Source organism: Anabrus simplex, chromosome X (genome assembly GCF_040414725.1).
Source record: "Anabrus simplex isolate iqAnaSimp1 chromosome X, ASM4041472v1, whole genome shotgun sequence".
Classification (NCBI taxonomy): Eukaryota; Metazoa; Arthropoda; class Insecta; order Orthoptera; family Tettigoniidae; genus Anabrus; species Anabrus simplex.
In genome coordinates, this window is record NC_090279.1 from 194340776 (window position 1) to 194412864 (window position 72089).

The following is a 72089-nucleotide window of genomic DNA, read 5'->3' on the forward strand; positions in this document are numbered from 1 at the left end:
TGGTTTCCCTCATAGTTTCCTCAACAGTCGCGCTATGGCTGTCTAACTGCTCTTGTATTTGTGCTTGTGCATCGGCTAACTTCTTAATTTCTTCCATCGTCTCCTGCCTGTTTGCATTACACGCCTGCATGAGTTTATCCTGGTTTTCCCGTAACTCTTTCTTCAGTTCAACCTGGCTCTTTATGAATTTCTCCTCGAGCTTTATCTCACACTGCTTGAATTCTTCTAAGACCTGTCCTCGTACTGCCTCTACTTTATTCGCAAGTTCGGCTTGGCTACTTTCAATCTTACTTGCAAGTTCAGCTTGACTAGATTTCAATTCACTTTGTGTGGCTTTCAACTCATTGGCTAACTCTACCTGGCTGGATTTTAATTCGCCTTGTGTGGTTTTTAATTCGTTAGCTAATTCGGCTTGGCTACTTTCTACTTTGTTTACAAGTTCGGCCTGACTGGATTTCAGTTCGTCGGCTAACTCTGTTTGGCTACTTTCGATCTTATTCGATAGTTCGGCCTGACTCGATTTTAACACACTGGTTGTTACACTTAAATCGTTAATGGTTTTAATCAACATGTCCCACTGCTCCTGGCTAATCGACATTTCTATATGCTGAGAGAATACGACTGAGACCATCAGGCTCCCCAACAATACCTCCAACACATGCAAGACACAGTAATCACCAATACAAAACAATTTTATCCTAAATTTGGATAAAATTATACAAAACATATCATTTATAATTAATACCACTACTTGTCAAACAGTACTATCACAGCATTCATATTTATCAACACTCAGTAAATCTATGTTCATGGCTGTTAGTCTGGGTACAAAATAAATTAAATGTAAAGTGCAAAGTCCCGGGGATAAGCAAATCTAGCCCCTAAAGTTGGGCGACACGCTTTTCACTCCTCACTCCGGCCCCTGTGCCCTTTTAAAGGCAACAACTGCGGTGATTTCTTCTTTCTTCTGTGCGCCGGCTGCTCCTGTAATAAATGACATGTAAAATCATACTCACCACTGCATGTAGACTCTTCTTTCTCAGTCGTGCCCGTCCGTTATCCCCGGAGAGGCCACCCGCTGATAAAGGAGTGAGGGAATGAAAAGAAGGGGCAAACTAACTAACATGACGGTACCCAAGACTGAATTAAAAATTAAATAAAAGACTGATTTATTAAATAAAGGCAAAGTGCGAAAATTGAACGTAAATTGAACTAGTGAAAAAAATGTAAACAAATGAAATAACAGTGACTAAAATAATATTAAAGAGTAAGTATCTGCCTTGCAAACAATCATAAACTGCCTAAGTAAACTGACTGAAGGTCAAAACACCTTAATTAAAATATACCAGACTCTGTTGACACTGTCTTCAAGTTAAATAAAATGACTCAGTTTAACACTCTGGTCAGAAAGACCACCTTCTTGAAATACACAAATTATATTACGGAGAAAAATATCTCCCAAATAAATTTAAAATAGTTGACTCACAATAAAGTAAAATTAAATTCTGTTATGCCATCAAACCACTGACTTATAGGAGTTATAAAATGTTTAACACCTGTTGCTCATTTGGTAAAATACCCAAATTTAAATAATCATGGACTGCACTAAGCAAGTGTATCACTTAAGGAATAAATTCGAAGAAAACAGAACAACCATGAACATCACACTTCATTTCCGACATAACCATTGTCTTATACAAAACTTCATGATTAAACCAAATTAATTATCGAAACATCACTCTGAGTGTATCCAACCACTCATCTAAATTTTAAACTTCATTTGCATGTCTGTGATAGACTGGACTTCTTAAAATAAACAGAAATTTAGGCCAAATGCCTGATGTTAACATTATCAAATGATAGCGATCCTTGTACATTAAAATTTCTATAGAATTTTGCCGCTGACTGCGTTTCATTATTAATTCATATTCGTGGTATCACCACTAGATGGAGGCAGATGCCATCTTATTTACCATTTATTGCGGCAGTTTTATACAATTGGTTTATTTAAAGATCGCTTCATTTCAAAATAAAAATGTAGTGGATTTTAAAAGAAAGTTTGGTAATTACTTAGATGCCTGGTATGAGCATACCACTAACATTTCGACTGTGACATAATCGATGATCCAATAAACCTAACATCTGAAATGGTATTTACATCATTACATTAATTAACGGAGAAACACTGCTCCGACAAAAAAAATACAGAGATCAAAAAAAAAACTAGCCTAGCTACACTTATCTATTTACATCACATCAAATATAAATAATTCACATGCGCTTGCGTCCTACAAATAAACAGTAAAAGTACAAACAGAAAAGAAAACAAATAAGCAAACTGGATCCCACCATCGCGGCCTACTGGAAATTAAAAGGATAGAAAGCGCAAAACAAACTCGGAGTCACCAGAAAAACATACCCCGCTGCGAGTAGCAAAATGAAATATTGCGAATTTGACGGCAATCTCAAACTTCAGACGATAAATGTCTGGACATGATATTACTTAACCTTGATGGACAAATTACTGTTACTTCACGTCATCCGTGACTCTACATAAATATTCAAAACACATTGACTCGTCGCTCTGTTCACATTGTACACTGGCTAGCATTTTTATCGAGCATCTACTTTCCCTGGAATTATTTAAACAAATACAGGCTCCTGCCTGTAGTATCGTAACCCATGTCGTAACACATTTAACACACGTGGTTAAACTCTTTATTTCACAATTCTTTTTATTCATTAGTTCGCGACGTCATTATTATTCATTATTCTCACAACACAGCCTCGCTCGTATCCGGCGGGCACAAATATCTGTCGTGCACATTACGGCTTCTTACGACAAATCAAGACATGGTCCCAATATCATATTTCCATCATCAACGTAGCTCATCAGGGATATTAATCATCTAGCTCGATCTCTCGATCATTCACTGTTAACACATCACAAAAATCACAGAGCTGACTCATCAATGGCGCTCACCGTTTCTATCAAAACAAAGAATGACGAGATTGCCTCTCAAAACACAAATGTTGAAACATGCGTAACCGCAACTGCCCAGAAATAAAAATTCGCGTCTACCAAAAATCGTCGCAAAATACGCGGGATAAGTACAATCAAAACCGGTCATCTGAAGGATGATCCCCTAACATAAAACAAGGTGAAATGCGCAAAAATAGCAAAATAAACATTGAAATCATCGCGACGGCGTCCCCAAGATCAAAACTCCAACAAAATCGACTCAAAACCAACGATCTAAAATCATGATGAATAAAAATAATAAACTGACATTACACTCGTAGATCCAATATCAAAGCTGCCTAACTGTCAAAGTGACATACTACAAAATCAACCATAAATACACGCAAACAAACATCTACTTAAACAAAGTGCACAAAATAAGCCTATCTGAAAGTGCAACATAAACATTATTATTATTATTATTATTACTATTATTATTATATTATTATATTATTATTAGCAGTATTATACAACTGTGAATTATTTACAACCCTACCTAGTACTCTAAACTACATTGATCATCGATTTTGCCACGGTCCTACATATTTATGTACATTATAATGATGCTCATACCTGTGATGGTGGAGGCAGGTCGGTTCACCCACCGGCCCCGGTCATGGTGGAAATTAGAATTCCATCTTCAAGCTGATGTGGTATTCCAGATTTTTACACACGCAAATTTGACACATTCTTGCCATGCCGTGACACACGTTTATATTAGCATAAACACTCGTATTTCTCTCACTCCAGTGAAAGTTAGAAAATGCCACTGCAGACTCCTGCCTGTTGTGTAGAAGGATGGTCGCCTCGCTATCTACCTGCAAAACACCTGCTGGCCTGCTCGCCGATCCCTCAGCTCTGTTTACACTACAGCTTACAGTACATTCACCCTACTGGGACATAACTGTCTCCTCAAGGTTGACTATTGCGGTCTCCATTGAAGAAAGTCAATCACCTTCCTGTCTGTCTTTACTGGTTTCTCCCCGTAAACATCTCGCTTGCCAAACAGTTTGTAGGATGGTAGAAACAAGCTAAAATACAGTTTATGTTGTGGAGAAAATTTATACTGATCTCACATGTAACACTCCCCGCTGGTTAGAAATGTTTTTATGTAAATATGCTGGAAAACATGGACTTGTTTCCCTCGACTAGTAATGTGAGTTCATTTGAGTTGAAAGTATAATTCTTGCCTACTCTCCCTGAATTTACAGTAAAAGTCTGTGAAAATGTTCATTTTCTGAAATGATATTCTCCCAAGTAAATGATACAAGGCTTTCTAAAAATGCCTACAAGTGTCTAATCGCTTTCTTACCAGCCAAAATAAAGCTGACTAAATGCATTTGCTGATACACTCTGTCACTCTGTCGAACGTAAATTCACTGAGAATACTGAAATAACACTAAAAGTACTCAAGACAATGGCTGAAAACTGAGAACTCTGAAGACACTGAGACTGACTCAAAACACTGAGAATACTGAACGACTGAGAATTCAGAACGACTGAGAGCTCGAAACACTGAGAATACTGAACGACTGAGAATTCACTCAAACACTGAGAGTTCGACCCTGTGGTCGCTGGGTTTTGTAGAAATTCCTCCCACCACCTGGAAAATAGTTCCGTGGAAGGGATGTGGCGTAATAATCTAGTCCTCGGGAGCGCTTTCTCGTACATCCGTAGGTTATGGTTTTCAAAATTTATATGCAAAACTTCCTAAATTTTGTCCGACTCACATGTGATATTGCGCCGCGGGAAATGATCATAGGATAATCCACACGACGGTGCGCGTCACTGGTGTTATTTTCTTCCGGTGGATGGCCTCATCCTGCCATGACAGCTCCTTCTTCTAGATCCTATTACTCCTCCGTGTGAAGTTGAATTTTAATAATTAGGCACTAATTAACCACAGATTGGTACTGATAATTCACCAAATATTATAAAGAAGTCAGGACACTGTTTTTCACTACAACATCGGGCTTCAGATCGCGAGATACTGACTGTAGATTTCCCGGTCTGACGGCTCATTCAAATTTAGAATTTTCTGATTGGCTGAGACTTTCGCGCCCTTCCAAACGTGGGTGCATCCGCTTCCTCCCAAGAATTGGCGGTTATAGTCGTTGGCCTCTATTGTCCTGGCCAAGTAGGTCAGGCTTCAACGCGTGCTTTTCTTGTGAGAACGACCAGCAAGTCGCCGCTCCCAGGCGGTGTCATAAAATTTATTGGAAGGATGGTTTACAATTTGGTCGTGCCTAGAGAAGAGTTTCATGGATTCTCTCGCCGTCTGACTGGCGCCAGAAAGTTCCTTTGTGACTGCTAGTTTCACAGCCTCACTGTGGTATCTCATATGTGAAATAATCAATTTAATTGTAAATTAAATTAGGCCAAATTCGCTTATGGGTGCAATATTTATTTTACAACCAAACGACAGATTACCCTCTCCACTGATTACTCATGGGCGTGCATCTGGCTAATTTCTGCACTACTGGTGTCATAAAGCTTTGTGCGGAGATACTGGTTCGCAATTCTTGTGGGTAGCATGTCAGTAGTGCGTAGGGTTTCTGGTCTTTAATTACAACAATGACCCAAGTATAAATTATTTGTAAAAAAAGTGTTCTTGATTAATTTGCTGATAAAAAAACTTCATCTTGCATTCATCAGACTAAAAGCTAGAAATTAAAATCATATAGGACGTCCTACACCAGTACAAAACATAGGGAAATCTGTAAAAACTAAAGCGGACAGTTTACATGTAAGTTCAATTCATCTGTTTGTGGTAAACATAATTGAATTGTGGCTGTTAAAATAACCATTCGTTGCATTATTTTCCATGTTTGTTATTTTCGAGGAGGATACATGGACCAACATAGGAATGGGAGATTAAAATGATATAGCAGTCAGGATCAAAAGGCACGAAACATTACATTAAAAATGTTTTAAGCTTATCATTGTTTGGAAAATTGAACATTGATAAACAGTGAATGCAGATAGTCAGGGTATATGCATGCATAATGAAAAGGTTGAAAACAACTGATCCTGTAGACAGTTGCTTTATTCGAGGTTTCACTGTAAATAGAAACTGTCTTGATTAGAATGGATGCAACTTCCATGCCACCCTATTCTTTGCCACCCTTTTCATTTAAACGTAATTACTCTATCCTAGAAAAGTCCTAATCTGTTTGTGCTATTTGTGCCTTGTTCTACTCCTACCATTATTACCACCTATACTTCCCTAAAAAAAGATGTGCCCTACCATTCTGGACAAATTTTGCCACCAATTCGATTCAGCACCTCTTCATTCCTGATTTCATCTATCCATCTCACCTTCAATAACCTTCTGTACCACCACGTTTGTCCGCCTCTGTGGTGTAGTGGTTAGCGTGATTAGCTGCCACCCCCGGAGGTCCGGGTTCGATTCCCGGCTCTGCCACGAAATTTGAAAAGTGGTACGAGGGCTGGAACGGGGTCCCCTCAGCCTCGGGAGGTCAACTGAGTAGAGGTGGGTTCGATTCCTACCTCAGCCATCCTGGAAGTGGTTTTTCGTGGTTTCCCACTTTTCCTCCAGGCAAATGTCGGGATGGTACCTAACTTAAGGCCACGGCCGCTTCCTTCCCTCTTCCTTGCCTGTCCCATCCAATCTTCCCATCCCTCCACAAGGCGGCTGTTCAGCATAGCAGGCGAGGCCGCCTGGGCGAGGTAGTATTAATTCTCCCCAGTTGGATCCCCCGACCCAAAGTCTGAAGCTCCAGGACACTGCCCTTGAGGCGGTAGAGGTGGCATCCCTCGCTAAGTCCGAGGGAAAAACCAACCCTGGAGGGTAAACAGATTACGAACGAACCACCACGTTTAAAAATCTTCTATTCTCCATGAACGTCGAGAAATCTCAGTAGCTGTTGCCACGCAGAAAATTCTCAAACTGAAGACACCATCCTACCTTTATAATGCATTTAAACCTATGGAGTCGGTACATAACAGAGATAATAGGTTTACAAAAACCACCCTTCAAATTCCCCTTCATCGTACCACTAGATTTAACAAATCCTTTGTTTGCACTGCATCACGTATCTTTAACGTCTTTAATCTTCACCGTTTCGCAAATAACACTAACTGTACACAACTAAAGCAGTTCTTAACATCTATCTCTCTGGAGGAGTACGCAAGAGGCTGAGATCAGACATTCTTGTGTCGAACAATCAGAAATATGTATATTTCGAAGAAAATTGTTTCCCTGCTTTAGCTTTATATTCATTAAATCCATGTAGTCCAAAATAACAGAAGGCCTTAATGATTTACTTTCTTACATATTATATAATATATGTCTTAACCTTACTGGATTTGGTATCTGTATTTTCATTTTTTTATGTTTCATGTTTAGTTTAATACTTTAATATTATAAAAATGTAGTTACTGTGATCATAAATCTGTATTGTATTATAAAAAGACGCTACATAAAGGGGCTTTTCAGCCTCAGTGGCATGTAAATCATGATCAATAAATTCAATTCAATTCAATTCTTTCTGAGCTAATTATTGGTCATGTTTCATGCTCGAAGTGTGCAAATTTCATTTCTTAGGAAAGTGCTTCCTTGCTGCACTCCATTACTTTTATTTGAAAGTAAACTTACGTTCCTAGACAACGGGTGCATGGAAAGAAAAAAATTAAGACTCTTTTTTAGTGCTTGGGTACAATAGGTATAACGCCAGGAGTATTTATCTAACGATAATGTTTAATGTCTTAATTGACACATAAAAGAGGGAACGACCTGTTGCTAAAAAGAAAAAGAAAATTTGAAATGTCGTTTTCATGAAATAGCACGGCAAAATATGTGAAATCATACGTATAGTTGCTCGTAATATTACTCCCGAACTTTAAATTATGTCTATTTTTCTCATATCACAAACACATACTATACGCAGTTATTGCCCGCATTTGAAGTATAGCACGTTCTATTGAACGGAATTTTTTATCCACATAATATTTGTCTTTTACAAGAGCCTCCGTGGCTCAGGTGACAGCGCGCCGGCCTCTCATCGCTGGATGCCATGGTTCAAATACCGGCCACTCCATGTGAGATATGTGCTGGACAAAGCGGAGGCAGGACAGGTTTTTCTCCGGGTACTCCAGTTTTCTCTGTCATCTTTCATTCAACACTCTCCAATATCATTTCATTTCATTAATCATTGCCCCAGAGGAGTGCGACAGGCTTCGGCAGCCGACACATTTCCTAACCTCGCCGCTAGATGGGGCTTCATTCATTCAATTCCTGACCCGTTCGAATGACTGGAAATAGGCTGTGGATTTTCATTTTCAATATTTGTCTTCTACAATAGTGACAGCCTCCCGCCTGATAATGTAACACCACTCTTATTCTTCTTCTTCCTCTGCTTTTCCCACATCTGTGGGTTCGGGGATGCGAAATGTGTAGCACATGTATATTTGGCTATGTTTTACGGCCGGATGCCCTTCCTGAACCCAATCCTATATGGAGGGATGTAATCACTATTGCGTGTTTCTGTGGTGGTTGGTAATGTAGTGTGTTGTCTGAATATGAAGAGGAAAGTGTTGGGACATACACAAACACTCAGTCCCCGGGCCAGAAGAATTAATCAGACGCGGTTAAAATCCTGGACCCGGCCGGGAATCGAACCCGGGACCCTCTGAACCCAAGGCCTCAACGCTGACCGTTCAGGCAATGAGTCGGAATGATAAAGTAACAATATAATAGGCAAATCTCAGAGTTTATAGATTTCCTCTCCTTGGATTGTGCTAGTGACTTTACGTCGCATCGACACAGACAGGTCTTATGGCGACGATGGGACAGGAATGGGAAGGGAGCGGCCACGGTCTATCTCCCGGATGCAAGCTCACACCTGTGCACCCCTAACCGCACGACCAACTCACCCGGTCCTTGGATTGTGATTCCCTCTGAAAATTCCTCTTTGATTATCTCTACCGCCTGTTATACATTTAGGGTGACCCAACACTGAATCTTCAAACACTCTCTCAATAATAGGATGACTTTTCATAAAGATGGAGGACAGAGAGAATTTTGATTTTTAAACACGAAGGTTGGTATTACACACTTTATAATTGTTATGTTGGTACCGAAATTGTAGATATGTTATGCTGATACTTATCGACTGCATACACACTTTTTCTTCTTTTCTTGTAATTGTACAATTCTGCACATGTCATATATCTAAAGCTGGTACCTCGCTGTTCTAATACCCTTAACTGACTCGGTCAGCAAACTGTTTCTTTCTTCTGACCACTGTGTATTTATCAGGGAAAACGCTCTTTCAACGATTGCATTGCAACTTGCAATAGCGAAATAAAAGTGACAAATTTTAAGTATCGCTGTCACCACTGCTTAACTGATGTTATTTATCACTTTCAGAACTCCTAGGATAATTCTGAACGTTAAGAATCTGGTCAAAAAGTTCAGAATCGTTTATCTCCACATCTTTAGATTGCAATCACTTGAGACAAGGCAGAACATCTTCAAACTTAATGTCTTTCATACTATGAAGCTTCATCCATTGGAAACACTTAAATTCTTCCGTTATACGGTTCCTCCACTTTAACAGATAGTTAATGCACATTTCATACAAAAAAAAAACCCCTACATTGCCACCTTCATTTTGGGCCCTCACTTTCAAATTTAAACTCATGCCTTGCGTCCGCCAACTTTGACTACTTCAATCACGACCTGAATTTTTTTTAATATTCAAGAAATAGCGCACTGTGCATACACGTTTTCATTTGTTTCCAGTATTGCGCTATTTACCATTTTTCTATTCACTATTGTTTTTTTACGTCAACTGTTCTAAAAATCTTCAAGATAATAATTACGTATTCTATTATATTGAATCGCATTATAAGTATATATATATTCTACCCTCTACCCTTCCTGCCTTTGAAATGTGGCACCGGCATGAGTCATCACAGGGTCGCTGACTGGGTACTACCCACAGAAACCTCTTCGAATATTATAAAACTAATCTTAAATTAATTATACAGGAAGGATAAAAGAGAAGAAAAAAATGATTAAATAAAATCTGAATGAGAACCTTTACGAACACAAAATTTATTAAACTAGACTTTGGCAAAGCAAAATATTTCTGTACAAATCAATAAACTCTTCGGACCAAATATTGTTTATAACCTTTTGTCAACTCCGACAATAAATTTTAACATCATGACTCATAAATTTTCAATCCTCTTCCAAATGACATTATTCAAATTTGATTACTATTTCCTTTTATCTTATTTACCAACTCTACTCTAAGGTCTCAAAATTTAACTCAATTCCATTCTGCTCACATTTGGTTATCACCATATTTCAAATTTTCAATAATAAAAACAAATAATCATTATAATAATTTACCATCGTATTTTCGTGAATTCGTCAGAGTGACCTTTGAAATATTACTATACAACCAGACTTCTTCATTTATTCTCTGAGTAAACAAATTCAATTACTCTCTCTCGACCTTCAAATTACAACATCACTACTATAAACCTTGTAATTGCAATTACTAATTACCAAATTATCTACTTGATTATAGCCTTCCATTTAAAAAATGCATGAGGTTATGTAAATTCATTAAGCACAACATCCGCCGTGTAATCCATGAACTCGTCATTTGAATTAATTACATTCATTAAATTCATTTTTATTCACTAAATTCGTGACCATCACGTCAGTAGAATTTGTTACCTCTAAAATCAAAATTTTATCCAGTTACGTTTGTAAGATTTGTTAAATTAATCAAAATTTTGATATATCATAAAATTATTCATCACAAAAATTTATATAAAACAATCCCTATTATTATTTGAGTCCGAAACTATTTACTTATTCTTTCTCAATACCATCCTCCACTCATATGAATGCCGATAATATGGAACGTACGCACGAAATCGATAGTAACCCTGACATAACTAAATTAAGTTAATTCACCGATTCATCTAAAATTAAAAATATCTCGCATATGCTTAATTAGCTGTTTATTAACACACAAACATATCCTACCCTGTAGCAAGACCTACACTACAATGATAATGCACCTTAACCTACACTGAATTTACAGACAAGGGTTAGAACCTCACTGTCACAAGTACATACAACCTCATGAACTGAATTCAACATCAAAAAAAATATATATTGCAACTGCAAAACAGAATTTACATTGCTCATACACTGAAGAACATATAACATAACAAGCACAACATAATTCAATCATATAGTCACAGGGGAAATCCTTATCCACTGACTCGGCCGGGCAACGAACTCCGACCCTCAACATGGCATCATTACAGTGACCTATCACTACACTCGCCGCAATGATCTGTCACGAAGTCTAGCTATCATTATTTAATCTAATTGTGCTGTCCTGAGTTCCACAAACTGAATTTTTCTTACGGATGAATGCGATATTTTGTTACTTATAAGACCCTACCAACGTTACAAGGCTCCCTCTAATACACAACGCGCCGACCCGGTCTGTAGCCTTATCTCACGCCCCGGCTCATTTCGTTAACACGGCATTTAACTTGTCCGCACCCACTTAAATTCTCTCTCTCTCTACTCTAAATGAAGCCATATGTTCCTCCACAATATCATGCGTCTGTGCGAACAGTTACTAATTATATATAACACTCTCAATATGTTTTATTCATTTCATATTTCACGTATTATTCTGCATTTTTCACTCCATTATCAGGAACACGTATATCATTATGCCGGTATTTACACATATATGGCGCCACACAATCATTGGTTCGACTCTTGCGGTTGGCATTTTGTGTCTTAGAGGCCCCTACTTCAACACTAGCTAACTACCTCTCGGATAAATTTTAGGATGACATTTATTCCCTACAGCACAAATTTTACTCATTGATTAACGGTACACGTTACTTACTGATGACATATATTTTCCAAAATCCCACTGTAATGTGCCATAAATCCCGGGTTCGAATCTTGGGTCAGTGAAAATTTTCTTGACGAACATCATGCGACATGCCAATTAAACTATCTACTCCCTCTGACTAATATCTTACTGATGCCTCCTAACTTACGTTAAATATTTACACACACACACGCACGTTAATATTTATTAGAAGATCGCGCACTAAGGAAACTCATTATTTCACACACGTAACAGAAGATCATTATTTACACACATTATTTCCTCACTCGCGAAGACCATTTCAACACACGCTGTAATATCACAAGATTTATTCCCCCCTAGGCATCAGTATAAATTTACCTAAAATCTAACTATCCTTGCTACAGTACAAAAAAGGAAATAAACGAATAATCATGCATTAATATATTTACACATTAACAGCTAATCATGCACATGCCAGATATAATGAATCAGGGTACTTATCGACTCGGCGACGCTCCATACTCAGCTCCACGGCCTCATGGTTTCAGGTCGGCCCCATGATGTGCTTAAGCCATCATTCTAACGGCCTGAATACCTGAACTAATACCATTCTTCATCACCATGGTCTTCATTTGTAACTTAAATGACTTTACACAACTTCACTTCTGAATACACTAAAACACATATGAAAAAAAACCCAGATATAATTAAATTATTCTAACACACAAACACTTATTCACAATTGTAGTAAACACTTTATCTCTGCTCTGTTCCGCGAGTTTCACGTGGCACTGAAAAGCGTCCTCGCATCGACCTCGCTCCGATCCTATTTTCGGTTAAAATCGTAAAAATCACTTTCTTGAGTTTTACCAGATTTTGGTCGTTATTGAATTAACAACGTAGTCTATTTTACCCGTAGTATGCTATCGACTACCAATTAGCGGACTAAAGAATGCTCCAGATTAGGGTTACTCATGAACCACATATACGATGCGTCCGACCCGTTCAAATTTCCGTAGCAGAGTGACTCTTCTTAGCGGCACGCGTCCTCTTCAGGCACGCCGGATCCTAGATAGGGAGCACGGGGAACCCCATCAACAATGATGTAACGTCCCGTCACATATGCCTGCAATTATTTATTCCAATAAGTTGTTACAATATGCCGTCTTTAATTATTATTCTCAAAATAGTTCAATATTGTTTTCACCTTATCCCCTGGTGGATTTAATTATTTTTAAAGGTCTTTTAGACAGCATCCATCTTTAATTTACCCCCATCATTCCAAAACTTGCTATGCTGCTATTCGCTGCCTGAAAGTGTTGCCAACTTAAAACGTGTGACCTTGGTCACACGTCTCATGGAATATTCCAGTACTTCCCATTTCATTATCAACTGACCCTGACACGTGGAACTTGTCTTTAAACTTGTGCAAGCGAAATGGCGCCACACATCCGGCCTATAATGTAACTGTGTTTCATTTCCTTGTATGCCATATTAAATTATAATATTCTAAAGACAATGCTATGAGCCAATTGGGCTCAATATATAGGTACATTTTCGTGAACTAAGCAAATACTTGATCATTAATTTATCCTTCAATCTCCGTCAGCGTATGAAACTACAGCACTTGACGTTGTAAACACCGTGCCGACCTTCTGGAACTTGCAAGTTACTTCGGTTGAGCTGCTCGTCTTCGGTTTCTTCATGACTTTAGATCTTCATATTTGGATTGTGTTGTGACTTTGTGTCTGACGGTGTATGCAGTCTGGCTCATTTAACTGTTCTCTGCTTTTCGTGAACATTGTGAGACAGTGCTGTGCTGATGCTCGGAAGATTACGCATTACTTCTTTTAAGTGACTTACATTCCACTTCGTCTAAATTTTACAGTCATTTTTATATCGCCTCTTCAACTGATATTGTGTGGACTTGACCGTTAACTTCTTTCTTACTTATGCATTGTTTTTCGAGTTATAATCGGCTGATGATGACCCAGACTAAGGTCGAAACCGGTACCATTTCCACTTTTAATTAAATAAGAATGTAATCTCTACATCTCTTATTTACTTGTATTGAATAAGTTGAACTACCATATTTACACTGACTGACAGAGCAAATGCAACACCAAGAAGGAGTGGTTCGAAAGGGATGAAAGTTGGGGAAAAAACAGAGACGGCACGGACGAATAATTGATGTTTATTTCAAACCGATATGCAGGTTACACAATGCGCACGGCATCGACTCAGTAGGATGTAGGACCACCGCGAGCGGCGATTCACGCAGATACACGTCGAGGTACAGAGTCAATAAGAGTGCGGATGGTGTCCTGAGGGATGGTTCTCCATTCTCTGTCAACCATTTGCCACAGATGGTCGTCCGTACGAGGCTGGGGCAGAGTTTGCAAACGGCGTCCAATGAGATCCCACACGTGTTCGATTGGTAAGAGATCCGGAGAGTACGCTGGCCACGAAAGCATCTGTACACCTCGTAGAGCCTGTTGGGAGATGCGAGCAGTGTGTGGGCGGGCATTATCCTGCTGAAACAGAGCATTGGGCAGCCCCTGAAGGTACGGGAGTGCCACCGGCCGCAGCACATGCTGCACGTAGCGGTGGGCATTTAACGTGCCTTGAATACGCACTAGAGGTGACGTGGAATCATACGCAATAGCGCCCCAAACCATGATGCCGCGTTGTCTAGCGGTAGGGCGCTCCACAGTTACTGCCGGATTTGACCTTTCTCCACGCCGACGCCACACTCGTCTGCGGTGACTATCACTGACAGAACAGAAGCGTGACTCATCAGAGAACACGACGTTCCGCCATTCCCTCATCCAAGTCGCTCTAGCCCGGCACCATGCCAGGCGAGCACGTCTATGCTGTGGAGTCAATGGTAGTCTTCTGAGCGGACGCCGGGAATGCAGGCCTCCTTCAACCAATCGACGGGAAATTGTTCTGGTCGATATTGGAACAGCCAGGGTGTCTTGCACATGCTGAAGAATGGCGGTTGACGTGGCGTGCGGGGCTGCCACCGCTTGGCGGCGGATGCGCCGATCCTCGCGTGCTGACGTCACTCGGGCTGCGCCTGGACCCCTCGCACGTGCCATGTGCCACATGTCCCTGCGCCAACCATCTTCGCCACAGGCGCTGCACCGTGGACACATCCCTATGGGTATCGGCTGCGATTTGACGAAGCGACCAACCTGCCCTTCTCAGCCCGATCACCATACCCCTCGTAAAGTCGTCTGTCTGCTAGAAATGCCTCCGTTGACGGCGGCCTGGCATTCTTAGCTATACACGTGTCCTGTGGCACACGACAACACGTTCTACAATGACTGTCGGCTGAGAAATCACGGTACGAAGTGGGCCATTCGCCAATGCCGTGTCCCATTTATCGTTCGCTACGTGCGCAGCACAGCGGCGCATTTCACATCATGAGCATACCTCAGTGACGTCAGTCTACCCTGCAATTGGCATAAAGTTCTGACCACTCCTTCTTGGTGTTGCATTTGCTCTGTCAGTCAGTGTATTATTTCCATTTAACCATTTCATACAAACCAACATGGTCTACAAATGCAATGCGTTCTCTTTCGATGCCATTTTCAGTGAGGGATTTCAGGAACTGTTTTAACTTTAAGAGGCACACATTTGTTTTCCATCCATCATAAAACTTTACTTCGGTGAATACTCATCTTATGCAGTTCATCTGAAAGCCAGGGCAGGAGGGAGAACATGAATGGACTGGTGCACATGTGATTTCACTGCAAGATTTCATCATTGACGAAATCAGAGTGCATGCGCATCGAATAACCAAGTGAGTAAATGACGCATTCTGACAGAGGTATCCAGAATATGGACTGCGATAGAGGAAGTTCAACAAAAAATAGTTTTGCAACAGAGAAGACAATAGGAAACTGAATAAGTAAGAACACAATATCCAAATGTCGGACATTTAATAGGAAATAATAATTACCTGCCAGTGAATCATGAGACATTGATAGGTCTCTAAATTCAGACAACTTTGAGTAATCATAAAATCAAATCATTAAAAAAATCACTCCAATAATTGCAGGCGAAGGGTTATCCTAACCCGCAATACATTCTGTTCTTAGCAGGTTGCTAAGCGACTAACACTTCCATTAATATTCTGATATTATGCGATTTTCATCCTTAGTAATGTCATTGCCTGCAGCCATGTTTGATTACTACCTGTCAAGCCAGAGAGTATACACTTCCTCTCATCAAGGAAGAATACTATTCCCTGCTAGATACTCTTTGATTCTCTAACATTTACCAGCTTCCAAATATATTCAGCAGATGGCAGTGTGTTCCTAATAGCCTAACTTACATGCTGCTAAGAGAAAAAAAAGTCTAGGTACAAACAGACCTCATAATAACATACATTAGTATTTATCAGGGAACACCTAAGGAAAGATAACTCCGCTACACTAGAAAGAGTTAAGACCACGTATCTTAAAAACAATCCCTGCCTGGCAAAAAAAAGACAAGAGCAAACGCTATTTCGAGCTCACAAGAATATAGAAGAACTAGAACTAGAAGAACTACCATTGCTTTCTACGACAGAATAACAAGCTTTACATCAAGAACTGCAGGATAAAAATCGAATATATGCATATATTTTTACCAAACAAACTGCAGGATGGCGTCAGAATGGATGAATTCCGACTACGAACTGGGGCATATCATAACGCGCTTCTTATTAAATGTTCATGAAACTACTGAAAAGGAGAGGCAAAACAAGACGATTTATCTGACCTACTTATAACTAGAGCCCCGAATTTTATGCATTAATAATAATAATAATAATAATAATAATAATAATAATAATAATAATAATAATAATAATAATAATAATAATCGTATGACCTCAGCTACCATGTGCAGACATTTCAATTTGACGCCATCTGGCTGTCTGCTCGTCAATTTCGACGTTCCGTTTTACTCTAGGCCCCCACTATATGGCAGATTGAGTAAACCGAAACTCTCTTGGGCGTCTATGGCTGAGATTTAATGAATTTTGACAAGTAAACACCAAATGTGTCACCAGAGATCTTTTACATGCCGACATCGTACGACATGGAGTGTCGAATGGACTTTTTCCGCCCTTCAAAAATCCGACTACCTCTGCCGGGTTTGAACCCGCTATCTTTGGATCCGGAGGCCGACACTCTGCCGCTGATCCACAGAGGTTAGAATGCAAACTTACTCAAGCGAGAAGCAAGTATGGCAAGTACTGTATAGTCTACCTTCACAACGACTATGTTATGGGGTTTGCATAAGCATGAGGGGTACGCCCATCAGAACCCCTATAATTTATGTTACTCTTTCTACATTATGGAAGAGCGGGTGGCCGACACTTCCTACTAACAAACTTACTTTGCAATCTAACCTATTACTGCATGAAAATCGGGGCTTTACTTATAACGAATGCTGAGGAGGAGCACGAGTCCACTAGTACACATTTAAAATAAATCGCAACCACGTAAAAATTATACCACGAACTACCTCTGATTCTATCTATTTTTCTTGCTGAAGGTACACATGCTATAGACATACAGTAGAGTTTTATGTATTATCATGAGTTCAAACGGGGAGGCACGACATTATCCTATTGGATAACCAAACACTCTTGTACAAAACTCGTTATAATACAAAGCATTTATGAAACGTAGGAGGACTTCACTTCTGCGATGTCGTCATAGGAGGGTTGCGTTGTCTTCGTTGTTAAGTAGCTCTTTAGTAGATTAGAGAGCACAAAGCTGGCGCTCAGACGAGACAGTGTTGAGATAATGAACTATTGTGTAGTGGGCTCTGCTTTTGTACGGCCGTTATCTGCTTCCAAGGCCTCCCTCCTCATGTTCACCTGTCGAGCGAACCTGTTACTGAGCTTTAAGCAGCTTCTCCAGCTCGACGGCAGAGAGCAGTACGATGGTGCATCAATACTGCGTTCGCCTTTTCTGTTGAGCAATACTGTTAACTATATTTTATAGGCATAGGGACAGGATTTTTATAGGCACTTATAGGTTAGAATGCAAATTCTTTCGAACAAGGCGCAATGATGATCTGGCCGCTCTACAGTATTGTTAGGTGACTTGCATACATTTTAGGAGTTCCAATAGTTCAGATCGCTAACATGTTACTCAAAACCTACTGCGCAACAGTTGTGCGGGTAGAAGACACTTGCGTCTTGCTCAAATACAAATGCATTTTAAGTGCCTTTAAAAATCCTTTTCTTAGAACTGATGCTGATGACTCTTTGATGATCAACTTGAAAGGGTGCAAAAGAAAAACTTGAAATATTTACATTAACAAAACGAACATCTTAATATCCATAAATGGTTACGTACAAACGAGCTTTTGATAAATTTATAAGTGGAGAGTTTAGAAGCTCGATGGCAGAATAATGCGGTAAAGCTACCTGCCGCAAAAAAATAAATCTCAAACGTAGTTTTCATGTAATAGCGCTTCAAAGTAAAGTGAAATTTGTGCTCAATATGTGACGTCACACGCATACTCTGATATAAGATGGCGGTGTGTTGACTCGCGCGCTCAGCTGGAGGTTAGCTATATACAACACGTTCCAATGAATACAATTTATTATCAATATAATATTTGTCTTTTATTACTAAAAAGGTAGAGCCTGGATTTTGATGCATTAATAGGTTTGAATGCAAACTTTCTGAAGTGAGTAGCATGCATAATTCACCTTCACAACGATTGTGCTATGGGGTTTGCATAAACATTAGGAGTACGGCCAATCAGAACCCCTACAATTTATGTTGATCTTGCTACATTATGGAAGAGCGGGTGGCTGACACTTCCTACTAACCAAATTAGTTTGCAATCTAACCTGTTACTGCATAAAAATACGGGCTTTACTAATAAGCTAATAAGTAAGTCTACTAATCCGTCACAACCCCGTTGCCTTTACAACCGTGACAGCCTACCGCCAATTATTTAAAACCCAGACGAGTGTTTTTATTTACAATTTGTTTAACGTCGCAGCGACACAGGTACGTCTTATGGCGACGATGAGATTTGAAAGGGCTAGGAGTGGGAAGGAACAAGCCATGGCTTTAAGGTACAGCTCCAGCATTTGCCTGGTGTGAAAATGAGAAAACACGGAAAACAATCTTCAGGGCTGCCGACAGTGGGATTCAAATCTACTATCTCCCGGATGCAAGCTCACAGCTACGCGCTCCTAACAGTACGGCCTACTCGCCCGGTGGTTTAAATTTAGTCTGGCTGGTACACCGAACCCAAACAGCAGTAGCGTATCCTGGAATCTTCACCGAGGCATGCAACTAGTAACCATGCACTAACACAATGTGCTAAGTATATTTCACTTCTACTCACCCTAATTACATGTAGGTGAACTCGACTCTTGTATTTTTTTATGCAGAATTCCTAGGTGACATCACTGTAGAAGTCTTCATGTGTTTTCATCTCAACAAGAAGATCCTTCTCTATAGACATCATTCTTATGCAGACAGACGACTTTGAATTTGAGAATTGCGGACGAAAGATTTTAATCGCTTTTTCGCTTTCTTTTGTGCATGACACGGCTTGAGAGAGGACTAAATTAAGCTCGTGAGCGTAGCAGTGGAATACAGCCTCAGAAACTACTACTTTTAATTTAGCTTGCACACCATTCGGCTGACCTGCAAGCTCCATCGAAAGTCTGTGCAACTAATTTTTCGCGGCAGTCAAAGTTATCCTGACATTCAATCGCAAGTCTCACCAACGCATTCGCTGTCCTATCAGAACTCAGAACCAACATCATCACCATTATAGATGTATCTGAGGACAATAGATAACTGTGAAGAGTTCGAAACATCAGAAGTCTCATGGATCATAATACCTCGAATTTAGCTTCCCCAAACCTGAATCTTTATTTCAGCGGTCATTACGGTGTAGATTAATTAAATCGTTCTGAAGAAGTGGAGAGAGTCCTGTAAATACACTCGCTGTTATGAAGTAACTGTGTAATTTTTCATCAAACTAGGCTAACAATTTATTTTTCTATATAATTCCCTCTGTTGTTGGATTCACTAGTCTCATTGTGCCTACGGAATGGTAACTCTTGCTTCCCCCAAAAGCATGTCACCGCAGTCAGCTTTTTCAGAATGTCCCTATTTTTCTTAACGGCTTCGTTGTGCCTTAGAACATTTTCCTGCTCATCCAACTGTAAATCTATCCTAGTTTTACCAAAGGTACCTAAGGATATCCATGCATGGATATGGCAATCTGATTTCTCGTGCCTCGCAATAGCAGTGTGCAGATTGTTTAGATCTGCATATTCACGTTTCTTGCTCTTCCAAGGGGAATTTTCAGCAACAAACAATAAGCAAGGCCAACAGAATAATTTGTTTAGTGACTCAGAGCCGCAGAGCCAAACAGTTTTACTGTAAGTTTCTGGATTGATCATGCGAACATAGTTCTTGTGTTCTGTTTTTAAATTTGCGAGGTAAGGTAGAGGTCTCCCGGCTTTAACTATTTGAATCCTTTCATCAAACGAACTGCCAGTAAATGACTTTTCAAACAGATTTGCAATTATATCCGTTTTAGGCTCATCCATCGTTAATACCACATATGCACAAAATATAATAAGCAAAGTCATCTCCGTACAGGCCACGAAGGCCCTTGGAGGGGTGGAAGGTAAAGTCTTCCATTATCCGTAACCTTGATGGGGTAGAGTGGTTAGCTCTACGATCGGCCGCCTTTGCCTCCAGGAATTAACCTGGTACTCATTTTTGGTGTAGGCTGAGTGAACCTCACGGCCATGTGCACCTCCGGAAGTGGAAATCTCGTTTCTTAAATTTTACGACTTCCTGACGTCAGGAATACGGCGAATAGCACAGGAAAATGCACTCACTAATCAACAAAACACACTATGAATGAACTCGTTAGTCAGCCACACAGGAGGTAAGTCACCCCAGTTGCATTGGTCAGTTTCGTCACGTTGGGTTCTCTCTGGGGGGTAATCCGTGGGTCCCGTTCACTGTAAACTTGGACATGCCGACTTTCTCCAAGTTGATAACAGATGGCAGGGGGTAACACGTGTATGGGGTGACAAAGTCTGCCCAAGTTTCAATTGGAGCGACATCTTTAGCAGGGTTTCAGAACTATGTCAGCCACCGAATGCAATTTTAAGATTGAATGCCTTACATCCTTAACTCCCCCATTCGCTGTCTCTTTCTTTCTACAGTAGAATAGATAGCGAGACTACACCAGCACCACACGGAGTCAAGCAACGGAACTAGTACAGTTCCGTGGAACTTTTGAACTACTGAGAGATAAAATCCATAATACTTGACTTGAAACAACCTAAAATCGGACTTCGGACAGTTCTTTGCGTCAGCATAACTCATGCAATGAATGCCTTGCATTCTAGGAGAATACGCCCCTGCCAAACAGAGACATGAGAACCAGTCGTTTGGAATAATAATATTATTATTATTATTAATAATAATAATAATAATAATAATAATAATAATAATATTAACAATAATACCGGGCGAGTTGGCCGTGCGTGTAGAGGCGCGCGGCTGTGAGCTTGCATCCCGGAGATAGTAGGTTCGAATCCCACTATCGGCAGCCATGAATGTGGTTTTCCGTGGTTTCCCATCATTTTCACGCCAGGCAAATGCTGGGGCTATACCTTAATTAAGGCCACGGCCGCTTCCTTCCAACTCCTAGGTCTTTCCTATCCCATCTTCGCCATAAGACCTATCTGTGTCGGTGCGACGTAAAGCCCCTAGCAATAATAATAATAATAATAATAATAATTGTACCGGGCGGTACACCTCCACTCCGCTAATTTAAAATGTGCGCCTGTGGAAACTCCTCTGCTGGAGGAAGTCTGAACTTTATTTACCCTATTAATTTTCTAGTTTCTCAGAAGATGTCACCACCTGGAAATTTTTGAGTTTGTGAACTGTGTCATTTTCGACGTACTTTTGTTTTGCTTGAAGTAAGAAGTGTGAACTTTCTCTTCTAGAGGACACCACTGAAAAACTACAATAGTGCACCCTAGTGGGAAGAAAAATAACTGTTCTTTGGAGAAAATTTTATTTCAAAAGTTTGTTCTTTGTTAAATTTCTTTCTGTTATTGTTTAAGTTGGCTGTATACCCCTCTCTTTCCCCTTGTTTTGCATTTGACCAATCCCGAATTTCTGTTATTAATTTCTGACCAATCATTGGTATCTTCCCCCAACTTGAATATGTTTCTATACCCTAGCCAATAAAAAGTTTGTGGGAGGGTGTTTTCTTTCCCCTAACACCTAGAACCTTCCGCGAGAGGATATAAACTGCTGATTTTTGGGTCTCCGGGCCACTTCTGTTCCATCTTTCAGTGTATTAAGTACATAGCAGGAGGCGGGAAGCGCCTCTTTCTCCGGCAGCGGTCAACTATAAGGTAATGGCCGATTAATATATTCTTTCTTTGCTAGCTCAGCAGTTTAACTCTCGGGGCGGGTGCGAAGCGTTCCACCATGTAACCTTTTCCTAAAATGTAAATGTAACTACTCTTTTCATCTATTCTCTTGGAAAGCTACATTCTGGGATAGAGAGTGCTAACCCTCTCGAGCTCCCACTCATATTGTTTTGAGGTGAACTTATTTTTCTCAACCTATTCTTCGTTAATGTAAAACAAATTGTTCTCTTCTTAAGTCACCTCTTTAGTATGGGATTAGCCCTTGTATTAACGGCCTAGCGCCAAGTAGGTCTTAATCTAGTGTATTAGGAGTGCAAGTTCGCCTCCTCTCAAATTGTTATTTTAGAGGTCATTTAATTAACCTGCTTTTCATTTAATAGACCTCAGTAGATTGGGTATTTTACCCCTGTGTTTATGTCCGTTGAGGACAACTTGAAGGTGGAGTTTGGTTTAAATTTTGAGAGCGAGTGGCTCTTTTGAAAATTGAATGTTGTATGCCTCGTGGAGGCTTTTCTGTGTAATTTGGAGCAAGGGCTCCTAGGTATGAATGGGGTTTTCTGCCCCTCTGTTAAAACTCGTGTTTGGGGTAAAACTGAGCTGATTGCCCAAGCAGTGTAAAATCTGGGCGCGAAGCCCAAATTCTGTAAATATTGTAACTACCTTATTTTGACTTGCTATTCTGTACCTGCCATGCTTGTTACTTATTTATTTTGAAAAGAAAATATAACCGTATTAAATTTTAAATTTACTTTACAGGCACTATAATTTCGTAGCTTGAGATCCATTCACACCCGCACCTTCTTTCACCTCTACCTACCGCTAAAACACGGTAACAAGTGGTAGCAGAGCGTGGTTGAATGGGTCTCAATTTAGCCCCTTTTGACGGCTAAACATTGTTTGTTCCGAACTCTAACTATTTTCCCAGTTGCTGGAATTTTTTGAGTTTTTCAAAATTGTTCTGTCACCATGCCCGGCCCTCGCGATGTTCTCCTTCTTAACTATTTGCGCAAGGAGGAGTTGATCTATGAATTAACTATCAGAAATGTGCAATCTGGAGGCACGGTTGCAGTAGACACTAACAAGCTTAGAGAGTCCCTTGATTTGCCCATTTCCATCCCCAATTTGGGAGAGAAAGAAATTGATGACTCTCTTTCCACGATCGTCGAGAATATTACTGGGCTAGCTTCTGTAGTTAGTTTTTTTGATGAAAATGATCCGTCTCCTAATCAAATTAAGCGTGTGCAAGGCAGGCTATATCATTTTTCGAATAGGGTTAACGATCTGTTGTCTCTAAAACTGAATGACGTTCAGAGGAAGGAAGCTAGTACGCTCCTGGAAAATATTTCCGAATTATCTAGTAAGGTCACTCAATTGTTAACTGGGGAAGTTCCTCCCAAATCTGATCAACCCACCATAGTGAATGCAGGTAGTGAGGAAGCGCCTCCCAAGGGAGAAGTTAATAGGATAACCGTTGCTACTCAAACTATCCCTGCCCCATTGGACAACGAATCTGAACGTCGTGCATCTTTGAGTAACATCCGTTCTGAATTAACTTCCTTGCCATTGAAACCTTTACCTACTATGTCACCCGGGTTTAGCAGCTTGCCTCATCCATTGGCAATGTTGCTCAGAGGTATCTCTAAGTTTTCCGTTAATACCACCAGTGATGTAATTTCTTTTTTAAGATTTCTAGTTGAATTTCAGGATCATGCCCTTGTGTTTTCTCTTTCTCCATGTCAAATTTTGCGAATTATCTATCCGTATGCTATTGGTATTCTCTCAGATAAAATCGTAAGAGCCATTGCCGAGCAATCATCTATTGAGGATTTCCATGCCCATTTGCTAGCTAACTTCATCCCGGCTAGGGCCAGGTCCTCCCTTATTCAGAAGTACTATTACCGTGTACAACGCTTGGATGAAAACTTGGCTGATTTCATACAGGACATTAAGTTTTATACTAGGGTGTTTGCTCTTCATTTCCCTGAGGATCAGATTGTACAAGCTATTGTGGAAGGGATTTCACCACCCTACAGGTCATATTTGTGTTTCGCGGCGTGCCCGCAAACTTTCTCTGAACTTGAAGCGTTGGCCGTCTCAGCGGAAGGAGTTAGATACGCCGATTCTTTGCGTGTCGCGAAAGAACCCCCGCCTTCCTTTAGTAATACTCGGCCTCCACCTCGCCGACCAGGCAATCCCCGTAAATGTTATGCTTGCGGGTCGCCTGACCATCTCCGCAACAAGTGTCCACTGATCAAGTCAAGTGGGACAAGGAATGGAGCCGGGTCATCACAAGGCTGTTTTAAGTGTGGGGCCTTCTCACATATCGCCAAGAATTGCCCAAACTCAAATAGCACCCCCTCCTGCTCAACTTCTGGTGCAAATTCCACCTATGCCAATACTAAAAAGTGACTAGTGGCTTCGGCTGAGTCGACTAATCCATCTTCCCGAGACTCAGCCCCTAGTAAACAGGTTGTAAATGCAGAGAACGATCAGCCTTCAAATTCATCTTTTGAATGCCCTAAAGAATGTCTTAGGATTGCGGCGGATACCCCCGCACCTGTTCCTTTTCTTAAGATTGAGTTAAATAACGAGCCTATAACAGCTCTCTTAGATTCAGGCAGTGTTTGTTCGATTATTTCGGCTGAATGGTATTCTAAATTGAAAACGGTTTGTAAACTTCCTGACTATGTCTCTTCTCCTGTTCAATACGTATCGGCTAATTCATCTCCATTAGAAATTCTAGGTTCCTTACTGGTCAAAATTCGTATTTTTAAGTTTACATGGAAAGTTAAATTGTTTGTGGGCAAGCAATTGTCTTGCCCCATTATATTGGGAGCTGACTTTATTTCTCACACTGGTCTTGTGCTCGATCTCCAGTCTAGGTCGTGCACATTCAAATTTGCTTCTACTTGTAAAATCCCACTATTAAAGTGTAATTCTGTGTCATGTTCTTCTATTTCGCCTACCCAGGATGAGATGTTGTTAGACCTTAGACATCTACCTGAGGAGCAGGCTGATAGTATTCGCAAACTGTGTCTGTCGTTTCCCGAGGTGTTCTCTGATACTCTTGGTGTTACTGACCTTATTGAATACAAAATTGAGGTCACGGATTCGATTCCTGTCCGTTTTCCACCTTATAGGCTATCTCCACCTAAAATGAAGGCTCTGAAAGAAATTATTGATCAGATGTTGAAGGATGGTATTATTAGGCCCTCTAAGTCGGCGTATTCATCGCCTATTTTTCTAGTCCCGAAACCCCAAGGAGGCTTCAGGCCTGTCATTGATTACAGGGCTCTCAATCGGAAGGTGGTGTTGCAATCTGTGCCCCTTCCTGACCTACATTCTTGTTTTTCATGGTTTCGTAAGGCCAAGTTCTTCACCATCTTGGACTTGAATCAGGCCTATAATCAAATTCCCCTTGCCGAAGAGTCTAAACACCTTACAGCGTTTGCCACGGACTGGAATTTATATGAATACAACCGCGTACCTTTCGGGCTCCCCACGGGGGCAGCTGTGCTCACTAGGCTACTAGATAGGGTCTTCTCCGACATCAAATTCGAGTACTTATATCACTACTTAGATGATGTCGTCGTATTTTCAGAGACTTTTGAAGAACATCTAGATCATCTGCGAGAAGTTCTCGATCGCCTTCGTAAGGCTGGGTTAACTGTTAAGTTGTCCAAAGTTGCCTTTGCTAAGCCCTCTATGTCATTCCTAGGGCATATTGTGTCACCCGATGGTGTAGCAGTCGATCATTCTAGAACACAGGCCATCCGTGATTTTAAACCTCCCAAGGACATTAAAGGTATCGCCAGGTTCATTGGTATGGTGAATTTCTTCAGGAAGTTTATTCCTAACTTCGCTAATAGAGCGGCGCCCTTAAACCTTCTTCGTAGGAAAGGCATCAAATTCGAGTGGGGACCTTCTCAACAAGCCGCTTTTGAAGACCTTAATTTAGCACTTTGTAATGCCCCTGTACTTGCTATGCCTGATTTCTCGAAGAAATTCATTGTCCGAACCGACGCATCGTCGTCGGCGGTAGCTGCAGTCCTTCTCCAAGAGACTGAACTAGGGAGGCGCCCCATCGCCTATGCATCTAGGACTCTCTCGGCTCAAGAAGCAAAGTACTCCATATATGAGCTTGAAGGTTTGGCAGTCTTATTCGCCTTAGAAAAGTTCCGTCTCTATCTGGAACACGTCAAATTCGACCTGGAGACAGATAATCAAGCCTTAAGCTGGGTCTTAGGTAGACCGCGTCGTACTGGTCGTATAGCCCGTTGGGCCATCCGTATTTCTGCCTTCCAATTTGATGTTAGACATATCAGAGGTATCGAAAATGTTGTTGCTGATGGACTCAGCCGTATGTTTTCTAACGACGTCGAGACCCATGAACCGGTCGACAGTTCATCACCTTCCGAGTCCATACTATCTGAGGTTAATGCCATCCTAACAGATGCTCCCATGCTTTTTAGGGATATCGAGAAATACCAACGTGAAGATCCGACGCTGGCTCCGATAATGGAAACCCTTTCTTCTGGGGAACATGTTGTCCCTTATGTTCTGAGGAATGGGGTTCTATGTTGCCCTTCGAGGCATGATAAGATGATGAAAGTTGTTGTTCCAGCTGTTCTTGTACCTATGATCTTCAAGTATTATCATGAGACCCCATTAGGAGGGCATCTTGGTATCTTTAAAACTCGTGAAAAAATTCGTGATATGTTCATCTGGAAAGGTATGGATGGTGAAATCCGTGAACTAGTAAAGGCTTGTAAATCCTGTTTGCTTAGTAAACCGACCATGTCCACCAAGGTAGGCCTCTTGTCTTCTCAGCAAGCGTCGCGCCCCATGGAACGCCTGTATATTGATTATGTAGGACCCTTCCCCCAGTCAAAGGGTAATGCCAACAAGTTCATCTTTGTGTGTGTAGATGGTTTTACCAGATTTTCTTGGTTATTTCCGACTAAGCTGGCTACCGCTCAGTCCACCATTACTTGCTTAAATTCTATTTTTGCTTCTTTTGGTCCGTGCCAATATATGGTATCTGATAATGCTAAGGCTTTTACATCTAATTTATTTCGTAAATTCTGTTTTGACTTGTCCATCTCTCATGTAACTACTTCGGCTTATTACCCTCAACCATCTCTGGCTGAACGGGTTAACCGTAATCTCAGGTCCGCACTTATTGCCTATCATCATGGAGATCCTTCCAGGTGGGACACGTCCCTGCATTGGATAGCTTTTGCTTTGAATTCGGCGGTTCATGAATCTCACAAGTTTACTCCAGCTTCTTTGATGTTCAAGTTTGTTCCCAACACGCCGCTCTCTAACCTCTGGTCTCTGAGTGACATTCTACCCGAGACAATAGATCCGGACAACATTAAAGATCTTTGGAAGAAGGCTAAAGCCAATCTTAAAGTGTCTCATGAAAAGGTTAGGGAAAGGTATGATCGTGGACGGAGACCCACCCCTTTGAAGGTAGGCGACCAGGTTATGGTCAAGAATTTTGTTCCCGCGGGCAAGCTTGCCCCCAGATTTCATGGGCCATGCATCATTCTCGATTTTCTTACTCCGGTTACATTGTTAGTAAGCAATCCAGCCACCGAGAGGATATCTAGGGTTCACCTGTCCCAGGTGAAACCGGTGTAAATTTGTTTCAACTTGCTTCATATAATTTGATAGGAATATGATGGTTATATATATATATATTTTTTGAGTTCCACTCTTAAGGCATTCTGCTCCTTCTATTTTATTTTATATGTAAGCATTTCTTGTAAACCTCCCCCGATTGTTAAACTGCCATCCTGTCCTTGTCACGGCCATTACCACGCTCCCGTCTCCTGCTCCACTACACACAGTGGCTGGCTTAGATGAAATGCCATGGATATCTGCACGCCGCTGGCCCCTCAATCTCTCTACATGCCTGTGCCCTCAAAAGAAAAAAGATGGTCCAACACAATTCTGCCGCCTAGCTTTAATGTTTCAGTGCCCCCGCAGCCGCGCGGCGCTGTGCCGCGGCTGGGTTCGAGGAGGGGGCCCCTTCGGCCCCAGCGAGGACGACATGTGCACGGCGAGCCGGAGCTCTCCTCCCGGCCAAGGCTGATGTGCGGCGCACGACCTGCTACTTGCCCGCAGCCTGTATATGTTCACCGCGGGTGCGGCGTGCTTCAACACCTCTGCTCCCCTCATAGTGCGGGCGAGCGGTATCTCAGGGTACTTGAGGGGTCCGAGCGGCTTCCTTTGGACGCAAGCTGTAACGGCCGGTCTGGCCATCCAACTTAGCCTACATCAACTACATAGACATTCCTGTTCAACCTTAATACCGTTTCATGGGAATTCAACAGCAATATTTGGTGGACATTGCAAAATTTTTCTTCACTTTTAAGTATTAAAAGTTTATCCTCAGAATTCAACTACTACAAACAGAAAGACTTTACTTCACTTGCAACAACAAAATTTTGAATCTGAAACAAACCAAATTAAGAAAATCTCATAAATGCTTCTGCAATCTATCTTCATATTCACATCATAACTTGGAACTTGTTTCAAACTGACTTCATGTGTCATCCCTCGAGGAACTTTTGGGGGGGGGAGGTCTGTACCGGGCGGTACACCTCCACTCCGCTAATTTAAAATGTGCGCCTGTGGAAACTCCTCTGCTGGAGGAAGTCTGAACTTTATTTACCCTATTAATTTTCTAGTTTCTCAGAAGATGTCACCACCTGGAAATTTTTGAGTTTGTGAACTGTGTCATTTTCGACGTACTTTTGTTTTGCTTGAAGTAAGAAGTGTGAACTTTCTCTTCTAGAGGACACCACTGAAAAACTACAATAGTGCACCCTAGTGGGAAGAAAAATAACTGTTCTTTGGAGAAAATTTTATTTCAAAAGTTTGTTCTTTGTTAAATTTCTTTCTGTTATTGTTTAAGTTGGCTGTATACCCCTCTCTTTCCCCTTGTTTTGCATTTGACCAATCCCGAATTTCTGTTATTAATTTCTGACCAATCATTGGTATCTTCCCCCAACTTGAATATGTTTCTATACCCTAGCCAATAAAAAGTTTGTGGGAGGGTGTTTTCTTTCCCCTAACACCTAGAACCTTCCGCGAGAGGATATAAACTGCTGATTTTTGGGTCTCCGGGCCACTTCTGTTCCATCTTTCAGTGTATTAAGTACATAGCAGGAGGCGGGAAGCGCCTCTTTCTCCGGCAGCGGTCAACTATAAGGTAATGGCCGATTAATATATTCTTTCTTTGCTAGCTCAGCAGTTTAACTCTCGGGGCGGGTGCGAAGCGTTCCACCATGTAACCTTTTCCTAAAATGTAAATGTAACTACTCTTTTCATCTATTCTCTTGGAAAGCTACATTCTGGGATAGAGAGTGCTAACCCTCTCGAGCTCCCACTCATATTGTTTTGAGGTGAACTTATTTTTCTCAACCTATTCTTCGTTAATGTAAAACAAATTGTTCTCTTCTTAAGTCACCTCTTTAGTATGGGATTAGCCCTTGTATTAACGGCCTAGCGCCAAGTAGGTCTTAATCTAGTGTATTAGGAGTGCAAGTTCGCCTCCTCTCAAATTGTTATTTTAGAGGTCATTTAATTAACATTCTTTTCGTTTAATAGACCTCAGTAGATTGGGTATTTTACCCCTGTGTTTATGTCCGTTGAGGACAGCTTGAAGGTGGAGTTTGGTGTGGCCTGGGAGAGGCTTAAATTTGAGAGCGAGGGGCTCTTTTGAAAATTGTATGTTGTATGCCTCGAGGAGGCTTTTCAGTGTAATTTGGAGCAAGGGCTCCTAGGTATGAATGGGGTTTTCTGCCCCTCTGTTAAAACTTGTGTTTGGGGTAAAACTGAGCTGATTGCCCAAGCATTGTGAACTCGGGGCGCGAAGCCCAAATTCTGTAAATATTGTAACTACCTTATTTTGACTTGCTATTCTGTACCTGCCATGCTTGTTACTTATTTATTTTGAAAAGAAAATATAACCGTATTAAATTTTAAATTTACTTTACAGGCACTATAATTTCGTAGCTTGAGATCCATTCACACCCGCACCTTCTTTCACCTCTACCTACCGCTAAAACACGGTAACAATAATAATAATAATATGCATGTAGCGAGAAGGATTTATGCTACCATGACAAGAGGATGTTCGTGTTTAAGAATTTCTTTTGCTAGTGGTTTTACGTCGCACCGACACAAATGGGTCTTGTGGCGACGAAGGGATAGGAAAGGGTTAGGAGTGGGAAGAAAGCGGCCGTGGCCTTAATTCAGGTACAGCCTGGTGTAAAAATGGGAAACCACGGAAAACCATCTTCAGGGCAGCTGACAGTGGGGTTCGAATCCACTATCTCCCGGATGCAACCTCACAGCTGCGCGCCCCTAATCGCACGGCCAACTCGCTCGGTATATTTAAGAATTAAAGGCTACTTTTGAGATGGACAATAGAAAGGGAATTGGTTATTTTTTGATAACGTATGACTTGATCTTGGAAGATAAGAAGGCAGGGGGAGACTTAGGGGATAGTTTGGACGCTTTGAATGGTAGATGCGAAGATAAGGAAATGAGAATTAAGTATCCATAACTACATATGTGCTGGAAGGTTTAGGTACCTACTCTGCGGTAGAGTGGGCGGTATACCTGGTCCACTGTGATGGATTTCATTGTGATGTACGAATCCTCTGAAATCAACAAGATCAAGTCGGATAAGTTGCTGAATGCTTCAGGGGCATCAGACCCAGGTGGACTATGGAATCACTTAATTTATTCACTACGAACGAAGGGGGTTGTTATTTGTCATTGCTAATTCATTTCAGAGTTGTCGGACACTAGTACTGTGACCTATCAAGCGCGAAGGAGACAGTCTCTAACCTCTGCTCTTGTGATATCTTCAACAGGGTGTGCAAACTTTTACCAGGTGTATGCATAAGTCTTTCCCGGTTTCACTAAGAGATGGCGCCAGCGAACAGTACGCAGCGTATGAATTTGACACATACGTCAGTTTGTTCGTCTGACATTAGCCTACCAAGACACACAAGTTGAGTCCACCAAACACTAGCGTCTGTGTTGTATAGTTCACTGATCATGTCGAAGTTTGTGACTGAAAAAGAACATTTGCGGCACGCATTGATTTTATTATTTCTTCTTCTTCTTCTTCTTCTTCTTTTCTAGCCTATTTCAATCCACTGCTGGATATAGGCCTCTTCCATGTGCTTCCATCGTCTTCGGTCTTGAGCCACTTGGAACCAGCGTGTTCCAGCCAACAGCTTTATGTCGTCGAGCCATCTCTTCAGGGGTCTTCCAATGCCTCTCTTGTGTCCCCATGGTCTCCAGTGAACAATCCTAGAGGTCCACCTGTTGTATTCTTGTCGAGCTACGTGTCCTACCCATTGCTACTCTCTCTAGGATGTCTGTTACATTAGTTCTTCTCCTGATGTCCTCTGAACGGATCTTATCCCTAAGGCTGATCCCTAGCATCTGTCGCTCCATGGCTCGTTGTGTTCGCTGAAGCTTGCGAGCACTTTCCTTCGTCAGAGTCATCGTTTCCAGACCGTAAGTTGTAACTGGCAGCACGCACGTATTATAAACCTTGGTCTTCAGGTTAATTGGAACATCCTTGTTGGTGAGGATGAATCTTAGTTTTCGGAATGCAGTCCAACTCATACCTATTCTGCGAGGAATTTCTGCACGTTGGTTGTCTTTTCCAAGTTTTATCTTGTGTCCAAGATAGATGTACTCATCGACAGCTTCTATATATTGGTTTCCCATTTTAAGTGGTGGACAGTCTGGGCTTAGTATTTTCGTTTTATTAATGTTCATTTCCAAACCAATCTTAATCAAAAGAAAAAGGCTGTGGAAGGTCATCATTTGGTGGTAGAAACATATGGTGAACACGCTCCATAGGTTAGAATATGGGAGGCATGCTTTCGATAATTCAAGCGTGATGCCTTGTGTCTGGTGAGACCAGAGCGGTATTGTGTTTTGTGAACTCTTGAAGCCCGGCACTATCGCCAACAAATGCTTAATTTAAATCTCGCATTGATCGAAAGACGACCGGAATTGACCAGAGGACATGACAAAGTGTTTTTGTTACACGACAATGCACCGTCTCACAACAGAAAAACCAGTGAAAGACACTTTGAAATCATTTGGATGGGATATCTTTCAGCAGCCGCCGTACTGCCCCGACCTGGCCCCATCTGACTATCATCTCTTCGCATCAATGGAGCACGCGCTCGCAGAGCAGCACTTGAGCAATTTCGAGGAAAATGGAAAATGGCTCGACGAATGGTTTCCCGCAAAAGACAAGCAGAAGACAGAAGGCGATGCCCAATATTTTTAATAAACAAAAAATGAATTTTCCTTGAAAATTACGTGTTTTTCTGTACCACAAATCTAGGCATAAACTTATGCATACACCTGGTAGTTTATTCGCAGAGACCGAACTACGAACAGAGGTTGCTATTTGTGACTGGTGATTAATTTCAGGGACTTGGGACATCATTGGTCATTAGTACTGTAACTTGAGCACAAAGGGAACGGTCTTTAACCTCTGCTCTTGTAATGTCTTCAACAGGGTGTGTAACTCTTATTATTCGTCTCTAACATTGAAATAGATGAGTCAGTACTTAGCAAAACCTCCGTTGCAGAGAACTGAGTTGGTTTCACGGTTGGTAATACTGACAAAGCTCTTATCATTTTCATCCTGTTTACTGCCGCGTATTTTTAATGCAATTTGATTTATATGGCCTTACTTAGTATTGTTTAAGGTGGTATAGAGTAAGCAACTGCGCTGTGTTGTAATAAGATTCTCCTTGAAGGATAAGGAAGAGTACATTCGTTGGGAGATGGCTGCTGTGTTACTACTAGCGTTTCTCTTTGCTGTAAGTCAAGTATCTGAAGTACATTATGTGTAAGGAGATAGAGAAGTTGTGCTTGTATTATTTGTCTTCAGGGTGTGGTGGTGGTGCTCAAGTCATTATTGCAGGGACGGCTTTGATGCTACCCTATCCTGTGCTAGATTTTTCATTTCTCAATAACTACTACAATTCCTGTGTGTCTTAAAATTAAATTCTTTCTCTTCTTTTGATCAAATTTCGCCAAATATTTCTCCTCTCTCCTATTCGATTCTGTATTTGTTTATTCGTGATTCCATCTACCCATCAAGCTTCAGCATTCCTCTATAACACCACATTTCAGAAGCTTACAGTATATTATCTATCTTTCTCAGTTTGCTATTGTCCAGATTCACTTAAACACAATGCTCACAATCCAGACGAAAGTCTTCAAAATCATCAGTGTTCGGAGAGAGTAAATTTCCTTCCTTAAGAAAGCTCTTCCTTGCTTCTCCTAGTCTGTATTCTATGTCCTCCTTACTTCTGCCATCATTAGTTATTCTAATACCCAAGTACCGTATTTACGCGAATAATCCCCGCACCCTAACTTTAGGAAGGCTGGTTTTGAAAACAAATGTCAACATTGACTCAAATAAAACAGGCACCCCAATTTCCTGCCTCAATTTTGTTTTTAATATGCGGGTATTATTCATCTATTTACCTTAAGACTTTATTTCGTTATATAATATTTCCTGAATCACCAGACTTCGTTCGACTGCACTCCATTACTTTTGTTTTGGTTTTATTTAATTTATTTTTGTGCTCCTTCTCCAAGTCTCTGTCCATACCTTTCAGCAATTTCTCCAGACCTTCTGCATACTCAGATAAAATTGCAATATCATCGGCAAATCTCAGGGTTTTGATTTCCTCTCCTTGTTTTGTGATTCCCTTCCCAAATTCATCTTTGATTTCCCTTGCCGTCTGTTGTATGTAAATATTGAAGAGGAGAGGGAGACAAAAATAAACTGATATTGAAGTGATAACCTCTTATAATTGGATCTGCTGTTAGGGAAGGATATCATCAAAATAACATTCTTAATCTTATTCTACTTCTTGGCACTTTTACGAATATAATGTGGATTTGATCTGGTCCAATTCTACTGCTGGATGTATTTACCGACGCTAGTTCTATGTGGAGGGATGGATTAATTCTTACGTATTATTTTGATGGTAGGGAGTGAGATGTGTTGTGTGCACGTGAAGGAAAGCGTATTAAAACAGACGCAAACACCCAGTTCCCGAGCCAAACGTCACCTCAAATGACCTCACCACTTAGCCTTTATCTCCTCATTACGAATACCTTCCCGACCTCCTTCCTACCTGTTTGACCCAGCGATGATTCTCGCTACTTTCATGTCTGTTACTTTTAACTTATGAATAAGGTATCCTGAACCCACACAGTTTTCGCTCCCGTAAAGCAAAGTTGGTCTGAAAACAGACCGATGTAAAGATAATTTCGTCCGGGAGCTGACTTCCTTCTTACAGAATACTGCTGATCGCAACTGCGAAATCACTGCCTTAGCTTTACAACACCTTGATTCAATCTCACTTACTATATTATCATCCTGGAAGAACACACAACCTAAATACTTGAAATGATCTTAATATTCTAATTCCCTTAGGCTTTAGTCATAGAAAAGCTAATTTTCATACCATACCAGGCTTTCGGCACAATTTGCCATTGAGACCAAGGCCAAACTGCTTACAAAATTTCCACCTAACTGAATCGCTCCCTGCCACTTTATACCTTTCAGCAGATGATCCATGTAAACTACGAACAGCAAAGGTGAATGATTACAGCCTTGTCTAACTCTTGTAAGTACCTTGAACGAAGAACTCATTCCATCTTCAATTTTAACTGTAGCACAATTGTAAAACAAAACAATCAAACCGGTAGGCTGCTACTATTGTAAAGGCCGCAGGGTTTTGTGTGTTTCCTAGACTTAAATATTAGAAATAAGAGACAAATATTATGTGGATAAAATGAAATATTTATTTTCTGTTATTAAATTTTTTATTCTATACAACTGACCACGATGTATTCACAACAACGCCATCTTGTGACAGAGTATGCTTGTGACGTTACATATTTAGCACAAATTTTGTCTTACTTTGAAAACTACGTTTCATATTTTCAATGGTTTTGTGTCGGACTCGTTGGCTGAACGGTCAGCGTACTGGCCTTCGGTTCAGAGGGTCCCGGGTTCGATTCCCGGCCGGGTTGGGGATTTTAACCTTAATTGGCTAATTCCTACGGCACGGGGGCTGGGTGTATGTGTTGTCTTCATCATCATTTCATCCTCATCACGACGCGCAGGTCGCCTACGGGAGTCAAATAGAAAGACGTGCACCTGGCGAGCCGAACCCGTCCTGGGATAGAACATTTCATTTCAATGGTTTTGCGCAACAGGTAGCTCCCTCTTTTAACTGTCAATTGAGACATTTTTATTTATTTTATTTTTAAAAATGCTATTTGTTCGGCTCGTCGACCCATGTGGATCTTTCGCCACTACTGGCACCGTATTATATGAATCTGCGTGTTATTGGAATGGCGGTAGTGTGGAATGTTGTGTGTGAGGAAAGGAAGATTAAGGACGTCACAAATACCCAGTCCCCAGGCCAGGGATATTAATCATTACAATTAAAAACCCCTGACGCGGCCGGGAATCGAACCCGGGGCCGCCGGTGCCAAGCGGACGCGTCGCCCCCTTCACCGCGGTGCCGGACAATTGAGTCAAACATAATCGTAAGATATTTGCGTTCTACCCAAACACTAAAAGCATCTTAAAATTTTTCTTCCCATGAACCAGTTGTCGAGGAATCTTATTCTACGTTAAAAACCTTTCTTTTTGTCCTTAGTGCAGAGAAACTTGAACATATTTGATATTCAACAGTTCTCCATTAGAATGTAGCGAATCTGACAAATTATTTCCAGTCTAAAATATTAAACTGAAATGTATCATCGACATTTGGCATTATTTTGAAGATTCAACAGTGTTTCATCATTTATTTATTTATTTATTTATTTATTTATTTATTTATTTATTTATTTATTTATGACACATGTCTGTAACAGAGTTGCACTCTAATTACAACAGACACTACAAAATAAAGTACAATAATACACATTGAAAAACAGAAAAATATCACGAAAAATTAACAACACATTTTGAAAAATTATAATAAACAAATTTAGAGGGAAAAATGACAAAAACAACAACAGGTTATATACAGATCAGGATTAGATACTGCTGCAATTGCTGACTCCTGTTTATATAAGTAGGAAGAGCTAAAACTGTATGTACAAGCACACACATATGTGAACAGGTCAGGTGCATGATTAAGAGTGTAAAAATATCTCCGAGTTTATAGACAATTAAATTACATTTGGGTTATTGACAAGGAGACAGTGTAATGAATTCTATTTTCTTTTTATAAGATACTGTTTGTTAAGATTGTTTAAGTATATTCACTAAGGAAAATCAGTAGACATTTTTTGAAGTCTGTTAGGGACATTGAGAGATCTATGTCATGGTTTCTGAATAAGTCATTAAACGTATTACACATCCTTACTAATGGAGAATTTTTATGAATTAATACGTTGGATAAGGGATTGTAAAAGTACGTCCGGTTACGCAAGTTAGATTTGCTTACATTAAAATTTATTCTGGCTAGTATATCACCACTATCTATAACGCCATTTATAATTTTGTTTAGAAACAGTTGTTGGTATAATTCTCGGCGAGCGCTTAATGAATTATTTCTTCCAAAATATTGGACTCGGTTTATTAAAAACTATCACTATTGATATTTTTGTCCTATAACATCATAACTTACAGAGATGCAGTGGACTTGATCGTAGTACTGAGATTTATACTAAAATTTTGCTAGTAGCTGTACGTAGCACCGACACAGATGCGTCTTATGGCGACGATTGGGATAGGAAAGGCCTAGGAGTTGGAAGGAGGCGGCCGTTGTCATAATTAAGGTACAGCCCCAGCATTTGCCTGGTCTGAAAATGGGAAACCACGGAAAACCATCTTCAGGGCTGCTGACAATGGGATTTGAATCCACTATCTCCTGGATGCAAGCCCACAGCCTCTAACCACACGGCCAACTCGCTCGGTATACTAAAATTTATGAATACCACCATTGATACATTTATCTGAGGAAACTACGAGGGGCGTACTATATTGATTTACACTTTATTTCTTGTACGTCCGGGTATGGTTCCCATTTCACTTTTGTAGGTGGTGACGTGTAACCAGTGTCTTATTCCACCGTCTGGTAGCAGCACACGCACAGGGGCCAAGAAATGCACTCGTCATAGCAATTTCATAATAACACTATCAGCGTAAGAGCAGACAACATGGAAAGCAGTCGTCAGGGACAGCGCTATACGACTTGGTTCCTGTGCAAAGAAAGCGTGACCATGGCAGAAATTCATCGGCGCTTGATGGCAGTCTATGGAGAACATGCGCCCTCACGGAAAAAAAGTTTACAACTGGGTGGAAGATTGGAAAACAGGGCACATGGTAATGGAGCCATGTCACAACACCAGTCACAAGCCTAGTCATGAAGTCGGCTGGATCTTGATCATGGCGTTGCAAAAGTTCTCTGCACACGTCCACACACCTCTGCAGACAAGAGTCTAGGCACCCGCATGGATGACACCTTCCCCAGCTCTAAGTGGCCGTGCACGGTCCGCTGCAGGGTGTTTCGGCTAATTTCCGTGGCTGCCTGCATTTCCGTAAATACGATGGATTTGTTCCCTTGGATGGCCTGTTTTACCCGGGCAATGTTGGCTGGTGTAGACACTGTCACATTCCTTCCAGAACCGGTTCCCTTGTCCACCGATGTGTGCCCTGTTTTCCAACCTACCACCCAGTTGTAAACTGTTTTCCGTGACGGCGCATTTTCTCCACAGACTGCCACCAAGCGCCGATGAATTTCTGCAGTGGTCACGCCTTCTTTCCACAGGAACCAAGTCGCATAGAGCGCTGTCCCTGTCGGTTGCTTTCCATTTTGTCTGCTCCTACGCTGACAGTGTTGTTATGACGAGTGAATTCGTTGGCTCCTGTGCGTGTGCTGCTACCTAACGGCGGAACAAGACACTGGTTACACGTCACCAACTTCAAAAGTGAAATGTGAACCATACCCGGACGTACAAAAAATAATATAAAACGATATAGTACGCTCTTCCTACTTCCTTCAAAATTTATCTTTCAACGGGACATTTTTACTGGTAGAGCAGCCACGATGCACCGATAGATGGGGTTATGGTTACAAAATGATGACAGAACACAATGGAGGTGCTTGTGCGTGTGTGATCCACGCATTTAAGTCTGTCTTTATAAAGACAGTGGTACAAGAGAATTACCGTATTTACGCGAATAATACCCGCATATTTTTTTAAAAAATTGAGGCACGAAATTGGGGTGCGGGTTTTATTTGAGTTAATGTTGGCATTTTTTTTCAAAACCAGCCTTCCTAAAGTTAGGGTGCGGGGATTATTTGCGTAAATACGGTATGTTGATATTCAGATCGCAGTACACTACAAAATCTTACATCAAAATACAGAACAAGAAAAATATGATCAAGGTGAATAGTATTACGGTGAATGGTATGTTCAGATTACAATCTAAAATCCAACTTTCGATGCTTCTTAGAAAATAGATCCAACAGATCTGTTGGTTTTGCAATTAATTCTCTGAATATTCAACCCTTAAATGCGCAATTTATTATTCTTTTAAATATGTGTTTTTTCATTTCAAAAATAATATGTTATCAGAAATATTTAAAAAATACTTGTCAAATTCATATGCATCAGTCAAAATGTTAAGAGTTTTCAATGTTTTACGTACCGGCATATGCAAAACTGTTCGATTACCGCCACACTTCAGTGTTAGGGATGTGCTTGATCATGAATTCTCTGAGTTAAACAACATTTCGTTCCTTTTAGTTTAAAAGTGTAAAGTTTGCACTTCACTCCAGCTGATTAGCAAGAAAAATCGTAAAATGAAAGACTTCATTTTTAATACACTAGCGAACCATAGAGATTTCGTCTGCAAGTAAATGCACACTTCTAAATCATAAATCAGATATGAGAAGCAAATAAATTATCCTTTGCATATAACCAATGCTGTGCATTTCAGAGCTAAAAGAGCCAACCCAGTGAGTCGAGGTGTTCGAACTTCAAGTAACCCCTCCTTGGCTAAGCCCCTGGCTGGTACAGCAGTGCTACCACACGTTGCAGCATCAAATTTTCGTTTATATCGAAGGGAAAAGACGCTCACAATAGTTAAGTCACAGAGCACACAGATATTCGATATCGCAAGTAAATTATGTCTCCAAGTTTCGGAGGTTTATGACTTGAGGAAGTACAAAATAGGCAATAAAATGGGTGGTAAAAACTAGGTCAGTACGACCTAGAAATGGTAAAAACAACGTAGGCATTTAACTTATTTAATTAATTAATTTATGTATTTGTGTCTTTAAAAGTAGGGAAGTTTTACGGGTCTTGGCCTTCTCTTACAGTTAGCCACATACAATTCTTAGACTTTTACAGCATTAATTTAAAATATCATGATAATAAATCACAGTTAACAAGATATGACGACTATATAACACAAGGAGTAACAATAGTACAATTAAATAAGATTACTATTAATGAAAAGAAAGATTTTTTGTTGCTATTTTGCTTTACGTCGCACCGACACAGATAGGTCTTATGGCGACGATGGGATAGGGAAGGCCTAGGAGTGGGAAGGAAGCGGCCGTGGCCTTAATTAAGGTACAGTCCCGGCATTTGCCTGGTGTGAAAATGGGAAACCACGGAAAACCATCTTCAGGGCTTCCGACAGAGGGATTCGAACCCACTATCTCGCGGATGCTAGCTCACAGCTGCGCGACTCTAACGGCACGGTCAATTCACCCGGTGAAAATAAAGTAAAGGATAAATAGAGAGTAGAGAATAAAAGAAAGTAAAGAATAAATGGAGAGTAGAGAATAAAAGAAAGGGAGAGAGTAGAGAATAAAAGAAAGTAAAGGATAAATAGAGAGTAGAGAATAAAAGAAAGTAAAGGATAAATAGAGAGTAGAGAATAAAAGAAAGTAAAGGATAAATAGAGAGTAGAGAATAAAAGAAAGTAAAGGATAAATAGGGAGTAGAGAATAAGAGAAAAATGTCATGATACAGGACTGGCTGCATAAGGAATGGCATTACTAGCATCACTCACACCTCGGTCACTTTCATGTTGTCAAAGCCAAGGAGACAAGTCAATGAAAGTAAGAAAATTGCTCCAGTCCATACCAGAAGATATAACATTAGGTCTCACCACTAAAGGAATAATAATAATAATAATAATAATAATAATAATAATAATAATAATAATAATATAGTTTATGATGTGGATCTGGCATATGTTGACGACTTGGTTTTAATGACAGATTGTGCCGAAAGCCTGCAGTCTAATATCTTGGAACTTGAAAATAGGTGCAATTAGTTTGGTATGAAAATTAACCTTTTGAAGACAAAATTGATGTCAGTAAGTAAGAAGTCTAAAAGAACTGAATGTCAGATTGGTGATACAAAGCTGGAACAAGTCGGTAATTTTAAGTGTTTGGGTTGTGTGTTCTCCAGGATGGTAATATTTGAAGAGTGAGATTGAATCAAGGTGCAGTAAAGCTAATGCAGTGAGCTCGCAGTTGCGATCAACAGTATTCTGTAAGAAGGAAGTCAGCTCCCGGACGAAACTGTCTTTACATCGGTCTGTTTTTATACCAACTTTGCTTTACGGGAGCGAAAGCTGGGTGGACTCAGGATATCTTATTCATAAGTTAGAACAAATACAGTAGAGACAATACACGACACTTAACGGATTTCGCCTTGCTAAAATGGGAGACAATTCGACGGTGGCGCTCCTAGTGACTTGACCTGAACAAATCGCGCTAAATTCAAATATCAATGGAAATGTATATACGGAAATGGATAAATAAATTACGTCTAGAAAGACAGTGGTATTGAGATATTAACTTCGAAGTTGCTAAAGCAATTCTGGATAAATGAATGAAGAATTATTTAAAAGGTTATTATTCAAAGACTGAAATTAGACATATAAACAAGGTGCGAAATGGACTGCAGTGAAATGGCTTGATCTTTCATTTATGCATTACTTTTTTAGCTTTAGCATTCCTGACTGAACTCTTACGGTTGGATTTGTCTTTTTTCTCATTTAAAAACATTGTATCATCACATTAAGACTTGTCAATAAAAATACCGGCACATTCCTTATACATATGATGCAATGAATTAACATTTAATAGCTGGACAATTTTCCTCTTAACATGAAGCCTACTAACAGAAAGAAAATCTATAAAATCCCGGCTTTAATCTGAGAAGAGGGATAAAAGAAAGAAAAGTTTGAAAATGTTGTCGATAGTGATGCTTTGAGGAATATTTACGTACAATTAGAGTAAAAATGTAACATACCCTTGGCTGTATGATCGAGGATTTTTAAAGTCGCTGGCCTGGAAATGATCTGAACAGATCTTATAATTCTTATACAAGCGTAACGTCCCTTCTTTCTTGTACACTTTATCCAAATCGCTTCTGTGACATTTCAAAACCCACAGATCACACCTACAACAACACATCGGTATTGAAGGTTAACTGCTGCACTATACAATAAAATATGCGTATTATATTTTAAGCCCGTTAAAACATGGGTCGAGCAGGTCAGAAGATTATGAAGTACTATAAAAATCTCTGCCACTGGAAGAATATATATGCAAATACAATATTACTTACATGTTCTTCTCACGAGGGAACCTGAAGAACGAGCGCGCATTTTTCTCTACTTCGTAATTACTGCAGCCAAACACAGCACATACCTTTCCCCTCGTGTTGAGAGGAGATATCAAGGAATGACACACGCTACTATTTAATTATGTCAACTCACTGAAAACGCATAAATAACACCAAAAACTTCACACAAAAATACACGTGCTCTTATGACAGAATCAGTACCGTTCAGGTCTATCCGCTAGAGTGAGCTCCAATAGCTGTCCCTTGATATCTCGCTCAGTGTCGTGTATTGTCTCTACTGTATTTGGTTAGAAGTAACAGACATGAAGGTAGCGAGAATGATCGCTGGTACAATAATGTGGGAACAACGGCAGGAGGGTACTCGAAATGAGGAGATAAAGGCTGTGTTAGGAATGAACTCGATGGATGAAGCTGTTCGCCTAAACCGGCTTCGGGAGTGGAGTCATGTGAGGCGAATGGAGGAGGACAGCTTACCTAGGAGAATAATGCACTCTTATGGAGGGTAAGAGAAGTAGAGGGAGACAAACATTGCGACGGTTAGACTCAGTTTATAACCGCTTAAAGTTAAGAGGTATAGTACTAAATGAGGCCACAACACTAGTTGCAAATAGAGGATTGTGGTGACGTTTAGTAAATTCACAGAGGCTTGAACACTGAACGCTGATAGGCCTAACGGTCTATAATGATGTATGTACTGTATAATAATAATAATAATAATAATAATAATAATAATATTAATAATAATAATAATAATAATAATAATAATAATAATAATAATAATATTGTTATCCTCTGTCTATTTCAGGTTGCGACGTGTAACTTACAGCCTGGACCGCTGAGCACAGAAATAGATGTCTGTAAAGGAAGAGATTACTTTTGCTTGAACGAAACAGTTTTCCAGCAGTGCGTGCTTTCCAACAACACACTCATTGTCTACGGCAATCCTGAGTTCTGCCCAGATGGCTTCGTCTGTGATATGTCCGATAAACAATTGCTTTGTTCATGGCTGGAGCCTTTCAGATGTACCTCTACTGGATACTTCAGAGATCCTCCAGGATGTAAGAGATATCACGTCTGTCAGGTGTACAGCAATAAAGTGATAGATACTCTAAAGACATGTCCAGGACAGCTCGAGTTCAGCACTGCCAAGAAGTTGTGTGTGGACCCCAGCATCTCAGACTGTAGCCAGTGGATAATATAATATTTCACGAACGTAAAGAGGGGGGGGGGGGCGGGGGGGCCATGGAAGCGCAACAATTATCATAATTTTTCAGTTTAGATTTCACAAATCTTTAACATAGTTCGCTTTCTTGAATTCAGAAATACAGGATGATCCAAAAGTTCCTTAACAATTTACGAGGCAATACTTCACGGAATACTTGGAGGTAGACAGGTAAGAATTGACACACAAGATTGGCATGACATGGGGTTTTATTGACACTAAAATAAAGTGCACAAAATGACCAACAGATGGCGCTGGACAGCAACACGTTAGTGATGCCTCATGAGACCCGTGTGCGGTATAAAAGGAGCTGTTGTGAGAGGGCGAGTAATACGTATATTCTAGCCCGGAGAGCAATCCTGCCATGATATGTGCATAAGCATTAGGGGCCAGGCACTTAGAACTCCTAAATGTTATGTTACTCCTGTTACACTACAGAAGAGAGGGCTAGCCGATGCTTCCTAATAAACAAATTAGTTTGAATTCTAACATATTACTGCATAAACATCCGGAATCAAGCAATTAAGACGCTCGGATGAAAATTATGAAACTCCCGTCTTAATAAATGCAGTTGCACGCTCATTGCATAATAATCTATTACGATACACTTGTAAGTCTTCATTGTAGATGCTAGAGTTACTAACTTTCAGAAGAAGAATTACGAGTGCATCCTTCGTTAAAATTGTATCTGCAGCTGTAAATGTTTCAATTGTTAAATTTGGTTTGTAACCATTTGTATCCCTGTTGTTGAACTAACGGAGGTTGGTGGTTAATATTATGCACGCACATTGTCCTTGCTGCCGTTGTTAAAGGGTGAACAAAGTTAAGCAGTTTCTCAGAAATGAGCCTGCAAAATGGGTCTCAAAATATGCCCTCAATATCGCTTAGCAATCAAAGTTAACAAGCTGCGAGACAAAAGGAATAAACATTATTGTAAGGATATTTGGGTTGAAATAGTGGTTTTAAGGAAGAAATTGATTTTTCAAAATGTTCGCTCAAAAGAAAATTGTACAATTCTTATCTACAAATAAATAATATTAATTCTCCCTTCTCCTAAGTCCTTAACATTTTTATGTCGGGATCCAGTATTATTTTCCTTTCTATCTTTCGTTAGTGGCCTTTCTAGGAATTGCGTTCGCAGTTCCGGACGTCAGACAATAAACGACAATTTTCATGTTTTTATCGTGTGCGACTTGTTTTGGTTGTACCTTGTTATGGATACATTTTTGTATATGTATTTTTCGCAGCAATGAAGATGAGCAAAGTGATACTATCGTATGTGCAAGGAGAAACCAGCAATAAACTATGGTAACGGTTCAGCCTTACGCCGTCTGCCGTTCTCCTTATCGTATTGGCCCGTACGATAGTTTACCATGGTCGGGAGTGTGGATTCGAAATGACTTAAAGGTAGCAAAATATGCGCCTCATCAACTTCCTTCTGCTCTGCTGTAAAGTACGTGAAATGTCACGATAGCTTACCTCTGACGGCCAGAATTAGCCCCTGTAACATTCGGCAACTTGTGGGACTTACTGTTGTTGCGTGTAGTCGATTCGTGCATCGCAATGAAATCTCCTACATCAGACCCATCACCCATTCTACAGCAGAGTATGTATCGGAAGCATCCAGCACATACGTATGGACATACAGGATTGCATCTCAGTATTCGACTTAAGGGGGAGGTGGTACACCCTATCTTCACAATGTTGAATTTGCCAAATTAATGTTCCTAATACTCAAGAACGCACAGAAATTAATAAAAGTTGCCACTGGAGCAAAGGAGCTTTGTGCAAGTAGTGGATAAACTTTTATAAATATTGACCAAAAAGTCAATTTTTGATGTTTTTCTTAGATACATTTTTAAAAAGTAATATGACTTTATATTACCATAATTTTTTAAATATATAAGTTGGAAATATTAATACTTGTCAGTACATTTTCAACCCCAAGAAGAAGATTTTGTGCAATTTTCATATTCCTATAGCTTGTTATTCTAGAGAAAAAAGAACGTAAATGAAAATGGATGTTTCGAGGTAAATTTAAACAAAGATGAAGGATAAGTCAGTGCATTCCTGGTCCATATTCTGGATAATAGGGATTGATTTCTGCATCTGCAAATGATCTCAACCTTATGTTAGTTTCTGATGATCATCTCAGCGTACAGGTTTGATTTTCTGATTTTCAGGGTGTCAACTTCATTACAAATTTTTAGCATGTTGTGTGCTTGTTCAGCACACTCATGCGGCCTTCACAACCCTCATGGTACATCATTATCAACAATATTTACACTTTCACTATCGGCTTATTAACATTTACACAAATGCACTTAATTTCCTTCCAAAAGGTTTCTTAAATACTCTAGTAGACCGAAGCATTCTGAAGAAATGTTTGATTCACTACCAAAACAAACACGTGATTTTGATAAACAACACCAAACAAGTGACGAGCTGAAACTGTTGCTACACAGTGTGCCACCAGACGGCACTGCTAGATCGCGAAGTTTGAAATAGGAAATTTATTTAAAAATACCTTGCCAAAAAAGATGGGTGTAACCTCAAGTGTCAACTTGACATTTAACTTCAATATCAGCTTTTAGAAACTACTTTCATCAATATAAATTCTTATTCTTCTTTTACCATATGCTTATTGGTGGATGTAGGCTGTCATCAGGGCGATCTGGTTCTTGTTCTCAACAGTGGGGGTGCTGAATCCATACAATTCCCGTAGATTCCGAAGCCAAGATATCCTCCTCCTTCCCTCACTTGTTCTTCATTCAAATTTACATTGTAAGGGAAGGAGACGGAGTCTATATTTTATCATTTCAAATGATATGGTCAAAATACTCAAGTTTTTTCCTTTTGATGTTGTGCATGATTTCTAACTCTTTGTTGAGGCGTTGGAGTACTGCTGTGTTACGTATTCTGTCAACCCATGATATTCTGAGTAGGCGTCCGTCGCACCACATATCAGAAGATCGAAGTTCATAAAATAAGGCAGAAAATACCGTATTTACGCGAATAATCCCCGCACCCTAACTTTAAGAAGGCTGATTTTAAAAATGCCAACATTGACTCAAATAAAACCCGCACCCCAATTTCGTGCCTCAATTTTTTAGAAATATGCGGGTATTATTCGCGTAAATACGGTATGTAACATAGAAGTGAACGTAGATGGAGATTGATCTTGAAGTCCTTGCTACAGAGAAGTTCGCTCATTCTCTTGCCTGTTCAATCCGGAATCTCATTTCAACAGCATTGTTCCAGCTGTGATTAAATACGCTGCCGAGATACTTAGAGCGTTGGACTTGCTCAAGTTAACAGGTTGAATGAAATGTTTGCTGAATATTGCTTTTGTCTTTTTTCTTGTTTATACGCAGATCTGCTGCAGCACTGAGTACCGCCACATAGTTTAGCAATGTCTGCAGATCTTCAGCACTTGTTGCAAGCAGAACAGTGCCATATGCATGTCGCAGATTATTTATTGTAATTCCATTAACAACGATGCCCTCTTGTTTTTCTTGTAGTGCTTCAGAAAATAGCATTTAAGAGTAAATATTTGAGATAAGTGGAGATAAAACACAGCCTTACCTCACTCCTTGCTTTATTTCAATAGCACAGATGTCTGTGCTATCAACCGTAACTGATGCGGTCTGATTCCAATATAGATTGGCAATAGTTTGGATATCCCTACCATCCACGTGGATATTATCTTATTAAACGTACTTCAAAATTCCTAAGAAACGAAAGAAAAGGGCATTGTTGACCCTTATTGGTATACCAGCTCCCTGTAACTCATTTATCCACCTGTTACTCTGGGACAGATTAAGACATTCCTATCCTGTATAATATTAACACAGAGTATGCGACAGCTTGCCGTCCGGAAGGCGAACAGTTAACAAGCTCGGCGATTTTAAAGAAATTGTTTGTGGGACAGTCTCGTTGCGCCTTCTTTCCCTCATCCCCCCCCCCCATTCTCCTCTCAGCTCTTTAATATTTTAAAAGCATGGCGGTTGCCTCCGGGAGGAAGGCGAAGAACACAGGGCTTAATTCTTTATAGCGGCCAGCGAGAAGAGAAGGCAGAACGGGGAGAATGGGCTTTTAAGTTACGGAAACAACTACGCTTTCGGATGGTGTGAGAGAGTGCAACGGGAAACGGGAATTTATAATAAATGGACTGGTTGGAAGACTGAAGATTTAGAGAACGAAGATTTGAGAGAGTATGTGAAGTTATGACTTGGGAAATACATGAACATGGAGATATATAATAAATGGATACATTATCACTGTCATTATTTTCTTTATAATCAGGGATTTCCAAGTGATAGTTAACACTTGAACGGGCTGTGTTGGTGATAAGAGTACTAAACTGATGTCAATAGGTAAGAAATCCAAGAGAATTGAACGTCAGATTGGAGATACAAAGCTGGAAAAACTAGATAATTTCAAGTATTTAGGTATACGCTCCCAGGATGGTAGTATAGTAAGTAAAATTGAATCAAGGTGCAGAAATGCTAATGCAGTGAGCACGCAGTTGCGATCAACAGTATTCTATAAGAAGGAAGTCAGCTCCTGGACGAAACTATCTTTACGTTGGTGTGTTTTCAGACCAACTTTGCTTTACGGAAATGAAAGCTGGGTGGACATACGGTATCTTATAGAGGCCGGATTTTTATGCATTAATAGGTTAGAATGCAAACTTACTGAAGCGAGTAGCAAGTATAGTCTACCTTCACAACGATTATGTTATGGGGTTTGCATATACATGAGGGGAACGGCCCATGAGAACCCCCTATAATTTATGTTACTTTTGCTACATTACGGAAGAGCGGGTGGCCGACACTTCCTACTAACCAAATTAGTTTGCAATCCAACCTGTTACTGCATAAGAATCCGGGCCTTATTTATAAGCTAGAAGTAACAGACATGAAAGTAGCGAGAATGATCGCTACTTAACGGGTGGGAACAATGGCAGGAAGGTACTCGAAATGAGGAGATGAGGGCTAAGTTATGAATAAACTCGATGGATGAAACTGTACGCATAAATCGGCTCCGGCGGTGGGGTCATGTGAAACGAATGGAAGAGGATAGGTTACCTAGGAAAAAATGGACTCTTATGGAGGGTAAGAGAAGTAGAGGGAGACCAAGGTGATGATGTTTAGATCCAGTTTCTAATGGTTTAAGGGTAAGAGATATAGAACTAAACGAGGCCAGAAGAGTGTGGCGGCGTTTTGTAAATTCACCGAGGCTTGCAGACTGAACGCTCAAAGGCATAGTAGTCTATAATGATGTATGTTATTCTTCCTCTTCTTCTTAGAGTTTGTCCCGCAGTGGAACGAAGTCCGCTGCTTTGGAAACCAATCTCCACTTGGTTCTGCTGAGTTCATAGCTCAGAACAAGACGAACATAGCACATGTCTTCTTGAAGGCGATCAACCCAGTGTTTCTTGGGCCGAACACGTGGCTTATTTCCAGATGACGTGATACGAATTGCCGTCTGTATAATAGATGTACCTTCTCTACGCATTCCGTGACCATACCAGCGAAGTCGTGTCTCGCGCATCTTGTCTACGATCGGGGCAACTCCAATGATTTTCCGCATTTTTATGTTGCTGACATGATATAGCCGGGTGAGGGTGCTTGTTCGTGCTTGACTGTTGCTGGCCAGCATTCAGAGTCATACAGAGCGAGTGGGCGAACAACAGTCCTGTAAACCTTGGACTTTAGGTGGATTGGTATCCGACGATCGCAGAGAACATCTGTAGAGTGCCGCCACTTCATCCAGGGCGCATTTACTCGTGGACGGACGTCTGGAATTGTGTCGCACTCAGGACTGACCAAGGAACCATTCCATCTGAATGGTTCCATTTGTCTGTGGATGGCACTCCATGCATTCAGTTTTCTTGGTATTGAGACGAAGTCCATGTGCTCTTAATTTTTCGTTCCACTTCTTAACCTGATCTTGAATCTGTTGACGCTCTTCAGCAGCCAGTAGGACATCGTCAGAATACTGAAGTGACCATGGGGGTGACGACTGGATATTGGAGATGACTGTGTCCATACACAAAATGAAAAGAATCGGTGACAGGGATGATCCCTGAGGGACACCAACCCGAATGGGGAATGGCGGTCAAAATCCAGCAGGGAATTATTTTTCTTTTTCTTCTTCTTCTTACTGTAACGTATGTTTAAATCATTTATCAGTATTATTCTTGTATGAGGGCGAATCAAAAAGTAAGTTACACTAGCTCACCGCGAGAACACGCTCTGTGTCGCGACCGCGACCAATGCGGAAAAGCTACAGGAACTGCTGACACGACCGATAGGAAGGTTGGTGTGGTATCCCCGTCGTGTTGTGTGTGCAGAGCGGGCTAGACTCAATGGCGCGTCAACTGGATGTTCACTGCAAATTGGAGTTGCGTACAACGATCAGATTTCTATGGGATAAACGGCTGAATTGCACGGACATTCACCGTGAAATCACTGCTGTACAAGGTGAGCGTGCAATCTATCGCCAGGTATTTTAGAGTGATGTAAGCAATTTGACACCGGACGCACGGATCTCATGGACGAATGTCGTGATGGCAGGCCCGCAACGTCTAGTACCTTTGCAAATGTTTACCGTGTTAATGGGATAATTAGAGAGAATCGGCGAATAACACTACAGGAAGTTGCAAGCATGAAGAACATTTCGTATGGCAGCGTGTTCTCCATTGTTCACCAGCACCTTGGATTTCGTAAATTGTGTCAAAGATGGTTTTCAGACCCGCTCACCGTTGTTCATAGGGGACAACGTTTCCCATCGTCACTAGAATATTTGCAACCGTATTTCCGTGGTGGGCAACGAGTTTGTGTGGCGGATCGTCACAGGGGATGAAACGTGGGTCCCCCTCTTCACCCCAGAAACAAAGAGAAGATCGATGGAATGGGTGCACACAACACTACCACCACCACGAAATGAGGCCAAGGTCCGACCTTCAGCAGGAAAGGTAATGGCGACAGTGTTCTTTGACATGGAGAGTGTGGTGCACTTGGAATTTATGCCGAAAGGCACGACAATCAACTGGGATTAGTATTGTCAAACACTGAACCGGTTGCGTAAGGCAGTTAAAGAGACCTCACACGGCCCGCCAAACCTCCCAATTGCTACAGCTGTTCAAGTGAGAGGTATGGCAACATCCTCCATACAGTCCAGACTTAGCGCCATGCGATTATCAAGTGTTTGGTAAGCTGAAAAAGGATCGCGGTGGACGACGATTCCGAAACGATGAGCAGGTGAAAGCAGCTCTCTCCAGGTGGTTACATAGTCCTGGAGGTGATTTCTAAGCATCCGGAATTGAAAACTTGGTTGACTGTTCCGAGAAATGTTTACGTTCTCTTGGGGATTATGTGGAAAAGCGAACTTATATTGTATGCCGTGTTGCCTATGTGTAGGTGGTTTGATTAATTGTCTTAACTTACTTTTTGATTCGCCCTCGTATCTATGTCAGCGTATCCAAGACTGTTTGTACTTACAAATGTATATTTATTCCACGTCGCACCGACACAGAAAGGTCTTATAGCAATCATGCGATAAACCAGGGCTAGGAGTGAGAAGGAAGTGGTCGTTACTTTAATTGAAGTACAGCACTAGCATTCGCCTGGGGCAAAATGAGAAACTACAGAAAACCATTTTTAGGGTTGCCGACAGTGGGGTTCGAATGCACTCTTTCACGAATGCATGCTCACAGCTATGCGACCTAAACCACTTAACCAACTTGCTCAGTACTTACAAAAGTAATACACAGGGCTTTTAGGCAGTAATAAGTTCCAAAGCAAAATAATTTGGTTAGTAAGAAGTGTCATGCAACCCGCTCTTCCATAATGTAGCAAGAGTAATATAAATGTTAGGAGTTCTATAGGCCGTACCCCTAACGTGTATGCAAATCTCATACCATAACCGTTGCGCAGGGAAGATTATGTTTGTTGCCCTCTTCAGTCAAGTTGCACTCTAACATCACAACCTTAAACTATGGACTCTACTGTTGATACAAGTGTATTTGCACCATAATACAAAATTAGTCACTATTCACTGTGACAGGATTTAAAGATGAGTGTATCTAAAATTATTTAAGATTACACCATTGACTGGCAAATATAGAACAAGGAAACGAAGTAAATACCTCATAAATGTTTAATATTCACTCTGAAGCACGAAGTCATAACACGACAATTCAGTGCGCTTCATTATATTCCTGTTATATCTCTTGCGAATAAAATTTCATGAGAACGGAAAATATGGCAGTGATTGCAGGGCAGAAGATGCGGGTGCCAGGGATGTGGGGATAAAGCTATTAAAATGCAGCAGAGTGTACTTCAAATTATGTAGCCAGACTCAAGTTACGAGCAAACTGAATAATACAGGAAACTTGAGTATCTTTAAGTAATATTTGCATTGTGTAAGAAAGGCAAAATTTATAGGGAACTGCTCATAAGTTTATAAGACGGGATAGATAATCTTATTACTTTAATCGCGATTCTATAAATAATTCGGAGTTTCATAAAATCGATTTTTTAGAGAAACAGAATTTAATCGAGAGGTATTGTGATTGGGTAGAGTTAGTAAGCAGTAGGTATAGTATGCACAGAAGTGACAAATACTGGGAGGACTGGAGTACACCATCCACTCTTAGTTTGCTAGTCCATATTCTCAATCCGCTACGATATACTAATTGAGAAATTTACAATTACCGAAAAAATACTACATTTTCAATTCAAATATAACATTTGTGTTGTCTAATTTTAAAATTTACCTCCGTTAACTGTATCATTATAAATAAAATCGTAACGACCATGTGTCTGTTCGGGGAATATTTTGATGAAATTTTCATTCAGTTATCCGGTTTAGGTGTAATAATGACCATCTGCGTATTTTTTTAGCGTTGGTGTCTGTTTGTCTGAGTTTTTATAACGTGAAAACTGCTGGTTGTATTTCTACCCAACTTCATATTTAGAATGCATGTGCCCATGGGTAGGTTTTTGGACCATTATTGTTCCTAAATCCCTGAAATGATTGGGAGTTTATATGAAACTGAAACCGTGATTTCGCACTCCCACAAAATATACACAACCGAACTTAATGGAAATCAATTTCTAAAACTTTGTTCTATCGTGCATCATTTTGATACGAGGAATAATAAGGGAGATATCATTAACGGGCCGTGTTTTACTCTAAGTTCAAGCAGACTTTTTTTAAAGTTTTCTGTCGATTTGTCTGTTCCTCCGTTTGTCGAGTGCTTATAACTGGGACGCTACTATATATATTTTTACCAAAGCTTATATCTGTCCTTGGGTAGGTATTAGGGTCAATATTATTTCTAAATCCCGCATTGGTTTGGGGGTTTACAGGAAGTTGAAACAGTGAATTTAACCTCCCCCAAAATAAACATGACCAGCCTTAATGAAAATCAATTTTGTAAACATGTTTTCCTTGTGTGCACCTTTTCGGAGGTATTACATGGGAGTTATCATTAACGTACTATTTTACAGGCTGCCATATCATTTCAAGTTGTTTTAAGTGAAGAGCCATTGTACTCTATTTCATAGAACAGGTAATAACCTTTCTTATCATCAACGATTGGTTTCAGACTTCAGCCACAGTGCCACTCCCGGTATCAGATGAACAACAATATGTAACCGAGGCATAGTGAGAATAATGCACAACTTCGGACCAGGCCTGTATCGTTCAATAAACTCTGTGATCTGCCTCATTCTGCCTCCACTTTGTTCAGATTTATCGTATTTCACGTTACTGTCACGTGCTTTCGTAGAAGAATATCAGTTTAATATGCCGTGTTAAAAGTTTGAATACAGGCATGTAACTTCGCATAAATTAATGAAGGAATCCTGAAACTGATTACCAATTCCTTTGCGAAGAACTGATACATATGCTAGTTTGTTTAATATAGATCCCTTCTGGAGTTCTCACAACAAAAGTGTTTTAACAAAAGAGATATCAAAAGAAGAGAATTTCCAGGAGCAGTGACGAATTATACTTTCACTTCATAGATATTAACAATTTGTTAAAAATTCACGTCTAATTTTCGCTGAAGTTAGCCTCACCACGAGAAATACATAGTTGTGCAGGCCTTACTTCCTCTGCCATGTCATGGAAATATTTCTAACTTATTGTTGATAAGACACCCTAGGCCTTCTTCTAGTAGCAAATCTGCCCGTCTTTCTTCGTTATTGATATGTTTTTCGTTCCTTTACACTCGCCTATATTATGATCACGAATAAATTATAAGATAAATAATTGCAAACAGATCAGTTATACTTGCCCAATCCCGTGTAATCTCATGGACAAATTTATGTGGATTTCTCTTGAGGTAAAGGTTTTTCTAATATATTTGTATCCGTCGAGGAAAATGAGAACTAGCTGCCAAGAAAGTCTGTACCATTACTTCCAATGTTGGTTTTAAAAAGTGTTCCAAAATGTCGAAGAACGTTTGTGAAAAAATAATTTAAGTAAATTATATTTTAAATGTTATTTTAAGTGAAATATAAGTTTTGATTGAGGAAAGCAATGGCAAACTACCTCACTCCTCGTCTTGCCTAGTACGCCTCATTTTGGTGCTGCCATTGGTTTTTCAGGTTTTCTTATAACCGCATAACCTTTGGTGGTGCTATTTGAGGATCCAACCAGCCTCTGGGCTGATGACCTAACAGACAGACAGGTAAGTTTTGATAAATGTCCGACTCATTGGTTGAATGGTCAGTGTTGAGGCTTTCGGTTCAGACGGTCCCGAGTTCGATTCCCGGCCGGGACGGAGATTTTAATCGCCTCTGATTAATTCTTCTGGCCCGGAGACTGGGTCTTTATGTTTGTTCCAACAATTTCCTCTTCATATTCACACAATGCACTACACTACCAACTACCATAGCGACACATCCCTCCATACAGGGCTGGCGTCCGGCCGTAAAAATGGAAAAATTCACATGTGCGACACAGTTCACACCCGCGACCTCACAGGTGTGGGAAAAGCGTTAGAAAAAAAGAAAAAGAGATAAATGTTGCCAAATATCAATTGTATTGCATTTGATTTTGATTTTATATTCCAATAGAGAACAGAAATTAAGGTTTATAGGTTTATTCGTATAGAAATAAACTTGTCTAGTTAACATTTTTTTTACCCTTAATGCGGATGTGGTGCGAAAGAGAGGGGGTTGGTTTTCCACATGCGGGAGTTCTCGTATCAAAATTGCGATACTGATGTGAATCAAGGATAACAAGGAAATTATATTGTAGAGTGTTGCTGGAATGAAAGATGGCAGGGCAAACCGGAACACCCGGAGAAAAACCTATCCACCTCCGCTTTGTCTAGCACAAATTTCATATGGAGTGATCAGGATTTGAACCACGGAACCCAGAGGTGAGAGGCCGATGCGCTGAGCACCTAATTATCGATTTTTCATGAGGTTGAAATTGCGTTTGGCTTTTAGTGTCGGGAGTGTTCGAGGACTTGTTCGGCTCGCCAGATGCAGGTCTTTCGATTTGACGGCCGTAGGTGACCTGCGCATCATGATGAGAATGAAGACGACATATACACCCAGCCCGTGCCAGTGGAATTAAGCAATGGTTGTTAAAATTCCCCACCCTGCCGGGAATCGAACCCGGGACCCCTGTGACTAAAGGCCACCACGCTAACCATTTAGCGATGGAGCCGGACTTTCATGAGGTTAATCTATATGATATAAAATCAATCTCTTTGGAATTTCTCTGAAATGCACTGCGATTGACTAGAATTTAGCGTATCAATTTTCAAACACGTCATTTAGAGAAGTATTCTCGTAGTATAGTGGTTAGGGTGCTGGCTCCATAATGTAAGGTGTACAGGTTTGAGTCTCCTCGAGTCAATTTTTAAATTTATAATTGTGTAACTTGAGTGAGCAAGTGCTTTGTTTAAACAGATAAATCAATACTCTTTCAGGACAAAAATGTGTCTTGGAAAGAGAGAATTCTGTTGATAAAATGCTCGTATCCTTGTCTCGATGGGGCCGCAGCTCCTTTAAGCTACACCCCAAATGGAGAAGAATTGCATGTATCTCCTTGATTACTAGGGAGCGGATTTTTAACCAGTAATAGGTTACGATTCCAATGAGAAGAAAGCTTCTTGAAGGCCGCACAACGCTCCTATTTAAAGAGTTGCAAAAACATCAGGGACACAATCCTTTAAAAGACCCCTAATATTTATGCAACTTTTCTTACTGAACTTACGTACCGCTGAAATCTAACAAATTACTGCATGAAAATCCACTCCCAATTGATCACATACCAGCATTCCTGTCAATCTCTAATTCCTGGCACTACATGGAATCGAATCCAGTCCCACGAGGATGGCAGCTAACAGTGCTAACCGTTACACTATGGAGATGGACATTCTGATGAATTATAAGTTAGCAAGTTTAAGTTGAAAATGAATAACTATGGTACACAATTTTACTTCGGTATTGATATATTTTACTACAAAACGTATAGCAATAAGAGAAGTTACGAACCACGAAGGAGGAAATTTTTAAATAAGTACGGATGAGTAAAAGAATAAGAGAAAGGAAGATTCTATGGGAACTCGAACCCGTACACCTTACGTTACTGAGACAGTGTCTTGACGGCTACAGTACGAGAATACTTCTCTGCACGCCGACTCATATGACGACTTAAAACTAATATTCGAATAAACAGAACTGCTAAAATATCGTAAATCAAAGCCCATTCTAGAGAATATCCATACAAGTACTTCATGGATGCTAGACACACTATAGATTCTCCTTGCAAGTTTCTTGTTAACATTTTCCGTTATTTTCTCTGGTTTCTCCACGTTCTCAAACACAGTATCGTTAAAGTTTCTCGACTTGAACGTTGCTTAAAATTACGACGGTCCTAGGAACAATCCCTGAGGTACCACCAAATCCGCGACAATACCACTCCTGCTAGAGAAAGAGGAGAGTTGGGATGGAGAGAAACGTGACCGAACTATACAATTTCTTCTTACTTTTATCCCTCACTTGCAGCCCTGACGTCATTGGATACGCTCAGAAGGTAGGTTGACGAGGATTGAGATTGTGGAGGGACGTTGCCTCCTCGTTGAAATCTCTGAACGGAACGTTAATCTCATTTGGCCGGAATTAAAAAAGGACCAACAAGCATGGCAAAGTGCGTCTCCCTCGCATCTCAGAGCATGGTATAGAGTTTCAGCCTAGCGTTGTCATGGTGACGTGATAAAGAAAATTTCCCTTTGATATAGCCAGCCACAACTCCGATATCCTTTTAGAATAACATCTCCGACGCCCTTTCTTTCAAAGAATACCAAACCTGGAAAAGGAGAGACTAAAGCTTTCTCGTAGCTTAATCTAAATCCAAACACTCATAAAGAATGGTCGATACTTTCAATCTCGACTCCTACAAAAGGCAGGTTGTAAAGGTTGTGTCACTATCTGTTGTAGTGTTTCTTACATTTGGCGCTACGTCAGAATGTCTGGAGTCCTCTAAGGGCTACAAATGTAGAGATTTCATCAGCTAAGTGGGGTTTCTGACCTCGAGGTTGAATTGCTGCTAATTTAGCTCGACTGGATATCACGAATAAATGGATTAATGAATGCATCGAATACTCCTCTCTTCCGATTAAGGATGACAAGCTACTGGGTAGGGAGAATTCATACATTTTAATAATTAATGCTTTTTTACATGTTGCTTTTCGTCGCACCGACAGAGATAGGTCTTATGGGAACGATGGGACAGGAAAGAGTTAGGAGGGGAAAGGAAACGGTCATCGCCTCAATTAAGGTGCAGCCCCAGTATTTGTCTGGTGTTATAATGGGAAACCAAGCAAAACCATCTTCAGGGCTGCCGGCAGTGGGATTCAAACCAACTATCTCCCGAATACTGGATATTGTCCGCACTTAAGCGACTGCAGCTAACGAGCTCGGTTAATCAGTACTAATACGTGCACTTAGTACATTAAGAATGCCAAAAATATTTCAACCAATTAAAATTTACACACCATAATTGACAGGTAATTTACTTTTACACCCCATAAGTAACTTACTTTTCAATTATGTTGTGTGAATTTTAATTGGTTGCACGTAACTTCGGTAATTAGATAAACTTAGACCTTTGTGACATTCTAAAAAAAATATCATTCAAGCTAAACTTGAATGCCATTGAAATGGACTGGATGGTTCAGACGATTGCGGTGCTGGCCTTCTGAGCCCAGCTTAGCCGGTTCTATCTTGGCTCAGTCTGGTGGTATTTGAAGGTGTTCAAATACGTCAGCTTCGTGTCGGTAGATTTATGAAACGTCAATGGACTCCTTAGGGACCTCGGCGTCTCCAAAAAACCGTAAAAGTGCTTAGTGGGATGTAAAGCAAATAACATTATTATTATTACTGTACTAAAAACTACGACGGTCCCAGGAACAACTCCTGAGTTACTGAGTAATTTATATTTTCCTTGTTTCTTTGGAGTTCAGTGGGTGTGTCAATTCCAGACCTTTATTGCATAATATATTTTAATTTTATTTCTTTTCTTGTATTATACATTAATTTATATACCCATCAAGCATCCATTTACATTTCAGTTATTATTGCCATATTTTTACATATTTTAGAGAATTCTGCCGGTTCTCCCTTTTTGTTACAATTTGTCCTTACTGTTCCTCTTTCTATGTATTCCACTCTTTCTACTATCTTCTTACACAATCTCAATGTCAGGTAAGGTAAGTTTGTGTTAGGGAACAGTCCGATACAGTGTATGTTTGCTGATGTGGTATGCGATTTGTAAATACATCTGTGTTGGATCTGTACACACATTGCGATGTCTAGTGTTGAGGGGACATAACCTATATATTTATGTATTGTAAGACACACGTATAATTGCTTAACTTACGGAGAGTGGTGCTCGAATGTTCATTGATTTCTAAATTCCCTGCAACTTGAACATTATTTAAGTTAGAATCATGCAACTTTTCATACTTATTTTTAAATACATTGTTCGTAGCCATAAAAATTCATCAGTTAATTTAGATAAAATGTTTTAAAAATATATTTTCAAATTTGAATTTTGGTCATATTGTACCTCATTTTCAGCAGCGCCGAGGTTTTGGACCTGGTAATTTTCTTTAGTCATACCTGCAGGCGTTTTTAATTTCATGCCTATTTCGATTTTTACATATAAATTAACCCCGGAAGTCCATGAAATGACATATTAGTAATTCCCTTGCAGGAAGACATGTGGAAGTGTTTAGGCTGATTGTCTATCAAATTTAAGAATGATACCTGTAATAGTTCCAGAGAAAAGGTACCTTTTTCATGGATAAGGGAAGTCTAGGAAATGACGATTAAATTTCACAACACGCAACATCACACAGTATCTCTCGAATTAAAACAAACTTTCCGCGGTGGTCGCCATGCTTAACCAATCGGAAATAATGCTTCACAACCTTCTTCCATACTCGTAAGTTTGATACGGTCAACTGTTTGACAAACCAGTCGTAAATATTTCAGTGAAGATGACAAAGAAAGCAATGCATAAACCAGGGGGCGTGGCACCTGACGTACATGTGTTAGGAATTTAGTGCATTTAGGTAATGAATTCAAGTAAATCCTTTTAGGGCTACATTCCCTTCATAATAAGTTAGCAATTTCAGCATAATGGAAACCAAAATAAAACAGTTTTGAAGGATTTCGTGCACTTTAATTCTTGCTGACAAATCCGTATTAAGCTCTACGGACACGAGAGTGACGCAGCAATTCAGACAGGCTTCGCAATCACTAAGTTATGGGGTTTGTTGACAAGGATTCTGCATTCTTTGATATTAAGCTACATAAATCGTCGCAGGGATGGCAGTCGTTTGCCGACTAGCCTGTCAATCAAATTCTTCTTTATTATCTTTTACTATCGAGTGGTTATTTCCCTATGAAATCATCATGTAACCCCTCATTTGACTTCATTTACATATTAGATTGCATTCAACATAAATCCATTCGATTGAGTGTTTCATGATTTCTTTTTGCGAACATCTCTGGAAATTACATTTCTAAAACCAGGTAAATTTTAAGAATAAAGTATATTTTTGGTTTAACCTCATAAAATTTGCAAAAAATGTCTATAGAATTTATTGGAACATACTTCTTTATTAAAGCAAACTTGGTTTTGCTGTAGACTGGGGTGACCTGTGTAACATGTAAGGAAGGTTGCATATCAGATGGGGGTTATAATGTCCATGTAGAATGTCAGTTTCAATGAGTATACACACTTTGTGGAGAAACATTTTTCTGCCTATAACTGAAGAGAGAGAATTCTTGCTAGATTTTCAACCTATTTATAATATACTAGAGACATTAAAATATGTTAGTATGTTGTCTGACGTGGCACGGAAGTCGTGTTCTTTCACCTAGTGGCTCGCGTTTCATAGGTTCGTCATCCCTGCCTTAACGCGTAGGAGATCCACAGATTCACGCACATATTCTTTTCCACATATCACGTTCCCTTGGCATCGCCACTTGCTGCTAGCAGGACATTCACTCGTGACATTACAAGGCAGCCAGTCTATGTTTAAAGGGCAGATGCAAGCTGACGCTACTAGGAAATGTCAGACACGACATGTCAGGGAATTGCATAGGTCTCGTAAGGGCCATCTACTCTCCGCCAGAAACGACCATGTAGCCAACTTGGCTTTGCAGTAGACGGGTCTGACCCTCTACCTGTGTAACATTCATGCAAGGGGGGTTGCATAACAGATGGGGGTTATAAAGTCCATGTAGAATGTCAGTTTCAATGAGAATACCAACTTTGTGGAGAAATATTTTTCTGCGTATAACTGCAGAGAGAGAATTCTGTTTCTTTTGACATAGAACACGTTTATAGTTTCTGAACCATAGAATATTACAAAAATTGAAGGGAACTTTAAAATCGAAGTAATTTTCAGGCAACCCGCGCGGCAATTAATGTGACTCAAAACTCTGGCGCGGCAGCATTTCGTATGAGGTACTGTTTGCTTTGTCTCAATAAATTCTACATGTATGCTATGAAAAACTATAGGGAATATTTAAGAAAATCGCGGTTGGATAAAGTAGGAAAACCTACGCACGCGTACATTTTCTCAGCTACACGGAAAAGCACAGAATCCTGGTTATGTTCTTGGGCTTACAAGACGAGGGAACGGGTTCATATCCACAGTTCAAAGTTAAGAATACAGTGGGTTTACCTGGATGACAAATTATCGCAAACACGTCCTTCTTCCGCTGCATCCAGTACGGTTATGAGTTGGAAATCAATTTGAGGAACGAGGGATTCCACTCGACACATCCCTCTTGTCTTCTAGGTCGGCGCGAGTAAAGTTTGGTGTATCACTAGTGGTTTTTGATCGAGGCAAACAAACCTTCACTCAAACAGATACGCATTATCTTCATCGCCATGTAGAGGACATGCACGCAGTTCACCCCGCGTCTGTCTCGTCTAAAAATTTCACTCGTAGATGTCATAAACGGAGCGATGTGGTCGATCTTGAATGTACGTGGTTCATCGATCTAAATATTTGGGAACGAAATTTCTTCGACGTGTTGGTCGTGCAACAAACTGATCGGTTTCTATGCCATGCCCGGTGCGAGATATAAAGACTTCTCCTCCGTCCACATGAGTGTGTGTTGTTTACGGAGACGTAACTCGTGAAGAAATTCATTATAATGTAGAACTTTAACTAAGAGCTAGCGTTCTGATATCAACGAATAGATAGCGCTACTGACGTCGTATACATAAACGCACATCGGTTTCCATGGTTACCACACTGTCTGTCTCTGTCCACGCAAAACTGAAGACGCTAATTGCTCCGTGTTAAAAAGTGTTTCTTTCGCAAATTCTCTGCACTTACGAGCAATGAAACCTTCCAAATTATGGAAAACACATTTGAGAGGATAGAGCAGCTTGCCACAATTCGAAAAAAATATAAAATAACTTATGTTGAGCGTTAAGAAACTTATCGTGAGCTTCTCAAACTTGAGTTGGACGAACATTTAGTAGTCCGAATTTTTAAGGGCGGAAATTAGTCCATTCGGCACTTCATGACATAAGACGTCAGCATGTAAAATATCTCTAATGTTACATTTAGTGTTTACATGAGAAAAATTAACGAGCATTCTCCCAAGAGAGATTCTGTTTACTCTGCCATCTAGTGAAGTAAAATTGAACGTTGAAATTGATACACAGTCAGCCCAGCTGGCGTCGAACCAATATGTCTGCACTCGGTAGCTGAGGCCGTACGAGTGTTATTTTATTTTTAGTACTAGTATTAATAGAAAAGGGTGAGGCTGGGCTCCCGTTTGTCCCCTCCCCTTTCCAATGTTTACATAGAACAGCGGGCAAAGAAGATCAAATAGGAATTTTGGTAAGGTAACCACAATCCAAGGAGAGGAAATCCAAAACTCTGAGATTTGCCGATGATATTCTTATTTTATCCGAGGCTGCAGAAGATCTGGAGAAACTGCCGAATGGTATGGGGAAGAACTAAGACAAATGTGATGGAACCGCAGTCGAAGGAAGTCAGGTGATGCAGGAAATATTAGATTAGGATATGAAACTTTTAAGCAGGAAGATTAATGTTGTTACTTTTTGAGAATAACTAACAATGACACAAGTAAGGTGGACATGAAAGGCAGACTAGAATAAGCAAGAATGGCTCAGTTCGAGCATTGATATAGGAATTAGAATTTTGTTTTTGAAGACTTTCTCTTGGAGCGTGGCATTGTATGGAAGTGAAACGTGATGATGAAGATGCTGGTTGTTTAAAGGGCCCTAACATCTAGGTAATCAGCCCCTAATGGTACGAAATGAGGTGAAATGAAATGGCAATTTAAAAGTAAAACAATCATCCGCTGACCAGAATTCAAAACGTGATGATGAAGAATGAATGGATGAATATGAGTTTAAAACCATCAGTGGACCGGACCCGCAATGCCTCACCTTCCCAGAAACAATAATACTAACCACGCTTTGCTTCCAAAGCACAATCCTGAATCGATGATGCTTGCTGTCTAAAGGGGTTCAATATCAGTGTCAGAGCCCCTCATAATGGCACTTATCGCTAGTAAAGTAGAATCATGGCATTTCTCAAGTTGCGGTACTAATCAAAAGTAGCGTACACTCACCATGTTCCAAATACTATGGTACTTCTCACAAGTATTGTACGCCGTACAGGTAACGCTGACCTATGGTGTTCCTCACATTGTGGGTACAAATCACAGGCAACGCAGACCAACAGTGTCGCTCATATAGTGGTAGTAAACTGCACAATGGAAGACTTGGTGCTGGCTAATCCAAATGCCCTTGAAGTGCTGAATCTGTATGACATATATTGTTGTAGACCTTTTACTTGTACATATTTGTGTACATAGTTTCTTTCTTTTAAATGTAGTATTATTCTACTGTACTTCTGATTCGAATAAAGAAAGATATGGTGGTACTAATCGCAAGTAAAGGCTCTCACCGCGTGATGGTACTAATCAAAAGTAGTTTCATGGTTCTAATTCAATCATCCCTTGGTGGCCCATTTTAGTCGCCTCTTACGGACAGGCAGGCGATACCCAGGGTTTATTCTTCATGTGAGACCCCCACCCAGAGGGGGTAGAGAGAGGAAAAAGAAGAAAAAAGACGGATCCGTCACTTCGAAAAATTAAGTAACGGACGAAGAAAGGCAAGGGCGTGAAAATAAGACTCCCTAGGCCTCGAATGCTCTAATACCGTCGGGGTCAGAAAAGAACAACAGTTGACCAAGGGAGTCGGACATGTTATATGAAAGTGAGGAGCCTGGCACAAGAAAGTGGAAGCAATGCCAGGACTCAGCTAGGGGCCCCGTGATCGCCGGCCCATGCTCCCAAGTTGAGAGTCCCTGCGGCCTCTTTTAGACGCTTTTGAAATGTGGTATGATCGATTATGTAGTATATCTATATTATAATAATATAAAATCTCTATTATGGATTATTCACAGACGAATTCTGAATGAGAGATGGATAGATGGAATTATGAATAAAGAGATCATCATTACCCTCATCATTACCATCATAGCTTTCATTTCCCCTTGTACAGCTCCTGCCAGGTTGGGTTTTGATGGTACTTCTTCACTGTTGCCTCTCCTTCCACCACTCCTCTTCAGTAATTATTAAAGCCCGGATTTTTATGCAGTAACAGGTTAGATTGCAAACTAATTTGGTTAGTAGGTAGTGTCGGCTACCCGCTCTTCCATAATGTACCAAGAGTAACATAAATTATAGGGGTTCTGATGGGCCGTACCCCTAATATTTATGCAAACTCCATAGCATAGTCGCTGTGAAGGTAGACTATACTTGCTAAGTTTGCATTCTAACCTACTAATGCATCAAAATCTGGGCTCTAGTAATTATATTCCAGACCAGTCTTCCTTTTCTTATACTGTTCTTGACATAGTCCACCGCACTTGCTCTGCACCTTCCTCTTGCCTACTTTCCCTCTATCTTAGCCTGCAACGCTTGTTTTGGTATCCATTCCTCCTCCATCTTCATAACATGTCCAAAACCATCCCATGAATAAAAGGATACTTAATAGGATTGGTGAGAAGGGGACGATAAGAAGAGATAGAATGACAGAACACATCTTTAGACATCCAGGACTTGGTAAGTTAGTTTCTAAGGGATGTGTAGGCGGTAAGGATGTTGGAGGTAGAGCAGGGCCGAGAGCAGCCCTTGTAAGGCAGACCCTCCGATGAGGGTGGGCGGCACCTGCCATGTGTAGGTAACTGCTTGTTATTGTGGTGGAGGATAGTGTTATGTGTTGTGTGTGAGTTGCAGGGATGTTGGTGACAGCACAAACACCCTTGCCACCGAGCCAATGGAAATAAACAATGAAGGTTAAAATCCCTGATCCGGCCGGGAGTAGAACCCGGGGCCCACTGAACCGAAGGCCAGTACGCTGACCATTCAGCGAACGTGTCGGACACCAGGTCATTGATATGACAGAACATATTAAAGTAGATGTGGGATGTAGTACTTACGTAGAAATGAACGGACTAGCGCAGTGTAGGCATGCATGGAGAACTGCATCAAACCATTCCACTGACTGATGACGGAAGCAATAAAAACGTAGTGTCCTATAACATTAAGGTGAGAAAGCATTTTTTTCTTTGTTAGTTGATGTTATTACTAACTCGAGAATTTCAGCACGCCAGTGTATAATCTGTAACTGTCATAGTCATTATTTCGGATAAATACTAGTCCCTGGATCTTTAGGCAGTAATTGGTTACAACGCGAACTAATTTGGTTACTAGGAAGCGTCGTCTCGTCCGCTCATCCGTACTGTATTGTGAGTACCATACATTCTAGGGGTTCTGATAGACACAACCCCTAATGTTTATGCAAAACTCATAGCATAATTGGTCTGCAGGCTAGTACACTTGTTACTCGCTTCAGTCAGTTTCCATTCTAACCTATTACTGCCTTAAAATCCGGGTTTTAATTATTGCACAGAACAGCTCACTTGCTGCGATGAGTCAAGCTATTAAGAAGGCTGTATAAAGCCGACTGGTCACGTTTCCTGACCTAGAGGTCTCTATTGAGGTTCACAAAAGAAGACTCCCCGCGATGTTTAGGTAGCCTTTTGCGTCCTTGAGTCCAGCCGACGCCCCCTCCGCCGGTGTAGCTGCATGGATCGATACCCGGCTACCAGAGGGACGCAGAGAGGGGCGCTATGCTACAGCAGATAAAGATGTGGAATGGAAGGATAGAAATGCCTATTAAATCCAAGATTCTCCTGGTTATTGGGCATTAAGGGGTCCACATATAGGAATAATAATCAGCTACGCATCACAGGGGTTGAAATGATCCTGAAATCCCTGTACAAATCAGACTTTTCAGATAAAACAGGCGGCGTCCTTGACTAAGGTGCATTCCCTTTATTTGCCCGAACTAAGTGAGTGTCCAACACTTGTCCCGTTTCTCTACGAGGTCGGGTATGACTTGAGATGAATGTTCGTAGAGAGATTTTACGATAGGATGCCCTTCCTGACGTTAACCTCATCAGAGGAGTTAATGAGATGTATTGGATGATGTATAATAGTAGGAAGGCAGAGGTTGAACTCGGTGCCAGCACACAGCCTACTCTGATCGAATAGCACTAAAGCTTAACTTCTCCATCCGACGGAAGAATCACCATCAACAGGCTCACTCCATATGGACACTGCGGGGATGTTTGGAACTGAATACAGACTTTAGACCCTCGATCTAGTGATCAGAAATTGTATACCGCCACTTCTCTTACTCTGCCGCCAACATTTTGATAGTGAAATTATTTTAGACCAAAGGGACTCGAACCGGCTGCCCATGGTACCACCCTGTGGATTTTTGTCCTACATTTGCGAGACCACAAAGATGGTAATGGTGATTTTTCACCCAGTTCATCGTCGTTTTCCCTTATATAAACGAAGCCTGCTCTTGGTAGGAATAATTCTTTTCCATTTCTCACAACTATTACCATGTTCCTGTAACGATTCCGTTGATTTTTACTGGTTTTACACAGGTTCATCGATCTTCACCCAATTCTTTCTCAGCCTCCTTTTCGTTTCATTTATAGTTATATACAGTATATTACGGGGATTTCCGTCTTCAGCCATATTTTTAATACTTTTAAACATTAGCAGTAGAATTCGGAAGTTTAAGCATTAGTACAATAAATTAGAATGCAACGTTACTAAGGCGAGGCGAATAACAAGTGTACTCTACCATGCACAACAGTTCTGCTATGATATTTGCGTAAATATTAGGCGTACAGCGAAGTAGAACCCCTAGAACAGAGGTGTTCAGCTGGGCGCCCGCTGAGGCTAGCCCAGTGCGGCCGGGCTGGTCTGACGTACATGCGGGTAGCTTACGTAACAAGCATACGTCACAGTCAAGCGAGAGAGCGGACACACTTCTTTTTTTTCAGAGAACTACCTGCTACCCTCTCATCACAGTACGCCTATTCCCCAGTGGCAACATTAAGAGACATGAACTTCAAAATGGGTGCTCTGATCCGGAGCTGAGATATACGAATTTACGCTCTATCCTGATGCCAGATTTCACAGCATTCATTCAGCACAGTTTGGAAGTAATAGTCACGTTCCTTATGAGCTTCAGATACAATGTACTGAGAACTATGAATTGAAAGATTCATGTTCATTGTGAGGGCACGTGACACTGTGACCTTATGCGCCAGCCGCCACTGCGCCGCCTACGATATTAATCTATATCGGATATAGTTAGTTGGTTGGAATAACAAATGGAAGTACATTAATGTATGTTATTAAGGTACAGTAACGACACATGCAATTAGTGTACCGGGCGAGTTGGCCGTGCGCGTAGAGGCGCGCGACTGTGAGCTTGCATCCGGGAGATAGTAGGTTCGAATCCCACTATCGGCAGCCCTGAAGATGGTTTTCCGTGGTTTCCCATTTTCACACCAGGCAAATGCTGGGGCTGTACCTTAATTAAGGCCACGGCCGCTTCCTTTCAACTCCTAGGCCTTTCCTCTCCCATCGTCGCCATAAGACCTATCTGTGTCGGTGCGACGTAAAGCCCCTAGCAAAAAAAAAGCAATTAGTGTATTAGGGCCTATAGTACAGCTGAACAAACATGTACTGTAATTAAGAATTCACATTAAGGTTTATCGCTTCTATATACAAGGTGTAACAATAAGTTATGACCAAACCTTCAGGAGACATACCGCACACTCAGAAGAAGAAAATATGTTATATGAACATGGGTCCGGAAACGCTTTATTTCCCTGTTAGAACACGTCTTATACAACTGTACGTAGTACGTTAATCACGGGAAACACAGAGGAACGGAACGTACCAGCTTAACACATGAGGCTCTTTCTTATATGAAATGTTTCAAAATGCAATGATACATGTAACAACCTGACGGCAAATTACATTGAATCCCGGAGACCGGAAGAGCTTGCATCCGGGAGATAGTGGGTTCGACTCTCACTCTCGGCAGCCCTGAAGATCGTTTTCCGTGGTGTCCCATTTTCACACCAGGCTGTACCTTAAGGCCACGGCCGCTTCCTTCCCACTCGTAGGCTTTTCCTATCCCATCGTCGCTATAATACCTATCTGTGTCGGTGCGACGTAAAGCCACTAGCAAAAAAATTCCGGATGCGTTATCAAAGCCATCGTTAAGACCTGCCATTGTTATGTTCGTGTTGCCAGTAACCTCTTCTAACACCAGTTGTATCCGTCGGAGGAAAGATGAGAAATGGCTAGTATTGGGAAGGTGGCCTCAATTAAGGTACAGCCGGGGTTGTGTGTCAAAATGAGCCATCTTTAGGGCTGCCGACGTCGGGATTCGAACCAACCACCTCCCGAATGACAAACTCAAAGCTACAATACACAAGCCGCACGTCCAACGCACTCTGTACATAACTGATATATCTTAAAGGAAGTCGTAGGGTGCAAATCGGCAAATTTTGATATTTTCACCTTTTTACATTTTATTAACGTGTGGTTCAGGGTACTTACAGGGGTTAGACAAGGCTGAAATATTTCACCTTTGCTGTTCGTAGTTTACATGGATCATCTGCTGAAAGGTATAAAATGTCAGGGAGGATTCAGTTAGGTGGAAATGTAGTAAGCAGTTTGGCCTATGCTGACGACTTGGTCTTAATGGCAGACTGTGCCGAAAACCTGGAACTTGAAAATAGGTGCAATGAGTATGGTATGAAAATTAGCCTCTCGAAGACTAAATTGATGTCAGTAGGTAAGAAATTCAAGAGAATTGAATGTCAGATTGGTGATACAAAGCTAGAACAGGTCGATAATTTCAAGCATTAAGGTTGTGTGTTCTCCAAGGATGGTAATATGGTAAGTGAGATTGAATCAAGGTGTCGTAAAGCTAATGCAGTGAGCTCGCAGTTGCGATCAGCAGTATTCTGTAAGAAGGAAGTCAGCTCCCAGACGAAACTATCTTTACATCGGTCTGTTTTCAGACCAACTTTGCTTTATGGGAGCGAAAGCTGGGTGGACTCAGGATATCTTATTGATAAGTTAGAAGTAACAGACATGAAAGTAGGAAGAATAATTGCTGGTACAAACAGGTGGGAACAATGGCAGGAGGGTACTCGGAATGAGGATATAAAGGCTAATTTAGGAATGAACTCGATGGATGAAGCTGTACGCATAAACCGGCTTCGGTGGTGGGGTCATGTGAGGCGAATGGAGGAGGATAGGTTACCTAGGAGAATAATGGACTCTGCTATGGAGGGTAAGAGAAGTAGAGGTAGACTAAGACGACGATGGTTAGACTCAGTTTCTAACGATTTAAAGATAAGAGGTATAGAACTAAATGAGGCCACAACACTAGGTGCAAATCGAGGATTGTGGCGGCGTTTAGTAAATTCACAGAGGCTTGCAGACTGAACGCTGAAAGCATAACAGTCTCTAATGATAGTGTATGTATGTATGTATGTATGTATGTATGTATGTATGTATGTGAATCTTTCTGATTAATGTTGCATTTGTTTTATTCAAATATATGAATATTAACTATAAAATATAATTTTTATTTAATATATTGGTGTACTATTTCAAGACACGTTTTGTGCAAAGTATCACCGAGTTACAAATATCTCAAGTCTATTCACTCTAGAAGGCTGTGGTTTGGCATGTTTTGAAGAGAAATATCATTTTTATTAGTTGGTCACTCTGCTTGAGCTGCAATCACAAGATGCAGTGTTGTTTTGGTGGAGGATTTTAAAGCTTCTATTCTGCAGTAGGTGAGCTTTATCAAAACTTTTACTTTCAAATCCAATTTACTAAAAATAACTTTTTCTGAAACAAATGCTCCTTTTTCTCAGAAACTGCTAGGTGCATTTTCACGAGGTACTCAACAAATGTTTATGATACTGTTGTGGAAGTATGGATCTCCTTTGGTTGACATTTTTCAAATAGTTAATTTTTTATAATAAAACATCTGAAGAAAATATTTAAAATTGGGGAATACATTTTTAAATCCTTTGCTGGCGAGATGTAGTGTTTACAGTGCACTATGTCTTCTGGTATGGGCTATATCAAATTTGTTACTTTCATTGACCTGTCTCAGTCTCATCCTTGGCTTTGACAATATGAAAGTGACTGAGGTATGAGTGATGCTAGTAATACCATTGCTTATGCAGCCAGTCCCCGTTATGAATGGTGTGAAAATATCGCTCATAGGGTCAGTTGGAGCATGCATTTCAGTGGGCTTGGCAGACTGATATGTAATAGCAGCGGGTGGCTCGGTGAGGAAAGCAACGCGAAACTACCTCACTCCTCATTTCCCTAGTACGCCTCTTCAGTGACGCCTAGGCTATTTATGACAGCTCTTGGCGGAGTTTCAGAGGATTAAAGCAGCCTTCGGGCTGAATACCCAACATACAACACAACTTTCTTTCGTTGCACATATTTTAAAGCTATTCTAGATTGGTGTATGCAAAAGACATGACTTAACATCATATTAAATTTATCTTTCTACATTCAATAGCTACTGGGAGAAAGCTTCATTTATACAGCTATTTTAATATTGACGAGATATAGCATTACGACTCCCCTTAATGGCATACTTAAGATACTGCCATTGTTATTCCAACAACTTCCAACTAATCTTATCCGATATCGATAAATATAGCACGCGAAAAATTCTCAATTGATAACAAACCACTTGAAACTTAGAGATACGAATTTGTCCGAACAAAAACAGTCCTATTCATCTTCCCTATAATTGTAATTAAAATTAGCACTAAAATTATGACACTCACGTTCGTTTCATAAACAAACTCACATCTTGATAAATGCCATTAAGGGCTCATTGTATAACATACATTATTATTGTTTTTAGATAACCCACACGGAACTCAATGATTGTTAATAGTGCTTCATCTACCACCAGGTGGCATACTGCTATGACATGATGAAATCTCCTGTATCAGGTTTCCATGACAACCTGGCAGGCTCGCAGTCAGCTCCATTTCTTTGCAGCGTTCACTAACTTTCCTCTTTAAGGTTCAAGTTTCGTGTATAAATCTGTCTAATGATTGGCTTTATCGCCAGTAATGACTGTTGCTGGTTGTAACGTTAGAGACTAATTACATGCAACTTCACGTTCTGTCCTAAGAGTGGCCTCATGGGGTAGTGGACTGCGAGATCTACGTGATACTGGAGCACGAATACTCCCTGCGTCACACATTGAGCGGAGAAAACGTATTATCAGTCAAAGATGAATATTCGCCTGAGAACTATGCACCCGCTATACAGACGAGGCAGAGAGGTTGCCGAGATCATCACAACCAACGGTGCAACATAGCTAGCGGTTCATTCTGCTCAATCCCATCAAATGCAGAACAGTACCTTCCTGGGAACAGACCTGCTTTAGAAACTGTTAGTTGAGGTTGAACGTCATTTCAGCCTTTCACTTGCTTTTCACAGTGTTATCATACATAATCTAGTTCTGATCACAATTCTAAGGAAATTATAATGTACAATGTATTGAATCTCAACAAGGAATCACAGATTGACTAATGCCTAAACAAAGAGCTAGAGGTCATGCAAAACATCAAAAGGAAGAAACTTGAGTATTTTGGCCGCGTACCATTCGAAATTATAACTCCTTTAGGTCATGTTACGACGTACAATTGAAGGAAGGAGAATATCTTGGCCACGAAATTTACGAGAATGGTGTGGGCTCAGTACCCCCACTGCTGAGAACAAGAACCAGATCGCTCTGATGGCAGCCGACATCCAATGAGGATATCAGCGGGGTATGCCGAGTCCAAGACGTAGGCTACATAGGTTACCCCCTTTTCGTTAAGCCTTGAACGTTCTGAGCTGGAGCCAATAGTCAATGGGGAAGCCTGCTATGTTGTCAAGGCTGCTTCACAAGTTACTGCTCTGGCCTCTGCCACTGTCAATACTCAAAAAACATGATCAGTGGAAGTAGTAGGCTAAGGTTTAGCAAATTCAAGTCCGGCTTTATGGCTAAATTGATAGAATGCTTACCTTTGGTCCGATGGCCCAGTTCAGTTCTCAGAGTCAACCCTCTCCTACTCTTAATTCCCCTGGCTTAGGGACTGGGTGTTTATGACGTCCTCTTTATTCATTTCATCCTCATTATGTCACCACCAAACCTATACAGATGCCATGCACTATTATTATTATTAAATATGAATTTTGAATTTTATAACATTATCAGAGGTCGTGCGCATGGTTCACTGGTTTATTAGCTTCCTTGCGAAACCAGCATTGGTTTCCGATCCATGATCACGGGTTCAATTCGAACCAACAGAAGAGAACACTACATCTGTGCATTTCATTTTAGCAGATCTACCTATAGAAAGAAAACTATATTACTATTATAACAGCAGCCCTGCATTGCCTTCCTACAAGAATGTAAAGGAACGGGAGTTTAATATCAACACTCTGTTACCTATGAGTGTGAAGTGAGGAAGTATATACGATGATGAACGCATGGCTGTTAGTACGCAGTGGCAATCTGATGGGACCGAAGCCTAGCACACCGGTACCCCACGGTCCCCGCACCTATCGGGCATAAATCAGCTAGCCATGTGATGTGGGTCGAGGGGAGAGGTTCGCAGAGCCAAGGCTGCAAGATCTGTCTCCGATGCCTTGCTCTGAGAAATACGTGTGACGTTTATTCACATTGCTTTGAAGTTTTGTAAATGGAGCAATGTATGAGATGCTTACATTATAATGTGCTGTAGGTTTC

The 72089-nt window shown here is 40.6% G+C and overlaps 1 long non-coding RNA gene across 1 annotated transcript; it reads left to right on the forward strand.

Moving 5' to 3' along the window:
• The first annotated feature begins 33124 nt into the window (after window positions 1-33124).
• Window positions 33125-44358, forward strand: LOC136886479 (uncharacterized). The gene is made up of 2 exons (XR_010861806.2): window positions 33125-33240; window positions 42885-44358. It is a non-coding gene; the product is annotated as an uncharacterized lncRNA (long non-coding RNA).
• Window positions 44359-72089: the final 27731 nt, after the last annotated feature.